The sequence below is a fragment of the Saccoglossus kowalevskii genome, chromosome 10, assembly GCF_978046115.1.
Source record: "Saccoglossus kowalevskii chromosome 10, keSacKowa6.1, whole genome shotgun sequence".
In the NCBI taxonomy this organism is placed as follows: domain Eukaryota; kingdom Metazoa; phylum Hemichordata; class Enteropneusta; family Harrimaniidae; genus Saccoglossus; species Saccoglossus kowalevskii.
The window spans coordinates 20,488,357-20,560,445 of record NC_140650.1 but is presented as its reverse complement, the minus strand read 5'-3'; the positions used below and the strand labels follow the sequence as shown (position 1 = coordinate 20,560,445).

The window sequence follows — 72,089 nt, the reverse complement described above, 5'->3', positions numbered from 1 at the left end:
CCCATACATAATCATTATCTAATTTTACTTTAATTAAACTATTTCTATAGATATCGGTTGATACTGAACACAAAAGAGGGCTGTCTACCATCCTTTTCTTATGGCTAGTCAGTCTATTCTCCGCCCTTACTAAAATAGACTTTTTGGGTTTAAATTACCCCCTTGTTTTTCGTTATCACAATTTTTAGCAATATGGCCTTTCGCTCCACAACTATAACAAATTATATCTTTCGAATTTCCTTTTTGTGCCTCTCTTCGACACTCTCTCGCCCCTATGACCCCTTTTGCCACAATTATAACAATTTCCACTGAAATAACTTCCACGGCTGTAACAGCCGGCTGCTGAATGACCCTGCTTATTACAAATGCCACATATCGGAATTGTATTGAATTGTCTACCTTGGTAAGTTAGGTTTGAACCAACCTGACTCTCTGGTCCCTGGAACTGCTGCGGGCTGTATACGTACTGCGGTCGATGTTGTTGTAATAATTGTTCAGTTTTCTGTGCTAACCTTTCCACGCTGAATTCAATCGCTGATAGATCTGCGCCATTCTTTTTTTCTCGCCTTCCTGCATCTGACAAGCTATCTCACTCAGTCTGGCTCTTCGTCTCGCTTCATCAATGGTTTGAGGCTGATGGACAATCACCTGACTCTTGATGTCATTCGGTAGCCCGGCGCGAAAATAACGTAATTGTTCTTCGGGTGTTTTACGAAGTCGGGCACAACGCGACTTGATATTTGCCGCGTAATCTTCTACGGATTCGTCGGCCCCTTGTTTTCGCTCAGACAGTTCTTGTTCTAGTATCCAGTCTAAATCGGCGTTTTCAAAATATGCAATAAAGGCCGCCGTTAAAGCTTCATAATCATCTCTTACTTGGGCTGGCAATTCATTTACCCACATCTCGGCTGGGCCAGTCATCAACATTCTGAATCCTGCCGCTTTTCTATCATTCGGCAGTTGGTTAAAGTCTGCGTACGCATTAAATCTCTGTAACCAGGATGTTGCGTTCTCTGATTGTTTACCTTTAAACGGAGCTGGCCCGATTCCCATGTTGACAGGCGTTGGACGATTTTGAAGATCTTCCACCACTTCCTGAATTCCATTCTACCGCTTGTTGTGTCATTCTTTGGTCTCCAGCAATGGCTTGTGTCATTTGTCCAAGATGTTCTGTTAAAACTTCACGAATCCCTTCCATCATGTATGTCTTTTGTCTTGTAATCATACAGTGTTCCCAGGATGATTTTTGTGTTGAACACAATGCCCAAGGGTTATCCACCACGTATGATAGGTATTTTTGATGGTTAAAAACCTTTCACTTAGGTAACCGGGATTCGGTCGTTTCCACGCTAGGCTGACAAATAACACACACAAACTTTGTTCATGTTCCCAAAACGATCCTCTGCCAAGTCCCTGGTTTTCACCCGAGACAGCATTAAATCAATCTTTATTTCTTGTCACCCCTTAACCAATTACAATCAGTATAAGAGACTCCAAGGCCTTGCCTTCCAACAAACAACCAATCACATGAAAGTTTTACACATCATAATCAATTAATTACTCGTTAAGCTGTCTAGAGAAAACACTTCTATACATTGTCAACGCTAACTAATATTGATGGGGTAATAGTCTCGCACTAACATTCCACAAAGATACCACCTTAGTTAAAATCGCAAACAACATTGGTTTAGAATTACAGCTACTGTCTTGTATCTTAAAAACTGCAGAGTCATAAGATGTTTTTGGTTGATTTCGACCAGCTCGCCATCTGGTCTTGTCATTAACCTTTATCAGTATATGTCATGGCAACCACTGTCAAACTGACTGAAATATAAATCATGATACATAAGCGGCCCACGAATAAATGATCCTTGGTGCGTGGTCGAAAAGTCAGTCTTCTGCAAAAACGCGCTTTCCGTGTTGGAAATGACCTCCATGGAAACAATGGCCGAACGTTCTGTGGCAAAACCTGCGCGTACCCGTGGGATAAGTGTACAGCTACTGCACGGATAGCAATCAAAGTAATTGTCTCGTTTAAATACAGACTAGCATACTTTTGACCAAGGTTTTTCAGTAACCGTGTTTTGACCAAGTGATCGGTTGAAGTTCCAGGCTGGATGGCAATAAGCTTGATATACACTGACTCACTACAACTATTACTATCCTCCATTCTGCGATAGACCTCATTTTAGCTCCATGATATAATCACGGTTATATAATGTAGGAACTTAGTACCTTCCATGGCAGAAACAAATCACAGCAAAAAAGTAGTAATTCTTCTGTAGTTTTTATTATGGGTGGGCGTATGAAATGGGATGTCGCCTATACGAGTAACTTTTCCATGAAAAATCTTCGAACACGGACCCAAACCATTGATAAAATGTGAAGACCCCGGAGTCCTTTCCCGGACACGGCCAAGACGAAATCACTGACGCCTACAAGACGTGATGCCCTAACCAATGTGTTTCACACATTTAACAAGTTATTTGTATAGGAACTTATGGTATTGATTATTCATCCGATTATCGCTTTATTACGTGCCACTGTGAAGTGTCGAGACCACGTTTCCGTTTCCGAGAATGCAGGACTAAAAGTCACTAGAAATTCGGGTACTGTAAAATAATATCTCAACACGGTACTTTTTATTTGTAAATTCACCGACAACATCCAAGAATGGATTAACATAAATTAATTCGCATAAAAATATATAGTTTTTAATTGATTTGATTATACCACAGTCCCTTTATCTAGAGGGACTGTGATTATACACTGCTAGAAAACAACCGTCTTACTTTCGACAGGGATCTACCATGGAGCTAACACGACAACGATAGTACGAGTAATTTGTGACTGTCAAGGAAAAATATATATGAAAAATGACACATTTATTGATTTAATATAGAAAAGCTAAATCTGTGTACGTCAACGTCATTAAGATAAAAATTGAGATCAAAACTAAGTGAACGAAAACAATAATAATTAGTACAGTTGTTCTACCATCTCTATTTCTGATATACAATATATTTATTATATGTCTGTGTTTGCACCATAATAATACACTCTCTGGAGTTTGTGTGATTGTGCATTTTCGTCTCGGACTTTCCAGCTCCGCTTTGTGCAGATATCCCATCCTCACGCCACTTGGCGGTGAAATTGAATATTGTGAATTGATGTGCGCGACCATAATCACACATAAATTATTTTTTATCGAGGTATGTAGAAAATGTCGAGATGATCAATTTAGATCTCAGCAACTAATTTTATCGCAGTCTTTGGAATGTTATGTTGCCATGGATTCCCCTCGCATTGAGTTGATATTTGCTTTTCCCACAGTCTCGACCAATCAGAGCACTGCTATGATTTTCAATAGACAGATCACCAATCCTGCCTAATCACGTGCGAAAAGCAACATTTGGTAATATTATCTCAACAACACACTATTTACCGAACGATCTACAAAGTACGCAGTGAAGCTCTTTAGTGGTCTGAGAGTGAACCTAACAAGACTGTGATCATAACTATGAAAACACAAAATCTGTTGAATACGAATCGAACGAAATTTTAGTTAAATGATATTTAAAACAGCAGAAAATAAGTGAAAATGACAGAGATTCGACGAATCGATCCATTGTCACCACGAGTATCAACAGATTCCAGCCAGGTAAATGGCTACAAATCAAATGACGATCATTATTCACGAGTGTGCTCAGTCGCAGTATGACTACGATGGGTGTATGAACAAAGTCATACTCCGCACGTGAAGAAACTTTTACTTTCCGACGACAACAATCAGGGACTCCACGACGAAAAAGTAATAATAATTGTTTAAACGATCCCTTTATCTCTGCTGTTCATTCCGGGTTTTGTGGTTTATAGTTCCATGGTTTATGTGTGTGTCATGGAATATTCATTTCCTGGGTTAATTGAATATTTGTATTTATTTGCTTTCCATTACACTGAACTAACTTTTCCTGTTTTGGAAACCAGTAAGTACTAGTATGTATATTCCTATGCAACAGCGCCACCACGTGATCTTAATAACAAGCCCAACGCGTTCACATCCTTGTACAAATTAAATACGGAGAACTGGAAGGACTGTTTTTCACTAAAATAAATACATTATTTCAATTACCATAGTATATACATGTATTTTTCTGTTTGTCTGTGTTCACTTCTTGTTATATTGGCATGATATTTTCGTAAGAAAAGTACAGGGAACGTGCCGTCCAATCCATTGACCTATTGCAAGAACCACGGCACCGTCGAAGCTTAATCACTAGCGCCAAGAAGGCGCGGGGTCCTGCTGTCTACGTACAAGCCAACTCCCATCACACTCATCGAAGGAGGAGTGAGTCTGCGAGATCACAAAGCAATGCCGATGGTTTTATTTGGATAAGAAATTACGCCACACGTTGTTTAGCCTATTATCCCTTTATTGATACCCGCCAAAGTCACGTGTTTTGTACTTTATATTCAATGTGATGTTCGTAAGATAGCCACTTCTCCGGGGAAGATTGCCAAGTAATCATCAATCGTCTCTTCTACCACATATTTCATTTAAACAGTACTTTAATTTATTCCGCATCTTTTTACTCGTTTGCATTAGCAAGGTAAGTAAGTACATCCAATTGTTATAACATGTCATATGTACAGTGCGTTTTGCTAGCGTAGTTTTTTTCGAACTTACTTTCACGACGGCCTCATTCAATTTTGTTAAATCAGACTCTGTGATGAATGCTGCATTTTATACTACGTATATATACTCTCCCCTTGATACAGCTTACGCGTTTATACTGCGAGACAGAGTCTGTTTTTCGCTTCTTGTTTCGCTTTTTTTTCTTCTTTCTTTTTGTTTTTGTTTTGCGAAATTTTAGATAAAGCTCTGTTGTGGCATTTTACTTGACTTATATATCAATGTGCCACTTGTGTAATACTAGTATTCTGTTATTTCATCCATGGAGCTATATGCTTCATCTTATACAAATTTCGATCATTGTGCGCACGCTCATAGTTAAACCAAACTATTAAAGTAAAATGCATTTTTACCTTTATGGCCGAAGGCAGGCAACTTTTCCAGGATTTCCAATTATATATTTACTTGCCATATAGTGACGTTATGGGAATGCTACAAACGAGACAGCAGAACGCATGACGTACAAAAATATCACGTCGTACTGAAACACGCACATTGTGTGCTTCACAAATATATATGCGACAATCCAGTAAGCCTTGAAAAATCTCTGTACATGAATTGCATAATATTTAATTGATTATTAAATTGTTTCTCTACAATTTCCAGGTCCAGCAAAAATGTTCAGGACATTGAATGAAACCGTTGGTACTTACTATGGCGTCACACCACCGTTCTCGCGAGTAAAATGGTAAGTAATTTAATATTAGTTATGAATTGGTGGTAGTAATTGTTAGGTAGTATCTCTCGGTTTCGAAAAGTTAGCGTGGTCTCTCTTCGTTTTTGGCTGATATTTGCTTTTCCCACACTCTCGACCAATCGAAGCGCCAATGCAAAATTCAATAGAGATTCACACCTTCCTATGCGGACGCGGTTCCAATCCTGTCTAATCACGTGTTAAAATCAACATTTGGTGATACTCCTTACTATAAGTATTTACTGAAAAATAACAAAGACAATTAATACGATATAAACACACTGTGATTGTCTTTGATTTAGTTGGTTATTGAAACTTTTCGTCGGAGGATGATTAAATACAGTTTCTATAATATATTTCTATGTCAATTTATCCATATTTTCTCCACAGTCATTCAGACTCAGACCGAGAAATGGCAGCTCTAGCTTTATTGGAACTTTCATCGGGTGCGACACAATTTAGCGACCAGAGGAATTTCCCCCAGGATAATTATGGTATACTACCACCGGCAGCGAACAACACAGTGTTTCCTAATGAATACCAGACAAGACTGCCGATCATCAAATCATGTGACAACCACACGTCACCTTGTTGTAGAGGGACTGTGCCTTGTTATAGACAATCGGATTCAAATTATTTGGTTAATTTAAACTTTTCATCGTATCAATTGAGTACCGATACTGGTGTCACTGTGCCAGTACTATCCTCGTCAACTGCGCTCGGACACCATGTTTCGTTTCCGTCCGCGACTGGTAAATCATCATTGCTGTGTACTTTACTGGAACAAGTGTTACCTTTCCACACCGTTGAACAAGTACCAGACTCTCCAGCCTCTCGTAGTGAACATAACGATCTTTCAGACGCCCGGGAGGCTTCATTTAGAGAAGATGATAACAGTAGTTACACAGACCATGGAGATCAAATACAGCTCTGTCTTTCACCTCCATGCACAGACGTAAGCCATTCCGATGATGTGAATTTCGCCCTTACCATTGAACCACTATCTGCACCTGAAGTTGAAATCACCACCCAACCCAAGCCCGTGAACCCCAAAAGAATACTAGCAAAGAGACGAAAGCGTCGTATGTCTCGGGACAACAGGATCCGATGTTCAGAGTGTGATCATCTGTTCACTCGTAAGTCATCGCTGGTAGCTCACATGAAAATCCATGCCGGTGACAAGGCACACCAATGCGAGAAGTGCAGTCGCCGCTTTACGCAAAAAGTTAATCTGCAAACTCACATGCGGAGGCACAATAACCTGAGACCATATAACTGTAAGGAATGCCACAAGTCATTTACACAGAGTTCGTCGTACCGAGTACATCAACGTATTCATACAGGTGAGAAACCATACCATTGTACTGTTGACGACTGCAAGAGAAGTTTCACGGATGCGTCGACTCTCAGGAAACATATTCGTACTCATACTGGTGAGAAGCCATTCGCATGTGCGTTCACAGGTTGTAATATGGCATTCAGTCAGTCTGGAAATCTGAAGAGACATCACAAAACTCACCGTAAAGACTAGAACACATTTAAGTCCGGTTTTCGATGTCATTAACTAAATTGTGCTTTCATCTTATCGATATTGTTTATACTTGGTTTGATGTTTTTTTAAAGTTGCCGATAATATATATATATAATTATTTATGTGCGATTACAGTTTTCAAAAAATATAACAAGTGTCAACGTGTTGTTATATCCTTTTTGTTCGTCTTTTTTTTTCGTAGTGTAAAAACCCATAAATAAAAATGCAATCAAGCGTTACTATATCCAAACAACAGTTGAATGAAAATCATCATTTATTTGCAATATATATTTATTATTTTGTAAATAGTTTTTATTATTATTACGTACATGTCATTTTGTAGTATTTTTATTTCGCGATTACCAAAAAGTTTGGAATAAATGTCATCAAATATATAATTAATAAAAATAAAACAAATTATATGACAGAAATAAATAATTGAACATGTATTTTAAAATAATAATAACATTGACTAACGTTGGCACGTTTCCCGTAAGTGTAAAGACAAATATGTCTTGTACATCGGACAACTGGTGGCGCTATATCAGATAACCCAGCTTATGGCGCCATCACAACTGTACTTGGCAGTGGAGTCCACGAATTGCTGTGGAATGCTGTCATAATTGCATATGTACTTTATGTGTTTGACGTATTTATTATAAAAATAATCTTATATAGTTTTCCTACATAATCAGAGGCGGTGGCACGAATTTGCATGAGGGGACGAAATCTGAAATCTAGACCCACTGAAACGCTATTTCCTGAGGGGCAAAATTTGCTGACACAAAAGGTTACAGCTTGATTTTCGGGGGACGACGCCCCCAAACATTTTTTTTGAGCGCGGAACCGCCCCCTCTGCCTCCTTGGTGCCGCCGCCACTGATGACCTTCGCAGAACTCGCACTCCAGCTTGAAACAGTGTAGAAGACATGCATACAACTGAGTCGTTCCATATAAAGTATTGTTTAGTAACCTTCACACACATGTCCATTTTACTCCAATCGTTTTCAGATCACTTTGAAAGAGACTAAATTCTCAAAGCATTCTGAAATACCACACTCAGCCTAAAATACTAAATCTACAATACAATACTAAAGTGTGAAACTCATCACCAAGTTGTAGTTTCATCTAAATTTATACTGCTCTCATTGCATCATTCATTCACTAATGAAAACACTCATTTACACAGGGTGCTTTCTTTCCAGGCAGAGCGTTGCGCCCTCTGTGTCCTATATCAATTAAGTTAAGATTGGTTTGTTGAGGGCGCAACTCCGTACTGTAATTTATACGAGCTGAATTTTGGGGGATTGAATATTCTAGTGTGTTTTTGCAGTTTGGCATGTTTGGCGCATTCTTTACAGTTTTACTGGAAAAAAGTATAGTGTTCTGCACATTGCAAATAACGTATCGCAATTTTGAAAAAAAAAAAATCTGGATATTTTCATTTTGGGTTTGTTTGGTTTGTAACGCCTCCTCGTACAGGTGACTCTACAGACCCCGGTAATTACAGGGGGATAACTCTCCTCAACACTTTAAGCAAATTGTTTACATCCATTCTCAAACAGCGTTTAAGCAACTATCTCTTGGAGAAAAATTTAATAATCAAAGAGCAGATAGGATTCATGCCAAAATTTGGGACCCGCGATCACATTTTTGTGTTAAAACAGTTGCTAACAAAATATACTACCAATGGAAAGTACCTGTTTGCATGCTTTATCGATTTCAAAAAGGCCTTTGACTCCATCTGGCATGTGGGTCTTTTACACAAGCTCAGAAACAATGGAGTCACTGGTAAATTTTATAATATTATTAAAGCAATCTATACAAACTCTACTGGATGTGTGAAGGTTAAAAATGGCTTGACCAATACTTTCCCAATTGAGAAAGGCATCAGACAGGGCGATGGTCTAAGTCCGCTGCTTTTTAATATATACTTAAATGATATTAAAAGTCATATAAACCAGTCTGCAACAAATTTGGCTGTAAGAGGAGAGCTGGGTAGACATCCACTGTCAGTATTTATTAATAAAATGATGATAAAATACTGGCATAGATCATGCACTGTGAAAGAAAACACTCTAATTCATGAGGCAATGTCTTACAATATCGACAACAAAACAAAGTGGGCAACAACAATCAGTCAAATAACTGGTGTTGATAATATTAATGATTACTGGAAGGGGGATAGTAAAAGTGTGAAGGGAGTTTTAGAAAAAATAGAAGATGATTATTCAAAAAAGTGGAAGAGTGACATTAATTTAGAAAAATCTGATTCAGGAGAGCTCAACAAACTTCGCACCTACAGGAAGTTTAAAACAAACTTCAAAATGGAAAAATATTTGATGGATGTGAATAATTCAAAATATAGAAAATATATTTGTAAATTAAGAATTAGTGACCATCAGCTTATGATTGAGAAAGGGAGGTATACTAGACCAAAAACAAAACTGGAACACAGAATCTGCACAAGATGTGACAATAACTCAGTTGAGGATGAGTACCATTATATTATGGACTGCCCACAGCACAATAAAATGAGGCAGATACTTTTTACAGACTTACATAAGGATAATCCTAATTTTATTTCAATGGATCATCCCGATAAATTTCTTTACATTATGACAAACTGCCACATTAAGCTTGGTGTGTTTATAATGCAAACAGGTGATTCTGCACTACCTTTTAATTGCCTTTTAATTAATCTGTTATTTTAATTTTTTGATTATCCTTTTTACTTTTTTTTTTATTTCACTTGACTATGTTCATCTTCTATAGAAAGAATAATGTCAATAAAGTTAAAGTTATAAATGCATCACGCAATGACCCACCAACTTTATTAAATAACCAACTTCCATGTTTACTTTATGCAGATGACTTGCTTCTCCTTTCAGAAACCAATACAGGTCTTCAGAATGCGATTAATTCCCTGCAATTATACTGCCACAAATGGAAGTTGGAGATCAACATTAAAAAATCTAAAACAATCATATTTAACAAAGTAGGTAGACGCCTAGACAAATATAATTTTTTTATAAACCAGGATGTACTGGAAAGAGTGACATCATACACTTACCTTGGCATAAATTTAAATACAACAGGGAAATTAGAAAAAAGCCCAGGTAGACCTAAAAAACAAAGCTCTTAAGGCCTGCTTCAAAATGAATCAGCTATTATTTTCGGCAACTTGTACACCACTCAGAATTCATTTGAAGATGTTTGATGCAGTAGTTAGACCGATTCTCTTATACTGCACTGAAATATGGTCTAGTGATATTATTGCCCACACAAAACAGCTTTGGAATTTGACAACACCCATGGAAAAACTCCATACCAAATTCTGCAAGTTTTTATTAAAGGTGAACAGCAGAGCCTCAAACTTGCCATGTTTAATTGAATTAGGGAGGTACCCTCTTACAATGCAGGGTACAAAACAATTGTTAAAATATTGGATGAGGGTTCAGGAAATGCCTGAAAATACATTAGTATGTGAAGCATACAAGCTTGGTATTAAGATGCATGATTCTGGTACTAAAAACTGGGTATCTGGTGTGAAAAAGATTTTGGAAAACCTAAATTTAAGTAATATCTGGAAAGATGGGCAAATTAAATACAGCAATGCTACTATTGAAGACATTACAGAAAAACTTAAAATGCAATTCCAGAAAAAAGTAAAGAATGCATGTTTGATGATGATAAGGGCATGCATCACAAAAACAAATTGAGAACATACAGAGAAATAAAAACTGATTTTTCTTTTGAGAAATACCTCCAAATAATTAAAAATCCACTATATCGTGCTGCAATGACTAAACTTAGAATAAGTGCCCACCGTTTACAGATTGAATCAGGCAGATACAAAAACATCTCCATCTCTGATAGAATATGCCCTGTCTGTGATCTTGGAGAAATTGAAAATGAGAAACATTTCCTTTTCACGTGCCAGCTATATGATAAAGAGAGAACCAGCCTTCTTACTAAACATAAAATGTATGGAGAGACATTAATAAACGTATTAAATAATAAAAACGATCACATAATTAAAGACGTTTCAAAACACATTTATACTTGCTTTATGCTTAGGGAGCAAAAAATCAAACAATAACTTCAGTACCAGCTGCCTCAAAAAAACCCCTACAAAACACAGATTTACATTTATTTACATTATATTACAATTATTCATTTATCTCTTATTGTGAGATATGTATTTATTTCATTCATTTACAGTATTTTTAGTATTTCCTTTTATTTTCATTTTTTTTTATTATTACATGTTTTTGACTTTATTGTATTTTATGTCAAGATCTCAAATGGGATACGATAGCAATAAAGAATTACTTACTTACAATAATAGCCTCGATCTTAAAACTTGCAAATTCGCAAGGCATGATGGTTGATTACGGAATAAAACAATTTACTTTTCCTATTTAATTTGGACATACATATTGTGATTGCTTGATTTTTTTTTGTTGGCGCCGTGGATATATAATCCATATGACTTTAACTCGGCACGCTACTAAACTGGCACTTTTACACTATGAAAACGACCGGAAGTTGGTTTGTTGTGCACGGCGCAGTGATTCAAAGCCGAGAGTGCAAATGCAGTTCTGCAATGTAGTGTTAGAATTGCACCGTTATTTTCCTTTCAAATGCGCGACAGTTTGACATTTTTTACACGGAAGCACTCAACCAAGAAATCGGTAAGTTCTAAAAATAACAAGTAAATTTTCAAGTTTTTAGACCCATGCGTGTGTCACCGGACCAGGCCACATCGGTGCACGCTGCGTCAGACTATCGGCATGCTTGAATGACCAGTTGCCGGCAATGATTGAATGAAATATCGGCAGAGATGATCACGCGAGGATAGTTACAATGTAATTTATCGTTCCACTTCCCAAGTGTGACCAGCTGTAATTCACGCGACCTGTTTCTAACCGAATCAAATTTACAAGATGACTAAAACTATTATGCTGACGATGGCGGGAATTTACTGTAATTCAAACTGTTCGCACAACTCTTCGAGAGGTCAATTCTTGTGAGTATGGGGTCAATGTCTTTGTTGTGCAGTTCCGGGCCTAATAAAGCACTTTTTGAACACATCCTTTCTCAGTTTTCAAAGACTAGAGAATGTTTCACCCACCCCCAAATAACGGGCAAGTTACTTAAATTTATTGAAATTTGTTAAAACAAGGATTCAAATCACAAAACTGTTGCGAGAATTTACTAATTGTTCGAGCTATGCGACAATTTTCTTTGAAAAAAATATAAAAATTTCCACTTTCCCTTTCACTCTATTACCCTACACAAAAATTAAATGAAAACAACCCCATGAAATAAATTGAGATAGTGGAAGAACTTGTTTGAAGACAACATTTTCAGAATTGAAAAAAAAATTGTTCATTTGATAACATGAAGATAGAACATAATCTCACTTGGAAATGAATGTAATCTCAACTGTTTTAATTTGCCACAACGTTTAAGAGATTTATTGTCAATCCCAAATAAATTTGATATAATATTTTTTCAGACTCCTCAACTTTAATCAAATATATCTGTTGCTATTTTATTAAATGTGAACTTTACTATATATGTACTATTTCTGGTTTTAATACTATGAATATAGCTATAAAAAAAGTTCAGAATTGATCTTTTAATATCCTAGTGAGGGACTGAAGGAATTTTTGTTGCACTGTTACCGGGTACCTCTGTTTGTTTGGTGTGTTGTACTAGTAATAAAAATGAACCACTCGCTGAACTTCCTGAAGATATATACCATAATTACATTACTATATAAGCGATATTTCTTTGCGAATATTTAGTAGTGACAAAAACTGCTTTTCTAACATGATTATATGTCAAAATTGATTATCTACTCATTGAACGATTTATATCGAGCTCTATAGATAAAATGTGTATATAAAAGAGTATGAAAGAAATGTATATACCCTAAGAGTTTGAAAACAGTGCACTTCTAGTCAATGGGTGGTGCCATTTTGATTGTTTCACAAATTATATGAAGAGAGACGGCTCATTCATGATGAGGCATCTTCAGAATGTTGTTCAATTTCTGGCAACAGACTGAAAATAGTTCAAATTTGAATAGTGTTTCAAGTCATTTTGATCAGCGCCAACACACAACTCGTGTGTGGCGCCATCTTGAATCCTGCTGAACTTGTGCATGAACAATAAACTCTTCTGCTATTCACACGCTTAGGTGTTCTATGGTTACGTTGGTTCTATTTTTAGTGAATCAATAAACTACTCAACTGTGCTTGCTCGCCTGGCATTGCCTGCTACATAGTAATAAAAATAGCAACAATTATTTATTATTTAGTGTGCTCATCATTTACTTTGGTCATCTGTAGTGTGCTCATCATTTACTTCGGTCATCATTTAGTGTGCTCATCATTTACTTTGGTCATCATAGTGTGCTCATCATTTACTTTGGTCATCATTTAGTGTGCTCATCATTTACTCTGATCATCATTTAGTGTGCTCATCATTTACTTCGGTCATCATTTAGTGTGCTCATCATTTACTTTGGTCATCATTTTAGTGTGCTCATCATTTACTTTGGTCATCATTTAGTGTGCTCATCATTTACTTTGGTCATCATTTAGTGTGCTCATCATCTACTTTGGTCAGGTGGCGCAACCATAAAGCAATCAAAGTATGCTAATGGGATCAAAGAATTAATTGATGAATTTGATTTGTTTGACGTTTGGCGTGTTCTCAACCCAGACGCGAGGCGTTACACCTGGAGACGCAGCAACCCACTTATTCAAAGCAGGCTAGATTTCTGGTTACTGTCCCGCAATTTGAATTACAGTGTTATTAAGTGCGACATAAAGCATTCCATTAAGTCTGATCACAGCCTTATTTCGTTAAGTAAAGTTTGGTTCTAGTGAAAGAGGTAGGGGTTTTTGGAAGTTTAATGCAAGTTTACTAGACGACAACAAATATACACAACTGATTACCCAAACAATTGATAATCTTAATGTAACATATAATAATTTTACTGACAAACGATTAAAATGGGAAATGTATAAATGCGAAATACGTAGGGAAACGATTACGTATTCCATTCATAAAACGACTAGAAACTTTGGAAAAAGAAATTAACGAACATAATGATGAGAGTAAACTTAACGAATATGTGGCGGTGAAATCAGAATTTGAGAATTTGAATAATACACTTACTTCAGGTGCAATTATACGTTCACGGGCACAGTGGATAGAGGAGGGAGAGAAGTGTACAAAATATTTTCTAAGTCTTGAGAAACACAATGCAAAAATAAATTCTATGTCTTCTATTATTACTGACGACGGTACATGTACCTCAAACATGAAAATAATTCTAAAAGAACAGCATAATTTTTATTCCAAATTATATAGTGAACAAAGTTTGCATAAAAATGACCCAGATTCTGTTCGGAAAGCAGAAGATATTTTTGTTAACCAGCCAAATATTCCGCAATTGAGCGAAGATCAAAGGCAGACATGTGATCGTGACTTAACTTTAATTGAATACACGCACGCACTTTTCTCTTTAAAAAACAATAAATCTCCGGGTTCAGATGGTTTCACCCCAGAATTTTACCGTTATTTCTGGTCAAAAATTGGGAACATAGTATTAGATTTTTTATTGTGCACATTGGAAGTAGGTGAACTTTCCATTGAACAAAAAAGGGGGGTAATCATACCGATACCAAAAAAGGACAAGGATTTGCGTCACCTAAAGAATTGGAGGCCTGTCACGCTGCTAAATACGAATTATAAAATCTTAACAAAAGCCCTGTCCAATAGACTTCATGACATTTTACCACAAATTATTCACCCGGATCAAACTAGCTATATCAAAGGTCGTTATATCGGTCACAATATTCGATTGATCGTTGATGTATTTCATGAAAGCTATTTGGGTAATGTCACAGGTGCTCTCATATTCATTGATTTCTTAAAGGCTTTCGACTCTATATGCTGGTGCTACTTGTTACGTGCTTTGCGTGTGTTCAATTTTGGATCCATTTTCTGTCGGTAGGTCAAGGTACTCTATAGTAATATAGAGAGCTGTGTCAGTAATAGTGGGTTTTCGACTCCTTTTTTTAAACTAGAGAGGGGTATTAGACAAGGATGTCCCATCTCTGCTCTGCTTTTTATTATTGCAGTGGAGCTTCTAGCAATTTATATTAGAGACAATAGTTCAATTGCGGGTTTAAAACTTTTTGAAACAGCTGTGAAGATTTCACAGCTAGCAGACGACACCACAAATCTACGCGATGATATTTCAATTCAGAACTCACTGAATGCGCTCACTCGTTTTTACTTTGCAGCTGGTCTAAAAAGTAACTATGACAAAACATAGGCAGTTTGGTTAGGACAGTATCGCTTCCTGGAAAAAAAAACATTTCGTTTAAAATGGACACAGTCACAAGTCTTGTGATTGGGAGTCTGGTTTGCCCATGATAACGAAAATCTGATTAAAATAAACTATACTACACGGTTAGAGAAAATGAAAAGTATCTTAAATATCTGGCAGCAACGGGATCTATCTTTATTAGGTAAAATAACCATTATTAAATCTCTCGCCATTTCTCAGATCTCGTACATTAGTTTGATTCTTTATACACCAGATTGGGGGATTAACCAAATGCAGACACTAATTTATAAATTTCTCTGGTCTGGAAAAAATGACAAAATAAAGAGAAATGTGATCACGAGAAAGATAGTGTGGTGGTCTAAACATGCTGGACTCTCGGTGTTACATGAATTCCTTGAAATGTAACTGGATTAAACAATTTATTAATCCAACTGTAGCCAGTTGGAGATTAATTCCAGAAAGTTATTTTAATGTATATTCTGTATGTGATTTTATTAATGGAAAATTTCCTCCATCTGCCATTCCAACCACACTACCCCGATTCTATAAACAAATTGTTGAATGTTACTCAAAGTTGTCTGATGACGATCCAATGACAAAGCATGACATTCTGAACCAATCACTGTGGTATAATATCCACGTTACAAGTGACAAAAATACTTTATTCTTTAGAAATTGCTTTAGAGCAGGCATTCTTTACGTAAAAGACATCTTTAATGAAAAAGGTTTTTTAAATGTAGATAGGTTATTAAATAAATTCAATACAAGATCATTCAACTTTTTGAATTATTTAACAATAAATGCGGCCATCCCATCTCGATGGAAGAACATTTATGATGGTCAGAGGTCACGAACCTACAATACAATAACTTGTAATGTACTATCTTGCAAACAATATTACAATCTATTTATGAATACTCTTGAAGTGCCAGCTATAATTGCAGTTCACAAATGACCAGCAATCTTTGAGGACATTCAAAATGATCAGTGGGTACAATATTTTAATGTCATTTAATATTACCAGTGAAACTAAACTTCAGGCTTTTCAATATAAAATACTCCATAGAATCTTTCCATGTAAGACTAGGTTATAGAAATGGGGTATAATAGATACTGATTTATGTAATGATTGTGACAAGGTGTACACATTATGTCACTTCCTATTCCAGTGTAATATAATAAATTGTTTTTGGAGTGATTTAACACGCTGGTATGAGGTAGCTATATCTGATTATAAACAATTATCTTGTAAAGATGTAGTGTTTGGATTAATACCACTTAATAGAGATAATTTCATTATGAATTACTGTATTTTACTTGGAAAATGGTACATATACAAGTAAAAATATTTCAGAAACCGTTCTTTTCATATTAGTTTTAATGGCTTCTTACGAGAATTGAAAAATAAGATTCTAGTTAAAAAAAGGCAAGCACAAACTGCTGGCAAATTCCAAGAATTTACTTCATTGTAGGCTGTAAATCTTAATCTATTATTATAAGCCCATACATTCATTGCATATTTATAAATACCAATACTTTGCCACCTACCACTATTGTTTGTGATGTACTTTTATATTATTTGTTAATAAAAAAAAAAAAAATTTACTTTGGTGATCATTTAGTGTGCTCATCATTTACTCTGTTCATCATTTTGTGTGTTCATCATTTACTTTGGTCATTATTTAGTGTGCTCATCATTTACTCTGGTCATTATTTTGTGTGTTCATCATTGACTTTGGTCATCATTAAGGAAAAAACATTCGTAACTTGTGTAAATATGAACTCAAAACAGACACGATTGTATTCTTCTATATCTCAGCTTTCTGAAAACACTGTGCAATGCCAAAGCTGCATGCTCAGTAGGGGAAAGCTCTAATGACAATTAAACTATTACTGTTTTATCGTTCTCGCTACCTTAAATGTGTTGGTCTAGTGTGCTCATCATTTAGTGAGCTAATTCAAAATGGGCTGGGTTCTCTCATTAGGAAGTTGTCCAAGAAGTTGATCAACTACGTGTATTCAAAGTCACGGATTCTTTTGTAGTTAACACAAAATTGGGGGTCTATCAAGGACAACTTCTGAGTGCCTAATTGTTCATATTTGTTCCGCAAATATCAAACATCCACTACTACATATTCTATTTACCCGATTTCTATGTTGTATTTGATTTGACCATCCAATATAGAAACTAACTCCCGTTAATTGTGAATGTCACGATCTTTATAGCAGTCTTGTAGAAGGTTTAGCCTTTTTGTTGCCATTGGCAACTTGTGGAGCCTTCTTGCGATATACAAATGTACAATGTATTTTTGTCACTCAAACTTTTGATAAAAAAATTCTAAGCAATACCAACTTCTATTTGGCCAAAAATTTAGAAATTAAATATGGTAAAAATTATAAAAATTATTCAAATATTTGCACGATACACAAATTTAGTTCTGATAGAATGTAAAAATGACCTTGCTGTTGAATGACATTAAAACCATTCCAACACTGGTGTGCGACAGTAACACGACATATTGGCTTGGTGCAACCATTACTGGTGATCATTCAATCAACTTAATATTTATACTGTAAAATGCTTAATTTTCACTGCTATATATTTCAACAATTTGATGATTTTCTGGCAATTGTGAAAACAAAATTTCACGATAGTCACTGATACTTTTATGAATTTTTCACTGTTTACAGAACTTTTCTAAATATCCAAATGTGCTTGTTGGTCAAAATGGTGCGAAAATTTTTTTTGTGTTTTATCATTTGTGTCTTTTCTATCCTATGACACTAGAAATTCAGGGATCATTTGGTTCTATTGTGCCCAGTCACAGAACCAGAGAACTGAACAATGGTATTGTTTACATGGTTGTAGTTAGGCAGAGTTGAATTTTGTTTGCACACACAAAATATTTGCTTTTCCCTCTTCAAGGTTCTATAAAGTATGCCCTCTGGTGTCAACTACCATTGAGATCTGGCAGATCATCCATCATGTAGAAACATTTGTGTATTCTAGTTAAAATTATAGGTTTCACTCCACAATAAGAATTTGAGGTCACATAGTACCTTACCCATGCTCGTAATTCATTAAATTTCAAATTTCAAATTAAGATTTTGGGAAATTGTTTTTTTTAAATGGTGAATATTCAGCAGTGGTTGATTTGGTTGAGGTTAGTTGTGAGCAAAACTTGATGAGCAAAATGTTGCTCACCAAATCAAGGAATTCTTGTCATAAACAGAAAGCCAAATTTTCCTACGCCGATTTGGTTCCATTTTTGAACATCTATCAGTGATTTTTATTTTTTAAAATTAACCTCTCACTAATTAATTTGATTTCAGTTGAGCAAATTAGTATCATATGCATTTATAGTTACCGGTAAGTAGATTGGTACATGTATTTTCAGAGTCTAGTTTGTAATTTTATATTCTTATTTTATTTTAATTTCAATTCACGAAATCAAATCTGAGCTTGGTCGTATACCAACATTTTTTTGCAATTAATTCGAATTTTCTTCTGCATCTCACTTGTCACGCCTAGTTCCATTTTAAATTACATTGTCATTGAACTCTGAAAATTCCAGTTTATTTTGTAATCAACTCTTTGTAGACTCAGTTTTTGTTCACTGAGAGTGCGATTTTGTCTGTGATAGCTAAGTTTACATGGCCTCAAAATGTTCAAAGGTACCGTACTTCCAGTATCCTACCAGTGTTCAACAAATATCTAATGCCCTAGGGAGCCTTGTGCTATTTACCAGCACATCTTAGGGATGCTCTTATGTGTCCAGTGTAGAATGATAGGTATGATCTGAGTATGATGAGAAGGCGACGGCAGTGTTAATGCTAACAATGTCATCAATGCTGTTATTCCATGTGTGTATGTGTATGCCATGCAGCTGATTAGCCTGATATTACTTTAATGGTCAGTAGCCTTCTTGTGAACCTATCCTGCTGTCTCTTTATATTATTTCTTATACCTAAAATCTTTTGCATTTTAAACAAATATGTCTAAATCTAGATACACAAGGGGCTAAAGAAAGTTGTTTAGTTTGCCAAGGCCTTCAATTTATACACATGTTTTTTCAAAAGTCTTTAGTGAAAGAAAAATGTTGTTTACTGTGGAATACTTTATTTTCGCTTGGAATTAATTTTCACTATTTTTGTTCAGTGAAAATAAAATCCAGCGAAAATACCTTTTTTCCTATATTTTACATTCAACTTGTCAAAAATCAGTAAAAATACATTCCATCCAAAATACCCGAAAAGTATATTCAGTGAAAATTAATACCAGCTAAAGTATTTTACAGCAGTTTAGACAAGTTTCTGTTTATGGTGCTTGTATATGTATATTTACAAGGTTACTGTGAAATACTTTTATTTTAGCTGGAATTAATTTTTGCTGAAAAGACTATTTGGGTGTTTTGTATTGGAGTTTATTTTCACTGCTTTTTGATGAGTTGAATGTAAAATATGGGAAAAAGGTATATAGCAAATAGCAAAATAATTATTTTACAGTATTGTAAACAGCTTAGTTTTGCAGGAGACATATTTTTTTAAACTTTGTCAGTCAAGAAAACCCATCCCATTTATGTAGTAATTGTATGTAAGTAGCATTGCACATTGCAATAGTGTCTTTCGTAAAAACCCAACAATTATCTGGCGATGGGGAAGATGGAATGATTTTTGCTTCATAGTTTTAAAAACTTTGCTCGATTGAACTAGAAAGAGATTGATTCAGCTAAGAGTAGTACAGATTGGATGTCATTCCTCAGCTCCTGAGAGCGAGGTTATTTGTAGATATGTTGGCGATCGCCACTGTGTCTGCGGAAGTACTATGGGAGATTGCATGATGGGAGTGAAAAGTCTTTGAATCTGTAAAATAATTTTAGAAAAGTGAAAACTAAAGTGACTGTGAAATAAAGGTTGGTTTTAAATATTAAATATCATGAAATTTGGATGTAATAATTAAAGGAAATTGAACTGGTATGAAAGGGCAGTAATTTTAGCCGGAATGCAAGGTCAGAATCAAGAGTCAAAATACATCCATCAAGGCGGTTGCAAAGTGTCAACAACTGGAAAGGTGAAAGACTTCGTTTGCAGTTTGTGTGAATGGCCGGGGAGAAAAAATCATGCAAATTCTGTGCTTCAGTAACATTATTTGCTACTTGTTTGTGCAATGGAAATTAATACAAGAAATTCTGCCAAAAGACATGTTCTTCTAGTAAACAAAACAACCTTGGGACGGTTATCTTGAGAAGACGAAAATCCCTTGGGACAGTCGTTGTGAAACAATGGACATGCTTAGCCAGGGTATCAAGGTTTGATTATTTGAAGATAGAAACTGCTGCTTTATGGAAGAGCAAAGTTCAATGTCATTGGCACAGTAATGACGTTTTTAGAGGGGTGACTCTTTTAGAGGGGTGACTCGCTAGAAGTATTCACTGTGACTCCAGACTTTTCATTTGAGTTTATACAACACTTACTTTTTACTATCAAGAAGGTTTCATGTCTTGTTTGTATTTGCACAATGTGAATGAGGGGTTTATTGTCAAAATATATACAGGTGCTTGTATGCCTATTGAAACTATACAAAATTTGACCAATGCACATCTGTTTCATGTGTTAAAAGAACGTTGCGATATTCTCATGGAATTGTTAAAGGACGGCAGTCGTTGTGCCGCGTCCTGTTCGATATGGGACTTATAGAGACGTATACAACGCGTGTAAAATACATTGTTTATTTACATGAAATTCGAACACGCGCTGCGCGACGACCACCGCGCTTTAAATCTTGGTATCATTTCCAACTGTCACCAAACTGTACGTTTTGACGACTCGTATGTACTACTGGAACTTTTCTGGGAACTGTACAGCAAATCACATATTTTCCTTATTAATATTTCATAGTTTTTCTAAATTTCAGTTTTTATTGTTCATAATTATTTACAGTAATAACATATTTTTCCGATTGTGTGCATGACAGCTTTGCCCACACACAATAAGACAGGATGATATGTACGGATATGTGTGAGTATGTTTCATGGATTAATATGCCACTCCTTTGCTTCAATTCTAACTACATTTCTGGAAATATCACTTGATATCTCACAATGTGTCAATTGCGTATCTAGAAATTCTAACTACTATTTCGCAGAATTTGACCAGCCTGCTTTTACCAGTCATTTAATTCAACTCCCATATTGTCCTTCACAGTGAAAGTTAATGCAGATATATTGTAAATTACACAGAGGTACCGTATTACCCCGGGCACGCGCCCCTCCCTGGGCAAGCGCCCAACCCCCTGTTTTCACAAAAGTTACATGTTGGGGACATCCTCGGTTAAACGCCCAGGGTGAATTTTAGCCAAGAACGGGGTCAACAATAAAGTTTTATTTGTCAAAAACGAACGCGTTTGATTTATTTAAATAGTGTGTTTGTTACGGTAGTTCTCTTTTTGGAGTGTGTGGTGGCCCTGAATGGGGCTGTTTTGTTTGTGTTTTTACGTAAAAACTCATTTGAACTTAACGACGTAAGATGAACCACGCAGCATGTGGCACACACGTTCTGCTTTCTCTTCATTCACAATGAATCCAATATTACAATATTGCAATAATCCATACATTGGTGAGTGGTTTGAAGCACTTAGCTTTGGTTTCAAAACGTAGCACTTCGCTGACTGTGAATTCATAACGGGAGCACAGTCAGCTGGCAAACTTAACGCGTAAAAATAGAACGTGTATTTTGACCTCTACGTGGCCAACCAATGGCTGGACACGGATACGTTTGCGGTTGTTGCCAAAAAGCCCTGCGTCCATTGCTTGGCGATACTCTTCCGTTTCACCCTCTCTGGAATGTTCTACTTTCGCAGCCTAATCGCAGGTTTTTCGAAAAACGTCGAAAAAACACAAGAATTAGTAGAAATGTTCTTATTTTGGGCAGATTATTGATACAGAATAATGTCTTTATTACAAAAATGCTGAAAAACTGAATTTTGGCCTTAGGTATTTTTTTATCGACGAAAAACTGCGAACTCGGCAAATTTGGTTGCACAACTTCCCTCTATCATACACCCAGCGACACCGATGCGAGCTGACTGTGAACGGGAGCAAGCACTTTTGAGACATCACGTCGTAAACTTGCTATTTTCTTTCCATCCTTCATCACAGCTATGGCATTACGGTCATGTGGATTATTTTTCTGTCGTTGAAGAAAAAACATTTTGCCGACCTCAAGTCCATTACGATAACCATAATGAGGCATGCCGACGATGGGAACTTGTTGCATCATAATTTTGTCATGTGTGTGGGTGCGTGAATAAATCATGTTAATGAGGTCGACCAGAGTTTATTTTCAGTCTGTTTTTTTATGTATCGCCATTTGAATATGTTTATGTATTTACAATAGTTTGTAAACATTTCACATCTGTAATAAAAGGTTTATTTGTCTCATAACCCTGTCTGCTATTCTTCAATTCTTCAGTAATTACGATGCGATGTATCAATACGTGCATGAACAAAATTATGCTAATGAGGTCATCGCCATCTTGGATTACAAGCGATAGTTTTTCTCGGCCATTTCGACTTGCACTGATCACGGTTACTAAAAAAGTAACCGTGCATTGATTACAATACTTACCATACTTTGTAGCCAATTTCAGTGAGTAATACAACTTCATTCGCTGACATAAAACAAGTTTTATTCTTGAAATTCGACCCTGTGTCTTAGTGTTCCCACAGTTCTTGACCGAGTGCTCACGTTCATTGAAACCTCGCATAAATCAAGAAATAAGTATGTGTACAAAGTGTACGAAAGCATTCCTTTATTTGACCTTATCATATGATCACAAAAACAACTTTTTTAAATCTTTTTTGGGGTGGTCCTCGGGTAAGCACCCACCCCCAAGTTTTCTCGATTTTGTATGTTCAGGCCCCCGGGCCCGTGCTCCGGGTAATACGGTAACATTACAATACATTCCCCTTCACATTCCCCTGTATTACTTAACAATCTTTGAGCTGAGGCAGTTATGGTTCTACAACCATCACCAGTTCTCTTGTTAATATTAGATCTCTACCAGGGTATGTTCTAATTATAGATCAGTGATTGCCATTTTCACCAGCTCAAACAAAATTAATTAACAGTAGCCCAATCCGCACAGACTACTACTAAATCATGTCCTGTAGCTACCATTTTCCAAAATTAGAATAGCTCAACTGTACTACTCGAAATTTTCAAATCATTAGTACTAAATGTTTTCTTGGCTATAAAGTACCTACTAAACTGGACTACTCAATATTACCATTGGACTACCAGCTCTTGAAACTTGTTGCCCAGCTGGCTTCTAAAAACAATTTGAGCCTTGGTCACAAAATATTAATTAATATTTGACAAAATAAATTTATGATAATGAGAAACAAATATATTGCAATGAATATTGCATTGACCAAATTTATAAAAAAACAACTTGATCATGAGACAGCAACACCTCTTGTTAGCTTAGCATAACCACAATCTTTTTAAACATTGCATTGAAATAAGACGCTGCATCCCATAGTAGGAGTATATATATAGATGTATTGTATTTTCATATGTTAATGAACAGTGAATCTTGTAATTTGTAAATGTAATTGGTTTCTACTTTTTATCATTTACTGTTAATCATTTTTTTTTTATTATCCTGTGGTTTTTTAGTGACCTTACTGTTGTACTTCCAAAGTCAGTGTTGTGTCAATAAATAAAAAATTAAATAAATAAACTTAATTGTGGCTGAACCATCTGCTCTTGGTACACACTGTATAATTTACAGCTGTTTATTTGATTGTCCTTTTAAATTGATGATGTTTTTGTTTTCACAGTTTGTGCATGTTTTCCCTGCTTGGCAAGAAGCTTAAAACAAACAATCTACAAGGACCATCATCATATCTTCACTCAACTCAGCAGAGACCTGATAGTGTTTGACTTGTTAACAGCTGTGTCTGCATGTCTCTTCATCAAAATTGCTTGGAATTTTTACTGCTTCACTTCAGAAATTGGGTGAGTTTTCAAGAGTTTCTTTGCTCTATAATAACAAATTAGCTGAAATGTTTTTTTCTTTTCGTTATCGATGGGTCTTATGGAACACTTCTAAATGGTTACACATCGTGGTACTTTCCAGGGTACCAGTAAACTTTGCTATCAACGTGAATTTATCAATTATTTTTCATACAAGTGCAAGCAGTGGTTCAAAATATAATAGGAGAAAGTATTGCTATTATACTATATTATCAGAGGTACATTACTTGGGGTTTGCAACTTGCATAGCACTGTATGGTGACATCATGTCAAGATCCCATTCAAGTCTCTTCTCGTAGATAGCGAGACTGAGGCTACGACCTTCTGACATGACACATATCAATGTTCAAGGTTTGTAATGAAAAAATAAAACTTTTCTTGTCGCTATCATAGTGAAAAATGTAATACATCGAAAATGTACAGAAAATATAGTTCTCGTAATCCGTCATACCGTGGGCAGCTATTTTGATCCACCTGGACATCCCAGTATCCTAGTTACCTCGGGCATGCGCATTCGCATTTTTCTGAGTTGGAACGCTTATGCGAGAGCGAGATTGTGACGGGATCTTGGTATCATGTCACCGTAGTTACAAACCCCAAGTAATGTACCTCTGATATTATATATACAAAAATCCACCCCAAATAGCCCAAGATTTGAGAATTAAAACCCAAAATAATAATACAATTGTTATGAATCTAATATTTATTTTATTCCACATTGCTATTTTCCAAATATGAACCATGCTCTTGTGAACTTTTTAAGCTCCTGTGATCAATTGTTCCTGAGTGTCTGTTTCATCCAGATGGTTTGCATTTAGGCAAATGTACATGTACTTTTAACTGCCCCAGTTGTTTTTAAAAACAAACAACAAAAGACTTCTTCAAATTCTGACTGTTTTTGGAAAAACTGTAATGTTTCTTGTGTCATCAAATTATTAAGTTAATTTTTGTTGTTGCATTTAAAATAAAAATGATACAAGTTTGTGTTAAAAAAATGATACAATGATTAAAGTTTAATTATTTACATTTGTAAATTAATGATCTCAATATATGTGCATTTCTTTCTTAAAATTGCATCCCCACTTAGTATAATCTGCAGAAAACCTACTGACCACAAGCATCATAAGATCTTTGGATTTTGTACAGTTCATGAGAAATCTTATCCAACGAAATCTTGAAATCGAATGTAGAAAAAGAAGTAGAGTGATTACAACAATGAAAATCACCCTCAGTACAGGTTAACTTTAGTGCTTTAATAATTTATATTTGTTGCCATAGTAACTGATTTTATAATTTTTTATGTTGATCATAATAATCAGTGACCAGAGTTCTGCATATAATACGAAGTGGGGATGCAACTTTAACTTTAATTATCATTATGGTTCCAAACCTTTATTGTTTTGAAAGGGATAAAATGTTGTTTCAATGTGTGTGTAATTTTCCTTTATTACATGGATTTAAAAATATGAAAATATTAGTTTTAAAAAAGCTGCTGTGTGTGAATTAAAATTATTAAAGTGCCATTTCAAAAGTTTTTTTTTTTCGTCTTATGGTACTGATCGTACTAGTCAATGTAACATTAATTATTTATTTAGATCAAGTATTCTTTGTTTGGCTGGTTAAAAGATTGTCTTGTTGTTTTAAGGATAATGATAGCATGTCATGGGAGGGTACGAGTATTACATATCCTGATCATCCAGGTACTTGAAATATCTTGTGTGCAATGGCTATAGCCTACCAGGGATATGTTATATTGTTCTAAATATTTATCTGTGACCCAATGTGTTGCAACAATATTGTTCTAAATATTCCCCTGTGACCCATTGTGTTGCAACAATATTGTTCTAAATATTTCCCTGTTACCCATTATGTTGCAACATTATTGTCCAGTATCTTTCTGTGGTGAAACTATATTTTCCTGTGACCTCCTATGTTGCATCAATATTGTCCTAAATATTGCCCTGTGACCCATTGTATGCAACAATATTGTCCAGTATCTTTCTGTGGTGAAACAATATTTTCCCGTGACCTCCTATGTTGCAACAATATTGTCCTAAATATTGCCCTGTGACCCATTGTGTTTATGATTCATTGTGCTTCTCAGACCATAGTGCATCATCAGCATCACAAGCCTGTGTTCTGTTTCCACAAACCTGTGTTCTGTTTCAAGACGGCCATATGCCTATGTTCTGTTTCAAGACGCCACATGCCTATGTTCTGTTTCAAGAAAGTTACAATCCTATGCTCCATTTCATGAAAACCACAATATTTTCTGTTTCAAGAGCACCAAAATCCTGTGTTCTGTCAAGAAAACCACAAGTCTATTCTGTTTCAAGAGCACAAGCCTGTGTTCTGTTTCCACAAACCTGTGTTCTGTTTCCACAAACCTGTGTTCTGTTTCAAGAGCATCACAAGCCTATTTTCTGTTTCAAGAGCATCACACGCCTATTTTCTGTTTCAAGAGCATCACACGCCTATTTTCTGTTTCAAGAGCATCACAAGCCTATTTTCTGTTTCAAGAGCATCACACGCCTATTTTCTGTTTCAAGAGCATCACACGCCTATTTTCTGTTTCAAGAGCATCACAAGCCTATTTTCTGTTTCAAGAGCATCACAAGCCTATTTTCTGTTTCAAGAGCATCACAAGCCTATTTTCTGTTTCAAGAGCATCACAAGGCTGTGTTCTGTTTCAAGAGTATCACAAGCCTATTTTCTGTTTCAAGAACCCCTGATAGATACTCTTGATAAATGACAAATAGCTTTGATCGTAAATCTTCGTTGCCCTGTGAAAGTTTGCAATCACATGGCATCATTAAGTTTGTGTGCTCCTATGACCTTTAGAATTCATTTGTACTGATTTATACAGTTAAACTGACTTGTCACTGAAAGGTGATCAGACTCGTAAATAAAAGATTGTAATACAAACTGGTGTTATTATTTCTGTAATTCCAGAATTTTGAATTGCCTATCGTGACAATTGCTATTTAAAACAGTGTAATTGATTGATGCAAATTAGTAATCAGTTGCTATGGCAACCACCATATTTTCTCTATTAAAAACTTGTGTGCATATGTAAAATAGACATAATAAAGACGTTTCAATGATAAGATGTGCTTATAGAGCAAATACAAAATCACTAACTTTGATTGTCAGATTCTTTATCACATTTTACATTATGGTAAATCCTATAGTAAACATTATCATTTTATGCATGTTCGGACATTTCTTGGAGAGAAACAAATCACAGACAGTGGTACCATATTCATTAAAGTGCTATAAGAATTTTCAGTCTGCATAACAGAAATGCTGCAATGACATTACATTGTAACTCTTAATAATATTGACTATTAAAAGTTAATTTTGAAAAACATTGACAGAAAGGTAATACTGTAAAAGGGTTAATTATTCACTGGGTTTTAATTGTCCTTATTTCGCTGACTGGAAAATGCGCTTAAATTAAAACCCAGTGAATATGTAAAATTTAGCATAGAACACATATCCAAATGATAAAACTGAATTTAAAACCTAATGAATATGCCCAAAATGCTAAATCTGCAAAAACCCAGTGAAAATAAGTCATTTCACAGTAAAATACGTATTCATGTCATGCCTTATTTGCCTAAAATAATATTTGTAATTTCGTAAAATTCTGATTTTCCAGTTCATTTTGGCATTTAGGGATTTCAAGTGATAGCAAAGTTATCACCAGATCTCAATTTTTCATAGAGAGGTTTGATACCGCATTGTCATGGGTAATATTATCCTCTCGCCCTTTAGTTCACAGATAACACTAGCCTGTGATGGCAGCCAGTTCTACGAATAAGTGATGGCCTCATAATATTTTCCCTTATACATAAAACACATGGACATGTACAGTACAGTACAGTACATGTAGGTAAAGTTTATGCCTTATTAAAGTTTTACTACACTGCAACTTAATGTTATACCTTTTTTTATATATCTTCCATAGGTAACATCTGAAATCCTGTATTCTTAGATAAGATTTATGACTCACTACCTACAGGACTTAATGTTATTCTCAGAAATTCAACTTCAGGTATGTTAACTTAAACTTACTTTTTTATGGGATAGGATTGTGCATAATCATAATGTCTGCATGTTGAATGACCAGGAGAGAAACCCACTGGTTTATTTTGTCTAGTGGATCATATTGAATTTTAAATTTATGTGATTGTCTACATGTTATCATAAGCTGTCCTATTATAAACTGTAATATATACGTCTGTAATGAATTCTACACACATACCATGGCATTTACGCTCTCAGCGTCAGAATTCTACTGTCTATGAGTGTCAGAATTTACTTTAATATCAAGTCAGAAGGCTTGGATGATGATGATGATGATGATGATGATGATGATGATGAATTAATTAATTATCAAGTTATTAGTTCATATTATCATATTCTTATAATGCCTACTCATCAGTATTTATTTTGTGATATGCTATTCAGGTGTTGGCTGGTTAATAAGGTTAATTTATTACTTTAACTTAAAATCTTCTGTTATATTTTTAAATGAGCTGAACAGTGAAGTTATTGTTCTTTGTAAAGTTGAATATAAGACTAATGAAGTGAAATTCATTTTTTCCCCATGATTAACAATTTATAATCTGTAAATAATATTTTTTGAAATCAAATCTTTATCCCTCAAGTTGGTCTTAAAGTGGAAAGAATGGATGAAAATTATTTAAAATTTAAAACTTTTTAATTAAAAAGAAAAGTACCTATAAGTATATTATCAGGAGAGTTTTTAGAAAATTGGCAAATGTTACCAACCAAATTCATTTTAGTTGATCAAATGATAAAATTTTACTGATCTGCTCAACTACGGTTTTGAGAAAACACTGCCCTCAATGGTAGAATAAACACTGGAGTGTTATTGTTTACAGCTGAATTTTTTAAGGTTAAGTAATGAACATAGCATTCACTGCTGCATTTTGGTTGTACGGTTTGTGTATTGTGAAAAGTATGTGTATACAAAAAAAAAAATTACCATGTGCATTATTGAACTAATTTGAAACAATTATTGCTACAAATTACCAGTAGAAAGCCAATACAACCTTGTTTATATATGTTTATGTATCATGCTGTACCTTGGTTCTAGGCATACACAATGCACACAGTGTAATTAGAGAGAACACACAACTCCCTACAGTTGATTTATGGTTAAGTTATCACAGCTGTGAAAATAATTATCAACAACTTGCATTTCATTGGTTCTAGTGTGCCCTTCTGTTTCAAAGACTTCAGTCGAAAGTAGGAGGTTTCCCATACTACAGTGAGACCTGTCTAAACCTAAGTAAGGTTTAATCATAGGGTCTATTGTCTAATGGGGGGGGGGGGGGGCTTGTCATTACTACAGTAAGACCTGTCTAAACCAAACTATGGAAATGCAGCGGGGTCAATACTATATTAGGACCTGTGAAAATCTAATTATGAGACCAGTTTAGGGGAGGTATTTCAATATTATAGTGAGACATGTCCAAACCTAACCATGGCATCTAAATTAATAAGGTGGGTATGGAGAGGATGGGGTCAATACTACAGTGAAACCTTTCACGTTTGTTTTTTGTGCCCTTTTATGTCAGTGATGTCAACATGTTATTCTGTCGTTGTCGTAAAGGAACTTTAAATATGGCAGTTTAAACTGATTTTTGATTTACCCAAGGTCTAGTTTAGTGTGATTTTTTTTAAATTTAGAACTCTTGCCAAGAATAATACTTTTATCATTCTTCAACTTTCAAAGCGATATTGTATATCTTGAGAACTTGACCTTCGACCCCCATGTTGTTTTTGACGACTGCTTTACCCTACTGCATATTACCAGGTCACTGGTTTTCTTGTGTTGATTGTCTCATTTTTCAAGTCTCACCTGTGAATAAAAATAACACACATGGGAACCTGTAATAACAAATCCCAGAATGTGAAACCGTGAGAAATGTTTTAATGATCGTCAACTTACAAATACCTTGAATAAATGATCAAGGCTGGTTCTTAAATTTACTTTTCCCAGATTCAGAAAATGCTTAAAAGTTAGCGGTGGACAGTTCACTACAATTTTGAGTGGTTTGATATTGTCAAGGTAGCAAGGTGTTGCTAGAAAATTTGATCATAGGAAAACAGGGTTATAGTCACAAAATAAAGTGTCTTGTGTAAAATCTATGTTGAAATGCATGATACTAATTGCTGGTCTGTATCCACAGACTTATAATCTATTCTTTGTTGATTACTTTTTCAAATTTGACAGTTTTATAGACATTTAGCCTGTCAAATCAAATTTTGTGTCTAAAATGGTAGGTAGATTGCTAACAGCTTGTAGCAGAATACGTTTATTTTCAATCATACACAAAAATCCACACCATGTTTCAACTTTGACTAAGGGCACACCTGTTTTGTATGATATGATTAGAATAGAATATTGCTTTTTAATAACAATAAAGAAAATTTTACATTTCTTTATTGTTTTGTCTGTAAAAATATATGGAAAAATGATTTGGGTTTTATACTTTGTGCAATGTGACACAAATTGACCTTGGAGAATCAAATCAAAGTTTGTGGAATTAGAAGTCAGAACGTTGATTGAATCGGTATTTTCACCACTCCAATCTCAATATGAGAGAAACATTCTTCTATTAACCCTTTGTGTGACAAATGTTTTTCCGACCAAAATTCAATGCACATATTTTCATTTTGAAAAATGTTCACCAAATTTTATTATCATTTTGGACCATATGGACTGTTTCATATACTGCTTTTAGTTTTTGATCAAAAGGTTTGTCATTTTTTATCAACATTTTACGGGAGGAGGAGCAGACTACAAAGTCATTCTGTAGATTGTACCAAAAGTTGACAATGGGGCTCGAAGGGATAAGGACAATAGGAATTTCTTTGTCAGTTGTATATTGAATCACCCATCTTATACGTTAATTTGCACAATTTTCAAGACTACATCATACTTTTACTAAATTTGATAGAGATTAAAAAAAAAAAAATACATTGTGGCAAACAAATTTGTATGAACATATTGCAGTGTGATTGAATTCTGGGTAATTTCCTTAATAGTACATGGGATGCTAATTCGTTCATGTATGAGTGAACATATGGTGGGCTTTCTTCTCATTATTCTGTAATCAGTAATAGGATTAAATACTTAAGCATTGCTAAGAGAACTATTTGTTGATGTTATAATTATTGTACTGTAAAACAGGTCAGTTCTCCTATAGCTGTCCAACACTTGTTTTTCCCCTCCAGTAACTGCACCACTGTAATTCTGGAGTAGCTGGTTAACCCTACTCATGGTTTCCATGTGAGGCGAGAGCTGACAGAATTCTACTCTTACGATCTCAGTTCTGACTGCTTCCCTGCACATTTTTTGTGTCCACTCTTCTGATAGCGCATTACTTCTCCAACGTTACTGGTATAATTGTAGTTTCTCATCAGTTCTGATTGAACAAAAATATTTCCTTCAAGTTAGACTTCATCATGATTGGCTTATAGCCGGTTCAAAAGGGTGAGTTTTACTCAAATTCCATATACTATAATTTCTTTATTAGTATCGCATAAATGACAGTGTATCTACGGTAATCAATGACATTGTATCTACGGTCATCGTAAGTCATCAGGCTTTTAGCCAGCCACAAGTCTACCAGTCTTTTAAGACGGGCACTCCACAATTAGATACAAAATTTCATTTGTCAATATTTCTACAAACATGTCCAATTTTGATTGAAAATCACTAGTAAATTACAAAATAACCATAAATAATAATAATAATGATAATAATAATAATAAAAACACAATAATAAGACTGGTTACAGATTTGAGACTGCTATCATTCATTTTTTCCCTATTTTTGACAACCACTTTCTATTTTCTGGCTATTACCCATACATTGTAAGTCATCATTTCAATACCGTGAAATACTTTATTTTAGCTGGAATTAATTTTCACTAAAAAGACCTTTAAGGCTTTTGGGTGTTTTGCATGGATTTTATTTTTACTGATTTTTGATGAGTTAAATGTAAAATATAGGAAAAAAGGTATATTCGCTTGATTTTATTTTCATTGAATCATTCCTTCAGCGAAAAATAGCGAAAATGAATTCCAAGCGAAAATAAAGAATTTTACAGTAATCTAGTTGATGTACGTTTCTATTCAAGATCAACTTGTGATAGAGATAATATACATGATCTAAATTATTACAAGCTCTACTGAGTTCACCTAGTGAAGTAAAACAATTAAAAATAATTAAAAGATGGTAGGACCAATATTCTAAATATTAGTACATAGTGTACATTTAGTGGATAACACTGGCATCACACACCAAAGTATACTGTAGAATACTTTATTTTTGCTTGGAATTTATTTTCGCTATTTTCGCTGAATGGATGATTCCGTGAAAATAAAATCCAGCGAATATACTTTTTTTCATATATTTTACATTAAATTCATCAAAAATCAGTGAAAATAAGTTCCATACAAAACGCCCAAAAAGCCTTTTCAGCGAAAATTAATTCCAGCGAAAATAAAGTATTCCACAGTAAATCTTTGTGAGAAAGTTTATTTTAGAGATTGTTATTGTAGGTGGGTCTGTTTAACCTGTAGGGATTACCTGTAATGTAATATTTGAATTTTACAACAACATAGGTGAATTGTTTGAATTCAGTTACCTGGTGGTGCTTTGTATTCTGTAGCAGTTGGCTTTTTATTAGAAGCTGGTAATCCGAAAAACTACCTGGTTACTTCAGTAATTTTGTTAAAATGCATAATTGTATTGAGTTTCTACCTCCTCTTTTAACACCTCCCCCACCCAAGGCTGCTCTTACTGAAAACCCTGTTAACAACAGAGATTTATGAGAATTCAGTATCCAAACATTTTCATTGATCTTGTTTGTTATCAAGTTACTTACTTGAAAATAATAATGTTTTAATATTTAAATCAATTCATAATCATATCTTACATAACTTAAAAAGGGTATTCATTGTATGCTGGATCATTAAAATATAAGTCTATTTGCTCTATGAATATTTACTCCACTGGGAGTTTATAAAATATCTCCCATAATGCAACAGTTGAGACAAATCTAATAAATAATGAGGGCACTAAAAAAAGTCAGAATATTTTGCATCACCTAACAACAGGTTGTTCCTAACTGCTTCAAACTTTACAGCAAGCTTCAGAACTATTGGGGTAGCAAGTCAGCAACCTTGTTCACTATTTCACTGACAACTTTGTGTGGCCTTGCTCATAGAAAGGAACTGCCCAAACACAATTTGGATATGGTGAGATGTAGATAGAAACTCAGAGTGCAAAGTAACCTTAGCATTCTTGGCATCATAAAATGCGGTATATTGTTTGTTATCTACATAGGTCAAAATCATTCTTATTGACCTTTTGTTAAACTTTTATAGATCTTATCTCTTCGCTGTTATTGATGTGTGTGTATGTGTTTGTTATCGATCTCAGGTGTAATTACTGATAAAATGTGCTGATTAAATTCCACTTTAGCTGCCCCATTATTCAGGGATGCTAAAATCAACATGTGTGCTGTCAACTATCGCACAACAATTAAATATTGTTTTAGTTAGCAATGGGTTATTCTTACAAGCTTAATGCATGCATGACTGGACCTTGTTCCAAAACATTTGCACGATTATAGCTCAGAAAAAAAAGTGATTGATTTTTGTCAATTTTCTTCGGTAATAGGTTGGAAAATTGTCATCAAAAAGAGACTAATGTGTTTTTATTACATAGTTTTGTTTTATAATTATTAATGTTGCAAAAATAAATTTTGGAATTATTGTAGCAGTGATTTCACTAAAGAGCCACAATGACTTTCGTAAAATCTCCAATCTCAGTAGCAGTGATTTCACTGGAGGGTCACAGTGACTTTCGTAAAATCAAGGTGGATTGATTTACAGTTGGCTAAAGTGACTGCAAGTTGAAATAGAATTCCTAAAATCAAGGTGGATTGATTTACAGTTGGCAAAAGTGACTGCAAGTTGAAATAGATTTACTAAAATCAAGGTGGATTGATTTACAGTTGGCTAAAGTGACTGCAAGTTGAAATAGAATTCCTAAAATCAAGGTGGATTGATTTACAGTTGGCTAAAGTGACTGCAAGTTGAAATAGAATTCCTAAAATCAAGGTGGATTGATTTACATTTGGCAAAAGTGACTGCAAGTTGAAATAGAATTCCTAAAATCAAGGTGGATTGATTTACAGTTGACTAAAGTGACTGCAAGTTGAAATAGAATTCCTAAAATCAAGGTGGATTGATTTACAGTTGGCAAAAGTGACTGCAAGTTGAAATAGAATTCCTAAAATCAAGGTGGATTGATTTACAGTTGGCAAAAGTGACTGCAAGTTGAAATAGAATTCCTAAAATCAAGGTGGATTGATTTACATTTGGCAAAAACGACTGCAAGTTGAAATAGAATTCCTATAATCAAGTTGGATTGATTTACAGTTGGCAAAAGGGACTGCAAGTTGAAATAGAATTCCTAAAATCAAGGTGGGTTGATTTACATTTGGCAAAAGTGACTGCAAGTTGAAATAGAATTCCTATAATCAAGGTGGGTTGATTTACATTTGGCAAAACTGACTGCAAGTTGAAATAGAATTCCTAGAATCAAGGTGGATTGATTTACATTTGGCAAAACTGACTGCAAGTTGAAATAGAATTCCTATAATCAAGTTGGATTGATTTACAGTTGGCAAAAGGGACTGCAAGTTGAAATAGAATTCCTAAAATCAAGGTGGGTTGATTTACATTTGGCAAAACTGACTGCAAGTTGAAATAGAATTCCTAGAATCAAGGTGGGTTGATTTACATTTGGCAAAACTGACTGCAAGTTGAAATAGAATTCCTAGAATCAAGGTGGATTGATTTACAGTTGGCAAAAGGGACTGCAAGTTGAAATAGATTTACTAAAATCAAGGTGGATTGATGTACAGTTGGCAAAAGTGACTTCAAGTTCAGTTAGAGTTCTTAAAATCAAGGTGGATTGATCTACAGTTGCCAAAGTGACCTCAAGTTCAGATAGAGTTCTTAAAATCAAGGTGGATTGATCTACAGTTAGCAAAAGTGACTTCAAGTTCAGTTAGAGTTCTTAAAGTAAAAAGCATTCATACAAGTAGCATTGTGTACCCCGTCTCTGTAAATGTGAATGACCCTCCTGAGTGAGTTATTGAGCAAAAGTGTAATATAACCAGTGCGTGTGTTGTACAATAGTTTTTGTTTGCTTGCCATTGAGTTGCCATTTAGTAATTCTGATAACATTGGGAAAATCGCCACTATTCTGTCTCCACAAGACGTGTGTATTCATCTACTCAGAGCCTAATGGTGGTACGATGAAAGCCATGCTTTCTAGTCGAGTGTTTTCATTCAGTCGTAGTTGGCGGCCGACAGAGTAAAACAAGGATCTGTGTGTTGTTATTTTGTTGTCACATGCCCGGTTCACCTCTGTAGCTGTCTCATCCTTGTCCTTCAATGTGTGGATAAAGCTATTCATCTTTGGTAGAGAGGAGGCTACTTTTGTCAACTTAACAATTTTCACTGTATCCAAGGAGCTATGGTTGTTGAAAAAATGCATTACAATTTCAAGGTGGGTACTTGTACAAAAACTGTTCTCCTTTCCAAGGCATGCATTCTTACGGGTTGCTGACAGTCATTTTTGATATTTGTCATTTTGTCGGAACTTACTGTCAAACGGTTAGTGCCAATGTTTGGCTCAGATAACTTAAGTTTTCTGCATGATAGTGTTACGCACATGAATGCAACTCACAGAATGAATAAAACAATGCAAGATTTTATAAACAACAAGTTTGTTTGCGAATCCACAGGTAGTTTAAAATCGGTGAAGCTGATATTTGATCTGCACAAGTTTCATTCTGAATAAGAATTGGAATATGTCAAAAGGTCTTGTTGTCTGCATTGTCGTATGGAAACTGGTTGATATCTTATTGCGCAGGTTTTAATTATTTCTTTTCAAATGTTGTTCCGAATCCATTTGCAGCAGAGGTCATATCATTTTATACTTGAAATGTTATCCTATTTCCAAGGGTAGCGTCCATGCAAGTACAACTTCATGGGGGATTATAGAATGTAATTCATTCAAACTGGTGCATGGTTGTACTTACCGGCATATCAGAAGTGCCTAGCTTATAAGTAAATGTCGGAGACGTTGATTTACCCAAATTTCAATCCATGCCTTGGTAAAACAAACAACACTTTGGACTTACATGAATTTATGTACTGTGGAATACTTTATTTTCGCTGGAATTAATTTTCGCTGAAAAGGCTTTTTGGGCGTTTTGTATGGAACTTATTTTCACTGATTTTTGATGAATTTAATGTGAAATATAGGAAAAAAAGTATATTCGCTGGATTTTATTTTCACGGAATCATACATTCAGCGAAATTAGCAAAAATAAATTCCAAGCAAAAATAAAGTATTCTACAGTATGTTAAAGGACAATTTGATTTGCTAGCATGATCTCAGTTAACATTTATATAAAGGGTACATTGTAAACAGTTTAATTTTTGCTTTGATTTGATTTCCAGCATTTTGGAGACAACGTTTTTCGAAGTGTTTTAGAACACCAGAGAAATTTTGACTGCTCCAAAATTTTGTGATTTCCACCGACTTGTAAAATTTGCAGAAATTCTCTCTTGCAAAAATCTGTTATTTATGTGGTAAAACTAGACTTGCCTTGTAGCAATGCTTTTGGCATGTAGATAACAAATGACATCATAGTGATGGTATTTTAATAGATCTCTTTATTGCATGAATGCTGCCATTATCAGGTATGTGTTTTATTTATTCACTTCTTGATTGGCTTCATTTGTTCTTCAGATGGGATAATTACCCCCCCCCCCCCCCAGTACCTGGTATTTTACTCAGTATTACTTGCCACTTTATACAATTAACCAATTCTACTTGCCAATACCAGTATTGTGTATTATGAAAGTTGCAACAACAAGATGGTTGCTTTTTAGCTCCGCTGTCGACTTTGTCGAGCGGAGCTTATCATATGAGTGATTGTCCGCCGTCGTCGTCGTCGTCTGTGTCAATGTTTTACTTTTTCGACTTCTTCTTGAAAACTACAAGCCTGAATGCTTTGATACTTGGTGTATATGTACTACATGTCGACCTCTCTCAGATTTGTTCATTTTGTAATGATATCTTTAATTCTGTAATTTTGGTGAATATTTTTGTCATTTTTGGTAAAAACTGATATTTTCGACTTCTTGTTAAAAACCGCAAGTGCAATTGCTTTGATATTACATATATAGGTACTACATGTGGACCTCTCTCAGATTTGTTCATTTTGTAATGATATCTTTAATTCTGTAATTTTGGTGAATATTTTTGTCATTTTTGGTAAAAACTGATATTTTCGACTTCTTGTTAAAAACCACAAGTGCAATTGCTTTGATATTACATATATAGGTACTACATGTGGACCTCTCTCAGATTTGTTCATTTTGTGATGATATCTTCAATTCTCTAATTTTGGTGAATATTTTTGTAATTTTTGGTAAAAAGTGATATTTTCGACTTCTTGTTGAAAACCGCAAGTCCAATTGCTTTGATATATTATACATATAGGTACTACATGTGGACCTCTCTCAGATTTGTTCATTTTCTAATGATATCTTCTGTTCTTTAATTGCCATGTGCATTGCTAACAGTGGAGCTATCTCAGCCGACAGGCTGCTTGTTTATCATTTCTATGTATCTTTCATATTTTTCTTTTTCTATTTAAAAAATTGTTAAATAAATATTATTACTAGAAGGGCATTGTCTTGCTTACACACGCACGTAAGCAGAAGTCAGAGGTGAAAGTATCTGTACCTGTCATCATCATTTAAAATAATCTGGCGCAGTTAAAAAGTGAAAGCAAAAGTTTGCACACCTATCATAGCATCCTTTGTCTAAGTTTTATTCTGGTTGATTAGTTATTCAAGGTGAACCTGTGGTTTTTACAAGGCCATCTAGTTGGTTACCCACACCTTAACATTAAACTTCAGTGATGATATCTGACAAGTGGGCAAACTGTGTGAAGGTTGGGTTATTCAGTATGAGTAACACTGCTTGCTTGGGATGTTTATCCATGGGTGTGGTGGCCATTAGTTTAAATGCTTTTATAGTGGTTTTAATTTCATTATTTTGGCAAATATTTGTGAAATTAAATATCAATGACATTTAATGATTTATAGTATTCTAGGTTACGCTAGTGTAAATTACAAGGGTTAAAATAAGTAATATTTTAAATACTGTAAAATACTTTATTTTTGTTCGCAACTAATATTCGCTATTTCCGTTGAAGCAATGATTCAGTGAAATATATTTCACCTTCAAAAATCAGTGAAAATAAATAATATACAGAACACCCAAAAAGTTTTTTCAGCGACAATTAATTCAAGCTAAAAAGTATTTTACAGTACATGGAATGCTATTTTATGTTTATACAGTCAAACCTCGTTAGTGCGAATATCAAGGCCCCAGGTGAATATATTCGTTATAACCGGTGTTCGTAATAACCGATCACCACTAGAGGGCGCTTTACAGAAACAAACTAATTACCATAAGTCAGGGTAAACAAAACTATGGCGCCATTTTAAACACTAGACCAAGCATTAAAAACACACAAATAGTATTGAAATAAACGTTGTCATGTTTATTAAAATAATATTAAAATGGAAAATACAAATGTTGAATTCGGAATGCTTCATTCTCTGTCCTAAATCTTCGGCCTTTGCCTGGAGGATAGGACCGCTGATTGGGACATTCATAGAACGGGAACTGGTAAACCATTTCAGCAATGCCTGCTCAACGTCGTCGACTGCTGAAAACCGCATTCGCTTCCGGCACGGCTCAATTTTGTTCTGTTCGAACATCTTCAAAACATCAGTTTTTTTCTTTAAAATCGTTGACAATGTACTGGGTTTAACATCAAATTTTTGACAGACATCGCCGTGACGAATGCCCGACTCAATCGCTTTGATCATTTGGACTTCACAGTTCAACGACAAGGCACGCCGTTTGACACGAGTTGACATTTTGAAGTCAGGACTGAAACTGGCATCTCACTCGTAGTCGCCGTAATTTATCTAAAATTTACAGCGTCCATGCTTCACACTTTTTTATTGTGAATCTTAAAATTAAAAACTCGAGCAGCAAGGGCGTCGAAAGTGACTAGACACTGGAAGTCACGTACACAAAAGATTTTCACGCCCAGTGAATGGCTACATTGTTTTTATTTTACGCTGCACAGCTCAAGCCCACTGCCAACAGCGGAAGCGTAACACCGTGTATTTGGCGGTTCGTTTTAGGATTTCGCAGCTGTTTGAGCGAATGAAATGTTCGCTATAGGTGTTACAGACCATTGTTTTTCAGAGAAAATCCTTTCGTACTAAGCGGGTTTTCGTAATAAACGAGTTCGTTCTAAGCGTTGTCAATTACCATAGGGATAATGGATTTTCAAACAGGACTTCGGTGTTCGTTTGTTGTAACCGGTATTTCGTTGTAACCGAGTTCGTATTAACGAGTTTTGACTGTACATGTATGTGCCACTATTGGAGATGTGCTTCTATATCTTATTGAAGGTATAGGGACTGAAGGAAACGATTACCGGTATGACCATACAACGGTTAGTACTACAACGATTGTACTATGATGTAATAGAAAAAAATCCCATATATAATATAATATAATATAATATAATATAATATAATATAATATAATATAATATAATATAATATAATATAATATAATATAATATAATATAATATAATATAATATAATATAATATAATATAATATAATATAATATACAATAAAACTGTATTTGTTTCATGAAGTAACTCATTACTTGTGTTTTAGCGAAAACATGTGTAATCAAGTGGAAAAAACAGCTGGAGATCTTATTTTCTATTCAGTGAGACTTGTGCCAGACTTTTTTGAGTATGGGAGGAGGTCCACTACTTGAATATTTAATCAATTATGGCACACAATCAGGAAGTCAAATTTCAAAATTTGTCTAGATTGATTTCCTTTAAGCTGCGTGTTTTTACTCATTAATTTTGTCTGTGTTGAGATGATTAATGATTACCGTGATAAAGCTACACTGAAAAATCATCAAAACATGTCATCACTTTCATTGTAAACTTTTAATTCTTGTCATAGACATTGTCTGTGTCTGTTTGTTTAACATGTGTTTTCCAAAACAGTAGCTTTACTTAGCACCATTTTTCAACTTTCTTGAAGCCATGACTCAATGAAGAAACATAGGTCACCTACCTGTGCATGCATGAGTGTTTATTTCGCTGCTTTTCATGAACTTTTGTATTTATTTTCAAACGAGGGATAACAATACTCTATGTGCTTTGGTATTGCTACTTAATTCCTGCCCAGCGGAAGTGTAAAACGGAGAAATCAAGTAGCCTGAATTTACAGAGTCCTTTTAATGATGAAAAACAGCTGATGCAACTTCATGTCAACATGTTTCATAAAGTACAGAGATCTTTTTTTCTCAATTTTCATCAAAAATGTCAAACCATATTTTTACTGGACTTTACTGGTTGTACACTTTATAACCTGCTGACATGTTTATGGTTTTTCCAGTGAAACTTTTTTGCAAGATTAATTTAAATAAATGTAACTGCCACAAACCTTTATGATTCTGCAGAGAGATTGCATATTTGACACTTTAAAATGCATAGATCTGATTGGAGGCACTGCTTAAAGCATGCAACCAATCAAAAAGGATGTAGCATATGACAATTGATCATAAACCATATATTGTAGCACTGTGTTGCCAATAAGGAAGAATGCATTTTTTGCAGCTCTTCCACAGATTCCACTGCCATTGATTGAACTATTTATGAAGACTGTCACTGATCATGTACCTGTTCCTACTGATGCAGGCACCTGGCATACATTCATTCCTTTGATGTGCTCTGCCTCAGGCATGGTTTATGGTAATCTATGAAGAATAGTTCATACCAAGAGACCTACCGTAATTGCAGTTGCTTTGTTTTCAACCATGTGGTGGTTGAAAATCTATGTTAATGTTATTGAACATAGCAACTTGCATTGTGCCCACAAATGTTACCATGCATTTTATGATGGCTGGATTTCACAATTGTGGTTATTTAGTATGCAGTAGGGAAACAGTTATTACCAGTTCATACCAAGAGACCTACCGTAATTGCAGTTGCTTTGTTTTCAACCATGTGGTGGTTGAAAATCTATGTTTAATGTTATTGAACATAGCAACTTGCATTGTGCCCACAAATGTTACCATGCATTTTATGATGGCCAAGTTTCACAACTGCGGTTATTTAGTATGCAGTAGGGAAACAGTTATTAAAGTGAACCGATTTAACTGGATTTTCAGCCCTCAAGTAGCCTATTGTCAAATGTCAGCTCATTGTCTTGACTGGGAATAAAATCTTCTGCTATAGACATTTCTATTTGGTTCTTGATACAGCTATAATGAGCATTTGAATTGGGCAATGCATTGATTGAAGTATTCCTAGTATTGCCAAAGAGGGCGCAATTAAATACACATAGGCTGTGTAGAATCTGCCACGGTATAGTAATGAGGCTATGGCCGAATAAACGAACCTTGGCTGGTCAAGATGTTTGCTGATATGCACTATGTGTGGATTTGCCGAGGTGGTAGCCTGGCAAATTTGCGGTTCTTAATGTCCCACTGACATAGTTGATTGATGATTGTAGCCTTAGTCAACTACTTTAATCAGTGAGATTGTTGATAGGTGTACACTCCGTCAGTTCGTAACAAAGGATAGAATATTTTCAGATACTGATGCAGAAAAAAAAAATGGTGACGCAGAATTCTGTGTCTACCTGGTTACTTATTTCTCCTATATGTACACAATGCTGTTGATATTATATATCAAATTTATTTTTGTTTTCGCTTGATGTGCAACTATAAGCAGTACAGTACGTCTTCCACATTGTAGTGTCATTCTGGCAGGTTATTCATTAGGCTTTTTTGTACCATTACGTGCATAAAAACTTCCTCGTAGTAACCAATATGTCTCTAGGCCAATCTGACAGGTCATAGTGGTTTGTTTATAGCCACAATAATCTGCTCATCCACCTGGGAGCACAACATATCTGTTATATCAAATATGTTCTTTAACAGTTGATTGGCTCTTTAATTTAAAAGACACCTGGCAACCTACCAATGGGCCAATAAAACAGGTTATACTAGTGGAATTGTTTTGTGAGTCGAGTTGATTGGCTTATGAATGTTGAAAGACACCTGGCAATCTACCAATGGGCCAAGCAAACAGGTTGTACTAGTGGAAATTGTTTTGTGAGACAAGCTGATTGGCTCATAAATATTGAAAGACACCTGGTAACCTACCAATGAGCCAATCAAACAGGTTGTACTAGTGGAAATTGTTTTGTGAGTCAAGTTGATTGGCTTTTTAATGTTAAAAGACACCTTGTATTAAACTTACTAATGGATTAATCAAACAGGTTGTTCTTGAGAGATTTTTTGTGAGCCCTGACAATTGAATCATTAATGTTCAAAGACACCTGGTAACCGACAAATGGGCCAAACATATTGTTCTTTTGGATGATTGGCTTTTAAGTGGCCAGCACATTTATTGAAATCCACGTAATAAACTATCTATCCATTGACCATTCACTCAGGTTGTTCTGATCATTTCAGCTTTGCAACCAGAAACTCTTTCAGGAGATTTCACTATGAAAACTTTGATGGTGATTGCTGAGTTACGGAATAACAGTGTACTTTGTAAGTTGTATCAAAGCCACCGATGCTTGCTTGAACAGTGCCGCTATTGAATTCTCTTATCTCAACCTGAGATTAGCATAACAATTGTTGGCCTTTGAGTGGGCAATAATAGACAGGTCACACTCTCATAATAAACTGTGATTAAAGTATACCAGGCTTTCTACTATTAGGATGATTCATGCTCTTGTATGGAGGAGTTAACTTCATTGTGTTTCTTTTGTTATAAATCTATTCCTTTCTGCAAAGTGCTGCAGCGACATACACAAAGCCTGCTCACTGTTATTCTGTCTATACCTGAGGGACGCTGCACCGTGACCGACTGCTCGAAAAAGTGAAATGCCAAAGTATGAGGTACCTTCACCTTGAACTCTAGGCTAATGCACCGTGTATAGGATATAATATTCCATTTTCATTATTTGATATTGATTTATATATACGAAAGATTCTGCAAAGGTAAGAAATGAATACCATATCAAAATGCTTTACAGGCTATTTCCCGAAATATAATTTTGAGTCATCGGATTATTTCGCTATGTGGAGCAATTAACATCCTTGCTCAATCATCAATATCGGTGTATATTCAGCTCACAGCGATCAGGTCAGCAACAACATTTCCAATTGTTAAACACTTCATTAGTGTTCATCTATTGAAGTCTGAAGTTACTTTAATGGTCCGTCCTCCGAGACTTGTTCCCCCACTCCGACATTGCATACCTTGAAAACAAACAATGCGCTGAAGCGTTTTCCTCTATCAACATTGTATTTCATGTTTTTCATAATCATAGGGGGGTTTACGTTTACTGCCGGTTTGTCTGCCTTCATTGAATTATAACTAGACAAACAAACATGCTAAATTATATGCATGCAACTGCTCTTCTGGGGATCAGACTCAGTAGACGAATGGCAGATAGCAGGCCAGCACATTTTTGCGTTTCAGAACTTATTTATCACTTTCCTAATCATTTAAAATTGATCCAGGATTAACTAATAATTGTATAAAAAGAAACAAAATATAAATTATAATTAAAATTTGTGAACATCGTTTTTCCCAAAACTAATATGTAAAAAAATTCCATATTTTATAAATATTTTGATTAAGACCTTTAGCCACTGGGAAATTATGATTTGATTGAAAATTAACTAAGAAATTATTGGAAAATACTTAGAAATGTGAAAAATGTCCCAATACATAATGAGTTTCTATGGATGATAAATTGTAAAATCACAGCAGGCAAACAGCTGTATAATAATTTAAATTTGAGGTCATTTTTCAGATTTCGATCTTTCTTGTACCTAAAAGTTTCTTGATATTTGTGCTCTAGATACAGCAAACTTGGTTGTTCAGTGTTTACTGTCTCTTCCCTGATAGTTGTATATTTGTCAAAATATTCCATATCTTACCTGATTATAAAATGGTTCAATTGCCATAAGTTTCATTTTGATTTAGAACCAAACCACTTAATTGATCATATTTATATTGGAATGAAAGTGATTATGTCATATGTTAGATATTATCAAATTAAAAAAAAATGGCCAGAGATTTTAACATTATACATATACACATATAGTTTTGTGTATTTAAAACTATAGTCACATTGTATGCTTAGTTTGGGTATATAGAAAAAGGAAATTATATTATTTTATTTCTTTGGCAGAAAATTCAATGCTTTTATCACCAATGTCAATTTAATATTTTCATTAATTTTCACGTGAAGCCATGAAGCAATATGTTTGTTTTCAGTTCAATTGGAGAATTGTACAGAAAATATGAAATCATTTATATGTGAATACTACAAAATATGCACGTAGATAAAGTAGTAGTGTCAACCAAAACTCAATATATTTTATGTTTCCTGATACAAAAATGTAGTAATATTCTTTATCTTCACAACCAAACTGGTTTATATGAAGCAAAGTATATAGAGTGTAAAGTTTTTGCTATGAACCTTTTTTTTGAAACACATCCACCGTCTTTAAAATATCACATGACCAACTTCCTTATTCGCAATTTGCATTTCCTATTAGGGCAGAACACACATACCTCGTACAATACCAAGTAATTACAGCACACTGTACCTTTATAAATGGAGGTGCACTGACATGTATTAAAAATATATTAATTCTAGCGTTGACGATAGGATTGATGTTCTGTGAGTGAGTGACGATGCTATAAAAGAAGGCGTATTGCCATTGAATAATGGAAATATACCAATTTCATTCAGAATGTTAGCAAGATAAATCAGTATATCATAATTGAAAGGAGTTTCACCTCGTAATACTGCATGGATGGTGTCAATGCTCGTTGGCAATTTTATACTGTGTTTTACACAATGTTCACAGTATGTGTTGGACTGACACCACTCACAAAAGGCTAGCCAGGGAGTATTATCCTACCTAGTATAACAGTTAGTTTGACCCTTTGCCCTGAATCAAACTCTTATTTGTATCCGGGCATTCACACTATTATCTGCTGATTCAATTCAACAATTCACAACTTGTTCAGAGACGCTCTTGCAAAGCTTTCTGATGCTAATAAAATATTGAGGCAAGTCGAGCCATTGGTCAATATTTTTACCCCATCAGCAGCACTTAAGTTGAAAATTACTCTTGTACCTGTCCAACACTGAATTTTTAGTTTAATTTTTTTATTGATAGAATGAACAGCTATTGTGTAGACTGTATAAATAATATATTAAAAATGAAAAGTCTGCGGCGCCATTGTATTACGTTTCCGTGGGTAGTTGGAAATTAAATAGTATAGAGAAAGGCCCTTGCCATTCTCTATCCTCGGGGGCGGACATCCGGGCATTTTCACCGCCTGGCAACCCTCGCGGTGAAAACAAAGACCAAAAACTCGCAGAAAACGGTACTTTGCGATGGTTGTTGAGTCCCCTGAACAGTGTAACAAGATTAGCCCTACGTGTGTAACATATATGAATTTGGTTGTTCAGGATTACTCCAAAGTTGAGTTTGTGTTGTTTTCTCGAGTTTTCACCGGCTCCACCGGCGTTCCACAGCAGCGCGCACAAAGCCCATAGAAATACGTGGTACAGTGGTGCGCGTCTTAGCAACGTAGAACGTCCGTGACGTAGCTCCGCCCCCGAGGATACTATTTAATGTAGAACCGAAAACAACACAATTTACCGTTCCGTAAATAGCTATATCTGCATATTCATTCCAGAGGGTATCTGCACTAGTTTGAATTTTACCTTATTTGGGGTAAACTGTATCATTAACATTGACGTTACTTTCAAAACTTTTATAGTGTGTTGGAAATAGAATCTTGTTGCTGAAGGGAAATGTTCGCATAGTGCAAAACAATTCTGACTGTTATAGAAAAGAATAGAGTAGAATAGTACTTAGTGACATCGTAAAGAAAATATTATATTTTTCTTTTCGTTATTGACATCAGTGAAGTTGAAATATTGAAAACATCAGTAATGTATTATGTAAAAATATACAAGAAAATAGCAACATTAGATTATACTACTAGTATTTTGATTGTAAAGTTGCTCCTTTCACACAATAATAAATTTGTCATGGTTAGTCAGTGTTTGTTTTTTTACATTGGAACAAATAGTTACTTAGATCATATATAATTGCATAATATAGACACATTTTTCTCCTTTGTCTTTGTTTCTGAAGTCTTGGTTGATTAATCCTATGTCATTGTACAAAGTATTTCTATATTCTGTGTATATATTACAGTCTATTAAGTGGTGTATTTCATCTTCTATTTGGTTTCTTCTATTTTTAAACAGGCAAGATAAAGATATATAATAATAAGGTTATCACAAGAATACCGCGAAGTATGTATTCAGGCAGTACAGGAATGTATCAACTTCCCTACTCCATGACACCTGTACTGCCTGTTGTGCATACGCTGCGGAGGCTTGTGATAAGTATTTTTATAAATTTTTAATAGTGTGCAGAAAGGTCAATGTTAATCAGGAACATTAAGCACCTCACCTCAAGTTCAAATTTCATGTAAAAATAACAATGTATGGTACTATAAAATAGAAAGATGAAAATTATTAATAATAATATCAATATTCAAAAAAATTAAAGTGATTTGCAGATATTTGATTATATTATGAGTTCAAGAGAAAACATAAAATTACGACAAGCTGGTGAATATTTTTATAAAATATTTGAAATCAGAAATAGCAATAACTGACGTTTTAGTATTATATGTATTTTACTGTATTACATTTTATTGCTGTCAACCAATGGAAACTATTTCTAAGGATGCAATGAAGTTGTTATTTTTACATTTTCATAGCACTTACTTCCACTTGATTATCTCAAACCAAGAACGTTAATATCAAACAATGTATGCTTTCATTTTCTTACTTTCAAAGAAAAAAAGTGTAAAATTCTTCAATTTTGAACTTGGGAGTACCACAAATTTACTACATCAGGCAGAATGAAAGCTTCCTGTCCAACAAAAAATGTTGAGCTGGTAACCAAGTCAACCAGAATGTATGCAATTGAATAAAGCTCTGTTCCTTTCAAATTTATATTGATGAATCAAAGTGTGACTTGAAATTGTGTGAGAAAATATATCTTTTTCCAATGTATCTCACTTATAAGATGCAATATAGAGTGACACAGATATAATAATGGTGTTATTGGCGTTCATCCAAATTGAACTTGAAAGGCTTCTTATTGTTGATCTAAAAGAAACATAAAAAGTACATCCATTAAATACGCAGCTTTCTCAAGAAATCAGTGTTTGCACAATGTCAAAAACGATAAATTGGCAAGAGTGACATTTCCAGTTGTTCCAAATACTTTTCCGGCTTGTGGTACTGGCAAATGGACAAGTGTTTTGCATTGTTTCTGTTTTTCAAAGCACCCTCCACTCAGGACACAATGTAGTTTGTTTGCAGGATTGAAACTATTAAATAGAAACCTTGTTCTCAATGAGTCATTATCAATCTTCGTCATGCTTCCTTGCTTTCAGCTTAACTAACTCTGATTTAAGCTTAGTCAGCTACATTAGAGAGCGGCATTACTGAAAGCGTCGTTGTCGTCATCGTGTCATGTCCACGCACAGTAGAACAAAGATGTCGGTTTAAATACACATATCAAATTGAAACCGCTAAAGCATTTACTGCAAGGATAGATGGACCTATAAAGAGGGTGCAAACAATGAAGTTGTTCGTGCAAAACGTTATTTTTAAGAGACTTGATATCAATGGACTAGGATAATTTTGAAATTAGTCTGTGGAAACAGTTATTACTTTTCTTGCCTCTTGTATTGATTTATGTGTATGGAACCTTACTGGACTGGGATTGTTTGCTTTTGTGATGTTAAGCATGTTACAACAGCTTGTGCTATACATTTTTTGTGATTTTATGTCAATCGTGAGGAAAACATTTCGCTGTCGTAGGACTCCACAGAAATAACCTCTTTTACAAAATTTCATGATTTGCACTCACTCACAACATTACACTGGTGAAAAACTCTCTGAAAAAAAAAAAAATAGGATTTTGAGTTGCAGATATTATGAGCCTTTTTTTTGTGATCAAAACCAAAGATGAATTGGTGAAATAGTTTGGTGTATAAGTCAAGGAAATCTGATCTGTTTCAATTGTAGCCAGCTACCTTAAATATTTGCAGTTAAAATAGAGCAAATACTGTATATTTTCACATACCAGGCACAGTGTTGAGTAGAGCTCATTTTCTAATTTGTTAGACAGGATTTCTACTTATGTTCATGTAACCATTTATCACGGTGACACATGTACACCAGCCGATCAGTACACAACTTGAAGTGCTTTTGGCATTATTTTATTTTAATCCCATGATATGGGATCTACCAGTAACTTACAGCTGATATCGGGGTATCAGATTTATACTTTGATGAAAAACTGTTGTTTTCCATTAGATTACTAGTAGGTATTTTAATGAGTATGACAGACCCTGCTGGTTTAACAAAGTTAATAATTTATTAACCTTGTTTTCCCATTAGATTTACTGGTAGGTGTTTTAATGGATATGACAGACCTTGCTGGTTTAACAAAGTAATTAATTTATTAACCCACAGACTAAGGTATCAATACAGTTAATTGATTCACCATCAGTGTTTTCACAATTTTCGGTGTTATTAATCCCAAATTTTGTTCATTATGCTTTTGTCAGGCTAAAGGAAACCATTTTATTTTCAATAGTTAAAGAAGATTTTTTTTTTTCGTGATTGATACATGTACTTTTATATATGACTTTGTACTTTCCATCTCTGGAAGGGGCTGGAATGTAATGGATGCTGGACTTTAAGGTATTCTAATCTTCTGTCACTCAGATTAGTTAGCAGGGTTATCGGTCAATCAAATGTCGTTTCTTTGCTTTTCTGCGCACCACGTTATTGTGTTTGAATGCTACTAGTGTACATGTAACTGATGGATGGGATACAAGTTTCACGGACCTAGGACAGTGTTTGTACATGTATTTCTCATAGTGTCAGATGTAATTATTGCTAAAAAAACTGAAAACGGTGGTAATTCTTAGCATATAGGGTCATGTGAAATTCAATTTTCTTGAGATGAATTTTTGGGAATTTTGCTAGTGAACATTTCACTTGGGTCCTGAAGACAACAAGACTTTCTGAAAATCTTGACTTGATAAACACCATTTACCTTTTCCCCACCAGACTTTATCAACCAAATTCTTTCAATATTTCTTGAAATGAACCCTAATTTTGGGGCCAACAAATGGAGCTTTTGGAGCTAATAGATGGCCCCCTCTGGAGATCTGGACACAAACCAGCGGCCATCTTTTTTCACTTGCATATGTTATGTTTTCAGTGTCCACATTTCGGCAGTTACAAATTGATACTAATGACACTAATTTTTTATTAAAAATAAAAATCAGAAAGATAGTTATTGTTGCTTTAATGATACATCAATTATGAAAGATATAACCAGTGGAGATATTCAGATAACAAATTTAGTGAAATTCATTTTACTTCCTTGGAAACTGATGCTGATAAAGCTGATACACATGACACCATATTGTAAACAAAATATTCAAAATGGAACTGCATGTACTTCTTGTATTGTAATTTCACCGATACCATGTATAGTGTATAATTATCATATAGCTTAGAGATTTATAATATATCATTACTCTGTGAAATAATTTATCTTTGGCTATCAAATATATTATGGTTTGCATATTGCAAATGTATGGCCATGGTTCATATAGAACCGTAATATATCAAAAATCATTTATATTTTCTGTGCTTCATTTCTATAAAAAAGATAGTTTAAGCAGTCATTTGACATCGGATCTTGCATGCGTATAGCCGTTAAAGTAGGAGGATCGTCACCTGCGCACACGTGGGAATAGAGTCCTAAGCGACGATAACAACACATGCTAAAAATGCAACGGCTCATGGATAGACCCTTGTTTGTAAACAGTGACACGCTATGGCCATCTGACGCATGCAAAGGTGACGACTGCCCCGCTTTAAGATCTTGTTCAGAGCAGGAGAATCAAGAGATTTGTTTTTGTGCGAAATATCCATGGTTACATTGATCAACAGAGCAGTGGATTCTATCAACTTAGGGAAAATGCTATTTCAGGAGCAAAAACAAATCATGCAATTCGCTCACTTACAACAAGACCTCAGCAGCCTTTTGCGTCTAAGTTCTATTACTGATAAGTGTCAAGCAAAAAAAGTTTGTTGAAAAAAACAAGCCGATACATGTATTTAATTTTAATGTGTCCAGCTGACATTGATCTCAATTGTTAATGGTCTGCATGGCACAGGGTCAGTGTAACCAGGCATGTAAGTATGTCATGTCTATGCCACTCCACAGGGTGTATCTGATGGACATTTAATTAAAAATTAATATTATCCATGTTAATATGCTTGCAGATTATAATTAAATATATATTAGAAGTCTGAAGTTTATAATGTATTTAATGAGATAGGAACAGTTTTGTCCTTTTAGTGATTGATGGGTTTTCAATATGAATGTAAATTTCACAAATTATCAGTTGTCATCCTAATGAATACAAGTTTAATAAATGATTAAATATACTGTATTTGCTCTATTACAAGCTCATCTCCAATTAGTAGAAATACATTAACCAAACAGTACAATCATTGTTTATTTATATGCTATAATATATAGATAGTATGGTATACAGTATTTGCTCCATTAGTAGCACATCCGCTTACATAAATTACAGAGGTCTTCTTGTGGTGAAAATATGTAATATTTTGATGATTCAGTATTTAATATACTGGTACATCTGCTTCTACTGGGGATGCGATTATAATAGAGGAATACAGTATAATATATGCCAGGTTTTTACTATAAATGTGGAATACATGGCATTTCCAACACAATTTACATACGTACGTACGTACGTAGAGTGTACATGTAGTGCCTGTATGGTTTCTTTGGTTAATAATATTTGAGCTCGAACTGGTAAATTATTGGAGGAAGATGTTTCTAGTTTGCTTGTGACGATAAATGCCATCTCTGTTCTCAAGAATTCAGAATTGGATTTGTTCATTGTTGAAAGATGCAAGTAAGAATTGTCCTGCAACATTTTACCTTACATTTTGTCTGTAACTTCTTGTTAATTTTGGGCCTTTTAGAGTTTGGATAATGCAAGTAATTAGTCTTGGTTATTGAGCAGGGTTATGGTTTGATTGGTGGACACAGTAAGCACATTCACATGCTTTGTTCTGTTTAATGTACATGTCAGTTCAAAAGCAGACTGAGCTATTGAAACCGAAAAAAAAAAGTTCACATTTTTTGTGTGTGCACATCTCAGCAAAAAGCATTGTTTGGTTTTGAATATTTTTCTCTCTCACTCAAGTCACAGTTGTCGCTAACATCATTCATGAAAATATAACATGTGGCATACGAGAACGAATTCTTTCACATGCTCATATCAGTTGTATTTTTAGATGTATTTATACATACAGAGTGCTGTTATCCTCATCACAACTATGCTAAAATTACCATACACATTATATGATTATATAACAGACTCGTACATTATTCATGTCGATAAAGGAGACTAGAGTCAGTGAGTCAAGACCTGCGAACGCCATGAGGTTAGGTAAGAATTCCATTGATTGCTGTAAATGTGGTTTGCAATTTTCAAAAGCTCAGCTGAAGATGTAGATGTTGATGACAACATTTTTTTTTAATTAATTAATTAGCTGTTTCTGTAATATTAATTCCTCTCATTAGATCAGCATATCGGCCACATGCATGCATGTATACATGTAGGAATAGTAGCTATGCTGTTTACTTTATACAGATGATTTCTTGAAATACATTATACTTGAATCAAAATAACCATATTTGTCTACAATTTTGTTCAGGATATATCCTATTGATGTGACAGATGTCATTTCATATAATTTGTCTTCTATCAATTTCTAATAACTTTCTATAGTTATATAGCAGACATATTTAACACTAATTTCATTGATTGAATATTTATAAGGGATTAACACATTGATAGCCATACACATTTAAAGGCCCAATTCACTTGCCCGGGCAAGTGTGAATTGGAGGTGTGATTATGCTAATGAGTGTTGTTAATGACTTGCATAGCCTATGACGCATCCTGTTTCAGCGGTCCAACATCACGTGACTTTGATTGACAGTAGTTAATTATTCAAGATTAGTAGCGCGTCCCTTTCCCCGGTTCGAGTTTTTGACTTTTATCCGCCAAAATCTCAACTCGTACACTATTTATTGTCATAAATACTACACACAGTCACTGCTGTGATATTCATAGTCGCATGCATCCACTTTGGCATGACATAATCGACCTGTAAGTTCGAGAAAACGCGCTATTACCGGGGCTTGGCTGAAGCTGTTTACTACAGCGTGACAAGCAAGGAAATAATCCCTATTGTTTAGGACCGAATTTATAGTATATCTGGGCCTTTAACACTGTAATTAGTGTATACAATTTAAAACTGCTTTATCACTGCCAACATGTTAATTTTCATCACAACATGTTTTGGATAAATTTATTCAAACATAGTTTTTTTATTTATTTACTATTTACTATTTCTAACATCAAATATCTAAAAAACATGGGTATAGTACTGTAGAATACTTTATTTTAGCTGGAATTAATTTTCGCTGAATAGACTATTTGGGTGTTTTTACAGAATTTATTGTCACTGATCTTTGACGAGTTGAATGTAAAATATAGGAAAAAAGGTATATTCGCTGGATTTTATTTTCACTGAATCATTCCATCAGTGAAAATACCGGAAGTTAATTCCAAGCGAAAATAAAGTATTTTACAGTATACAGAAAGTGTAAAGAGAAACTGAAAATTAAATTTAAAAAATTCATAGTGGAATTGGTCCACATTATGTATTACCCCAAAAATTTAACAAATTCCATTGTCTCCCAAATCTTGTGATTGGCTCCAAAATCTGGTTGGTGTTGTTAATATTTTCATAAATTAAAAAAAAATGAAATTGATGGTTAGTGGTCAATTATTATAATCTTACAAGTTTGTGTTGATTTTATGTAGCTTTGTGTTCAGCTTCAGCTTCAGCAGTTCAACTGGATTTGAACTGTTCTTCATGCAATAATTTTTTTCCATTATTTTTTTCTGAAAAATATAATCTAATTAAAATACTTGGTACCAGAGGTACATTACTTGGGGTTTGTAACTACGGTGACATGATACCAAGATCCTGTCACAATCTCGCTCTCGCATAAACGTTCCAACTCAGAAAAAATGCAAATGCGCATGCCCGAGGTATCTAGGATACTGGGATGTCTAGGTGGATCAAAATAGCTGCCCACGATATGACGGTTTACGAGAACTATATTTTATGTACATTTTCGATGTATTACATTTTTCACTATGATAATGACAAGAAAAGTTTATTTTTTTCATTACAAACCATTGATATGTGTCATGTCAGAAGGTCGTAGCCTCAGTCTCGCTATCTACGAGAAGAGATTTGAATGGGATCTTGACATGATGTTACCATACAGTACTATGCAAGTTGCAAACCCCAAGTAATGTACCACTGTCGGTACTTAATTTTCATGAAAATATATTATTGTGTAAACCCAAATTGCAGTTCTTGGGGAAAGTTAATTCCTGCTAGAATAAAATAATCTATTGTAGTCCAAGTGCATTTGTTAGGTCAGTCCCTGGTCAATTAATATGATCAATAATTTATTTAAACTACATTGCTTTTTAATTAAACACTAGAATTGTTTTAGGAACTATTAAGGCTTCATAAATAAAACATTTTTAACTTTCTACATGAAATTATTATAATTCATATATTTTTTTTAATTAATAATTTATTTTTTATTATTAATTTAAGTTTTTCTAGGCCACAGGCCCATATGACTGAAACATATAATAATATACAACACAGAGTACATAATGAGTTGGATGTCATTAAATTTTTAATACCATATTCACAATTTAGTCCCTGTCAGAAGTCTGAAACTAGGACTGTTCTGGTTTCCTGCAAGTGTCATCTGTCCATCGCTCCCAGATCATTTCTCAGACACGTGTGACTCAATTTTGTTCACAGCTGGTGCAAAGACAAGTCATATTAAACATATGCGCTATCAATCTGAACTGTTCATAATACTGAAATTAACCCTATGAACCAACCCAAGTCTATATTTACATGTACTCCCACTGGGGTTATCATGCTCCAATTACATGCAGTGTTGCATGCTGGACAGCTACAATTTAAACGAGATATTAAACATAGCAGAAAGAATTGGGTTGAACTTGAGTCTTTGAGGACCATTGTATGTGACCCTGTTTATTGTTCTCCCAGCTCTTCCATACATTCGTAGACTGTTGTAAAAGCTGGCATTGTTGCATAAAAAACAGTATTTAATATATCCTCATAATTTTGCTTACTATTTAATCAAATTGCATTTACTACAACTTATTAATATTTAAAATTTGATAAAAAATAATAATATTATGAAGTACTTTTGAAAAGTTTAAAAAGTCCTAATGAATGATTTATTGTACTTCAAATGGGTATTAAACAGATTTATCCTGAGTAAAGCTCTTGGAATTGGTTCAAATCATGTTCGGTAAATATCAAATTGTACCCTCTGAGTTACAGGTATGTAAATATTATGATCCATGTTTACATGACCTCATTTTGATCAACAGTAAAAAATAATAATATAACTTTGCTGTTGTTGCAACAAATCTTATCGTATAATATTCTGTTATACATGTAGATATTAATAAGTTAGAATATTATCATCTAGAAATACTAAGCAGAAGTGGAGAATACTGTTTGTAAACTTGATAGTGGGTACCATTGTGTCATGTCGTGTTTTTGTAACTTGACTTTATACATGTACCCTAGGCAACATTCATATTGAACTGTCTTATCAAAGACTGCATTCCTATTTGAAAAACTTGTAGAAAGATACATTGATATGCAAGTTTTCTACCCTGCTGTATATAAACCTTTGTTTGAGATGGGCACAGTACTTTTTTTGAAGTTTCACTGTCCCTCAATGAAAACAATGAAATTGTATTGTCTGAGATTTCAGTCAGTGTGGGGAGTGGGTCTATTTGAACAACATAGTTTCACCATGATTCCCACATAAAGACTATTGTTCATGAAAACTATAAATAAACAATATATATGTGGCAGGCCCTGTGTCAGCTGCTGTACAATGCACTTTGGTAAATGTTTCCAGTATTGAAGTGTTAAAAGCAAAAACTTCAAAATGTGTGACAATATTTGTCTGTATTTAATTATAGTGGCCATATTTATGTTATTTATATTATCATAATGACCAGAAAAATTAATGTAAAATCTGTAATAGAAGCCGCAACAATGCAAAAGAGGGTATGCTGCTTCTATTAAAGTATTTAAACATGAGAAATCATGAATTTTTGGTTCTAAATTGTTCATAAATAATGGAGACAGCTTTTTTTACAGGTTTTTACGATAATCATTGTCTAAATCTGAAAATAAAATGCATACAAATCTAAAATAGATCATGTCTGTTTGAAACCTGTGTCTCGTAAATATTGTTTACAATTCTGTGTACCAGTAAAGTGTGAAACGTGTGGAAGGAGAATGACAGAAATTTTATAAAATTTGTTATTTTCTGTTTCAGGTTTTGTCAATCCAAATCAATCTTTAATTCATGTACTGTAGAATACTTTATTTTTGCTTGGAATTTATTTTCTCTATTTTTGCTGAAAAGGATGATTCCGTGAAAATAAAATCCAGCGAATATACTTTTTTTCCTATATTTCACATTAAACTCATCAAAAATCAGTGAAAATAAATTCCAAGCAAAACGCCCAAAAAGCCTTTTCAGTGAAAATTAAATCCAGCTAAAATAAAGTATTCCACAGTATTTTAAGGCATTATTTAATAAATATTAAACATATATCTTGTTATGGTTTTGAAAAAAAACAATATATTTTTTAATTTTCTTTTGGACTAAAAGCAACATAAAGTATTTAATAAGTAATTTGCATAATTAGCAGGTTTTTATATTATCATAATTATTTTCTAGAATTAATTAACTTGCTCCACAGATGCTGATCCAGACGTGCATATTAATTAGCTAATTGCATATTGATTAAAGCATGTTTTCAATGATATGTGGATGAATGTATATAATTGTAGCCTCCTATCATGGTGCTATATTGATGCATGAATATCATGTCTAACCTTGAATCAAGTCATAGTATAGATGACCACTACTATTTAAAGTGCCTGTGAAATGGCTGCTATTTTCACGCCTAAAATTATCCATTGATACATAAATATTATTAATTTTTATGTTTCTAAGCATGAATTATTTTTTTAAGTGAAAAAAAAGTGTTTTAAACTTCTTGATAAGTGTAAATAAGGCAAATTTCTTGTGCAGTTTTCTCGTCTTTGACTAAATTGTCACTTTATATGTACTTGTTTGTTGAGGAAGAATGGACCATAATGAACACATAGTATCAATTTTTTGTTGCATGGGGTTGAGTAAATGGCTTGGCGTGTAAATAAATTGACATTTTGTTGAAATAGGTGAACGCGTCAGGTCACGACGAGGGCAAGTGCGTTAAAAGCGGCGTTTAATTGGATAACAAAAATAATCGAGATCGACACACATACAGATAAATTCAGAGTGGATTCGAGTTGGCGTGATCCATGGGGTGGTTGTCATAATTATAACATCGTATTAAAACTTTACTTGGTGGAAACACATTGACCAAGCCCGGATTCTTATTTTATAAATTATTACGCAGATCAAGTTGCAAGCATGGAGGTAAAAAAAGAACAGAGGTGTGAATTCGACATTCAACACCAATCACCAAACAATTCAGAAACTTTTAGTCTTCGAAAATGAAAACAATTAGCAGTGTGTAAGGCTGTGTAAATTCCTATTTGTCCGACGCTTCGTTTTCGTGTCACTGTCAAAATTATTGCTACCTTTTTATTTAACAGGGACTAAATGGTCTCTATAAAACGATAATTAGGATCGCAAAAAAAGTTAACTCATTTGAAACACTTGCCGGACGTCTCTCTCTCTTCTGAAATCCGCCTCGGTGATCATGGGCTGGTCCGTAATCTATTTCTTTCAAAAGTGTTGTGCCAGGTTTACGTTGTCAGCGTTTCTCTTTAAACCTAGTTGTTTTTTTCATGGACGAGGACAGTTTTTTCAAAAAAAAGATAGAATCTGAGGTTAAGTGGCTTTCGTCCACTGATGTCGCACCTTCGGATCGATTAGAAACGTGTGAATACTTTACACTATGACTATACGTTTCACAGCAACTGCCCACAACACAACTAAAAACTCCCTCTCAAAAAATAAAATAGACAAAAAAAAAAGAAAAAACGCCGACCGAAAAATGTATATCGTTTAAAAGTATACTGAATGACCAGTGTTATTACGGCTCAGGGGTATGACTTCCTCTCACATTTTGTCATTTGGTGGCGCACTTTCGGCGAGAGTCGGAAATCCGGAAATCATTTTGGCATAGGTGGGCGTGGCTACAACACGAGAAATATCCCAAATTTACTTGGATACGAGTAATCATTTTCAGCAAAAAAATCAATACCTGCCCATTTCAGTGGGACACAGATCTAAAATGGGAAACGTGAGGGTGGGCATTGCACTGGTACTTTAAATAATAACACATACTTGTGAGGGTAATATCACGATTTGTTGACTGCCCAAGGGATGGTGGTCATGACTATAATATTGATGATGCCAGAGCCGAGGGCGAGGACATCATCAATATTATGGTCATGATCAACAGTCAGAGGGCAGACAATAAATCGAGATATTACCCGAATAACCATGTGTTATTTATTTTATCACATCGAACAGACATCCACCATGATAATCACAGCTACCATACATCACTCACACCCGCTCTCCCACAAAATAAAAACACTTATATTTGAAGTATACAATATTTTATTTTATCTATTATAACAAGTTTCATATTACTCAATAACATACATACATTGCTTGCTGAAAAAACAACAACGAAATACACTCAGTAAATCATGTTATTTTCAGCCACGGATACTCTTTTTAGTAACCGTGTTTTAGCAGTGTGAATCACTCAAATTATTGAGAATAACATTTTTGAAATGAATTGAGAAATTCTCAAACGCAAATTATTTGATCACTCTGCAGATAAAAATGTCAGAGTGCCTGGGAAGTGACTGAAATTACTTTCTCATGAATGTACCACACCTATTCACAAGCCACCCAACTTTAGAGCGTTTTCAGTTAGCATCGGTGTGGAAGGCGTAGAAATGCTCACAGCGTAGAACGCGCCGCAACGACCCCTGCTGCGACATTTCAGTGGCGGTTGCGGTACATTTTTGCTTCATATAAAGAATACCCTAAACATCAAAACAGAGTATCTTACTTAATATCCATTCTGGCACGTTCACTGTCTATTTCGCATGGCTAAAGTTCCTTCAAAACCTTGAAAGCAACCCTGAAAACAACAGCGGCCAGGGCAGTCCCAGTGCAGCAAACGACTATTTGTTATGCGCAGTAACGTTGCGCAGTAGTGTCAGTGATGTCATTCATGTGATATACCCATGTAATATCCACTTGGCGGGCAATATACCATGTAATATCCATTTTTATTCAATGTCATGTGACCGAGTCTCAACCAATCACAGCATGCGTAACAGCAGTGAAATGTGATAATACCCTTTGAATGCCGAACTCAACTTTTGTAAACTTTCAAAAAATAAACCTGCATAATTTAATGCCATATTTAAAAAAAGTTATATGATAATTATTGGAATGTCTTCCCCTCAAATGATATGCAAATGAGCTGATTAATTTATGTTCTAGACATGCTGATGGTTAATATATTTTTACAAATTAGGGACAAGTTCCCTGCATGAAGATTTAATGTATTTCTTCCCCCCCACCCAAATCCCCAGCCAGATTCCTAATTTTCATGTGCCTTTTACAGACATCTGTTACCATGGAAACATCATTGGTACTTTGAAACTTTTTTTGATATATACATGCTTTTGTGATGTAAAATAAGAACACGAAAATGCCTTCTACATGTGCTATTAAATTTGAGTGAAATACCAGGGGGAAGAATTCTTTTATCTCATAATCAGCGTGCATGGTTGCCGATACTGCTTTGATTTTATTTCCAGACAAAAATAAAATTCCTTCGTAGCCAAGTTATGACTTCTTATATTATTTATATCCCCATTCCTTCAGACTGGAATTTTAATGACAAAAATATAATTAACTACTAACAGGAACAAACGTGCATATTGCATAAACATGATAATTTGATTTCCAAATAATATTAATAATGTGTGGTATTTTGTGTCTCATGATAATTACTTTAATTACTTTAATATCATGTAATGAGGTACAAATCAAATTCCAAGTTGGGGTAACTGCAACTACAAATGAGCTAAAACTTAAATTTATAAAGTGTTATTACTACAAAGGAAAAAGTTTAAAGTAGATACAATGAAGTTTTATGAAAGTAAATGTTTTTTATTAAAGTTTATAAAATATTCATAAAACATATGCACTGGATGACCCCCACGCTTCATTGAAATTCAAAGAATATACTTTCATTGGGAATAGAAGCCATTATGTATTAAAATGCCTATTGCCCATGAGTCATTGCACGTTTCCTTCAATCATTGTGCGATTTACTACCATGTATTTGTTAACATGTTGTGATTGTTCAAGTTCTTTACGACTGTCGCTTATAAGATATAAAAAAACATTCATGCTGTCATGAAATTCTCTGTATATTATTCTTCATGGACTGGATATGGCTTTAGCGGCCCGAAGTTGTGCGTCAGAAGCACGTAAGCCGTACGACCATATCCAGTTCATAAAGGGTTTATCATATACTTTATAGACATTATTACAATTTTTAGAATTATGCGCTTTGTTTTGAATGATGAAAGCCAGACGTGATGCAGGAAATTATTGCCCTGATGTGAGGGCGCAATTCCCATAGCCATTATAAGGCCATTATTCCCATTATAAGGCAATACAAGGTATATGATAAATATATATATATAACAACTACCAGTGAATTATCTCATTAACCAAATTGCACGGTTTTATACTTTTTAGTCACTTGCTTCCACATGCTCAAATATGTCTTAGCAAGATGTGTTGGGATGTTTGTATTGATGAGTAACCACATAAGAATGTTGATGTATTGGAAATTCCCACACAAGTCAAACACTATAAAACTGGCATTTACACAGAAGTTGTGAAAGATCAGAACTCCCACTCAAAAATACCGTAAAGTTAAGTTTACTACCAGGCTGCTATTAAAAATAAAATATTGAATCAGCAGATTGAACAGAATAACCGGTAGCATTGAAAGTCAGTTTGTTGAATAATGCCTTCACCCCAGTTACTGACAGTAGATCACAAGCAAAGAATGATTATACACCCACATAACAATTTGTGTACTGTTTATTCTGTCATAAAAACTGAACAACTGGCATGAGCTACGATTTATGTGATTATTATTAGCTGACAACTCTCTGGGTTTGTGGGCAATAGGTATTCTCCTTTCCATGGTGTTCGATGCACGTCATTCGAACAGCATTCTGGCCAAGAGTGTTGCAGTAGCTTATCTCCAAACTCTGATAAAAACATGTTGCTGTTGTCAGTCGATAGTAAATATTCAATCAGAAAATGTACTTTGATACTTAATATGCACGTCATTGATTGAATATACTGCAAGAAAGAGCAGCTCTTATTTTACAAGATTCGGCGAGTCTACAATAATTTATACAGAACAAAAAAAACAGCGGAAAGACCCCAGCGCACATTGTTGGACAAAGTTAGGATTGTGGGAAGGTGGATTTGTTTACGAACTGCAACTACATTTAGTTGACTGGTATCGGTAAATCTGAAGTCAATAACAAAGGGCAAGTGAAAATTTGGTTGTAGTGTTTAAGCGTTGTATATGCATAAAATATATCTGTAGAGTTTGTGTTCACCAAGAGGTCAACCATTTAAAATCATGAGGGATGTGGGGGTGTGACTCATGCAATTTTTTTTTTTGCAATGTTTCCCCTGCTTGCATTTTTTTCTCTCTGTGTCTGGCTTTTTAGCTCCGCTGTCGACTTTGTCGAGCGGAGCTTATCATATGAGTGATTGTCCGTCGTCATCGTCGTCGTCGTCGTCGTCCGTCGTTCGTGTCAATGTTTTACTTTTTCGACTTCTTCTTGAAAACTACAAGCCTAAATGCTTTGATACTTGGTGTATATGTACCTTGGGTAGACCTCTCTTAGGTTTGTTCATTTCATGTTGATATCTTTAATTCTCTAATTTTGGTGAATATTTTTGTCATTTTTGGTAAAAACTGATATTTTCGACTTCTTGTTAAAAACCGCAAGTGCAATTGCTTTGATATTACATATATAGGTACTACATGTGGACCTCTCAGATTTGTTCATTTCGTGATGATATCTTCAATTCTCTAATTTTGGTGAATATTTTTGTCATTTTTGGTAAAAACTGATATTTTCGACTTCTTGTTAAAAACCGCAAGTGCAATTGCTTTGATATTACATATATAGGTACTACATGTGGACCTCTCTCAGATTTGTTCATTTTGTAATGATATCTTTAATTCTCTAATTTTGGTGAATATTTTTGTCATTTTTGGTAAAAACTGATATTTTCGACTTCTTGTAAAAAACCGCAAGTGCAAATGCTTTGATATTACATATATAGGTACTACATGTGGACCTCTCTCAGATTTGTTCATTTTGTAATGATATCTTTAATTCTCTATTTTTGGTGAATATTTTTGTCATTTTTTGGTGAAAAGTGATATTTTCGACTTCTTGTTAAAAACCGCAAGTCCAATTGCTTTGATACTACATATATAGGTACTACATGTGGACCTCTCTCAGATTTGTTTATTTCGTGATGATATCTTCAATTCTCTAATTTTGGTGAATATTTTTGTCATTTTTGGTAAAAAGTGATATTTTCGACTTCTTGTTAAAAACCGCAAGTCCGATTGCTTTGATATTACATATATAGGTACGACATGTGGACCTCTCTCAGATTTGTTCATTTTGTGATGATATCTTCAATTCTCTAATTTTGGTGAATATTTTTGTCATTTTTGGTAAAAAGTGATATTTTCGACTTCTTGTTGAAAACTGTAAGTCCGATTGCTTTGATATTACATATATAGGTACTACATGTGGACCTCTCTCAGATTTGTTCGTTTTGTGATGATGTCTTCAATTCTCTAATTAATTTATTTTGGTGAATATTTTTGTAATTTTTGGTAAAAAGTGATATTTTCGACTTCTTGTTAAAAACTGTAAGTCTGATTGCTTTGATACTATTCATATTGTTCATTTTCTAATGATGTCTTCAGTTCTTTAATTGAAATGTGCATTGCTAACAGCGGAGCTATCTCAGCCGATAGGCTGCTTGTTTAATAAATCTTCCAACCACTCCCACGATTTCAAATGGTTTAATAACCCTTTTCATACTTAGTTTTTGTAGATTTTTCCATATAAAAAACAGGTCTGGCTGTACAATAGTTCGTCTAGTATTTCGTTTCCAAAGTATAAAATATGATAATTTTTTGATAAAAACTTTAATTTTATGTTTTAATATAATAACCTCATATTCAACTTTTTCAAATCTGTTGCGTAATATTTTTAACAACAGTGGTCATGATCTTTTTCCACCATGTGTACTGTCAGTACTTATTTTCAACAAAAGTATTGATTATTGTGATTGTTGTATGGATTAAGTAATAAAAATAAAGGTGTCAAATTTGATGAGCTGATTGATGTGTATGTACCTAGCTTTAGAAAAAATATTTATGTTGTAAAGACTTGGGAAAGCCATCAAGTTACATACAAAAATGTACATCATGATGTCCAATATCCAAGTATCGCCTTTAGTTTATAAACTATTGATTCATATTAATATAATTTTAGTCTCACTTCAAAAATTAAAATTAGAAGGTAAATATAGAGTTTGCCAAAGTTATTAGCTCCGCTGTCGACTTTGTCGAGCGGAGCTTATCATATGAGTGATTGTCCGTCGTCGTCGTCCGTCGTCGTCCGTCGTCCGTGTCAATGTTTTACTTTTTCGACTTCTTCTTGAAAACTACAAGCCTAAATGCTTTGATACTTGGTGTATATGTACCTTGGGTAGACCTCTCTTAGGTTTGTTCATTTCATGTTGATATCTTTAATTCTCTAATTTTGGTGAATATTTTTGTCATTTTTGGTAAAAACTGATATTTTCGACTTCTTGTTAAAAACCGCAAGTGCAATTGCTTTGATATTACATCTATAGGTACTACATGTGGACCTCTCTCAGATTTGTTAATTTTGTAATGATATCTTTAATTCTTTAATTTTGGTGATTATTTTTGTCATTTTTGGTAAAAACTGATATTTTCGACTTCTTGTTAAAAACCGCAAGTCCAATTGCTTTGATACTACATATATAGGTACTACATGTGGACCTCTCTCAGATTTGTTCATTTCGTGATGATATCTTCAATTCTCTAATTTTGGTGAATATTTTTGTCATTTTTGGTAAAAAGTGATATTTTCGACTTCTTGTTAAAAACCAATAGTTCAATTGCTTTGATATTACATATATAGATACTACATGTAGACCTTTCTCAGATTTGTTCATTTTGTGATGATATCTTCAGTTCTCTAATTTTGGTGAATATTTTTGTCATTTTTGGTAAAAAGTGATATTTTCGACTTCTTGTTGAAAACTGTAAGTCTGATTGCTTTGATATTACATATATAGGTACTACATGTGGACCTCTCTCAGATTTGTTCGTTTTGTGATGATATCTTCAATTCTCTAATTAATTTATTTTGGTGAATATTTTTGTAATTTTTTGGTAAAAAGTGATATTTTCGACTTCTTGTTAAAAACTGTAAGTCTGATTGCTTTGATACTATTCATATTGTTCATTTTCTAATCATGTCTTCAGTTCTTTAATTGAAATGTGCATTGCTAACAGCGGAGCTATCTCAGCCGATAGGCTGCTTGTTATTTCTAAGATGTTTCTAGTTTGAAACATGTTAGCTGAATTCAGGTCAAGCTTGATACACATAAAATACGGTATCTAAGCAGCCATTGCTTTAATGGATAGAAAGTACATTGACCAGGTTAGGGGAAGGTTCATTCAAAATCGTAAAGGAGAAAGAAGTATGTTAAATCTAATCAAATTCGGGTAGTGTGAATACTTTGTCCTAGAAACAAGCTGAAGTTTTGAAATGTTGCATCTATTATCTGTAAGACCATAATTACATTTTATGCTCCTTTCTTCATTCACGATTTTATTCCCCAAGGGGGGCTTATTTTTGAATGCTCTGTTAAGCATGCAAACAACTGTACTGTTCTCCTCAGTAAAATATCGTAAAGGTGTCATCTTTTTCGTATTACAATTTATTATGTTAATTACTCCAATTGTATTTATTGTTATGGTTATTGTGCTAAATTGTATTCCCAAAATCTGAAGCATGGAGGAAGGGCTACTAAGGGTTGCATTGAATTGAATTGCAAATATAAGTATTCTGTATTAATGAATCCCTACTGCCAACCAACTTTGGTTCATTAGGGTGGGTCATTTGAACAACTGGGGTGAGCTTGGAAGATTTGAACAAAAACAGATTATAAGGCAACGTTCTTGAGAAAAGAAAACAAAATTAGACACAAGGGACCTGCATTAAAAACAGGAAAGAATATTGTATACATGTACATGCAGTACCGTCCCCCCTCCATCTCCACACTGCATCTTCCAATCCCTCCCCAGGACTTCACATGGTCAAGCCCTTACAAGTTTGAATATATGCTTTCTCAATGTTACCTGGTCATCAATGAATAATGTCCTGTAACAGTTTAAGCATAGTTTCTCTATTGTCAAACTTTTATAGACTTAAAAAATTGATTCCAGTCACAAATTTACCACGTATATTCACAAATTAATGGCCCTGCATGTTTGGTAGTTCTCAAATGCATTCAATGTAATGCCTTAGGCAAGACATTTCCAATGAAAACACTGGCCTGTCCTTGTTACAATAGTGAGAATGAATGGCCTGCGGTCATTTTCAAAGTTGGTGAAATAAATAACTATTCATTCTAGTTTTTTTTTATGAGATAAGTTCAAGGAATCTTCAGTGTCTAATGTTTGAAGCCCTGGAGCTACTTTGTATTTAGATCCCTTGCAACGATGTTTATTTATAAATCTAGAATAGATTGGCACAGTCTATAACAGTACCTTCTGACCTTGCAAACCTAAGGTGCAGTGATGTGTTTGATATTCTTTCGTGAGTTCAACATCATCTGGGAAGGTTATTGTACTTTAAAAAATCGTCTTTCTAAAGACGTTTTATTTTAATAGTTCCCGTGGTGCATGCGCTACATTGCAATTTTCAAGCTTTTTTTCCCCTCTCTTCAAATTACATACAGCTTGCATCCATTTTGTTTTTATGCATGCGTCACAATAGTACATTCGTCACTCACTTTTTTTTGGTGAAATTATATTAGGCCTGTTGTATTTAACTGTGTGGTTTTGAGCTCTGAAAGACCTGTTGTTGGGTTACCATGTTCATAATGTTCAAGTCACTCTAGTTTTAAATTCTGACTTCTTAAATGTGGTAAATGGTAAATTTATATCAGATCTGTCTAAATTATGCAAAGGTTTATTTTTAAATGAACATAGTCAAATTTGTCTTTCAAGTTTAATTATCAAACTCTGCAACTTTTGTATTGTTGGTATTTTGGGGATTTGGCCTACAGAGGGCGCTGTTGGGTGACCAACATTTACCATTCTGAAAGTAGTAATTGTTTTCCTTTTAATGCATAAATGTGTACCATCTTTAAGTGATTTACAGAAATAGCAGAACTGTCAAAATATAAATATTTTTACTCTGAGTACAAGAGTATTTGGAGTTGATGATATAATAACGTTTGCCACGGTTACGAGTCCTGTTAACCACACAAGCTATTCAACGTGTGAAATAGATCAAACATGGACAACGTACACAGATAATAAAGACAATTTCATCCCCACCTGCATTATCTTGCTGTGACTTTTCAGAGATTAATGCACATGCCCTTCTTAATGGAATCAATACAGTATATAGAAAAATATGACATGTAGTTACTTTCTGAACAAAGTTCAATTTTTCGTCTTCTTAATTTTATGTCAGTTTCTTCTCTTACCAGTGTATATCATTAGTGGAAACATTTTGATAATGATATCTGTTGACAGGTGTGCAAATTATGATGACTAATGATTGGTTGTTTGATCTCGTAGTCTGTCAGGCACTGAATCTTGACATAATCCATTGCGAAACATATTCGTTGATGACTGGTAATTTTTTTTCTGGTGACGTGTTCAATGTACAATTGTAATGACATATTTTGATTTATCGATGACTTTATTTGGGCAGTTTACAATGTCATAGCTTTATTAGATGTGTAGCTGTAACATAATTGTTTTGCATGCGTTTGATGTGGGTCCCATGCTACATTCAAAGTCTATTGTGTGGCGACTGTCCTTTCAACCTTCATTGGTGTCCATGCAGACCCTGTTTCATTTTGCCCAATATGCTTAGTATTGTTTACATCATTGACTTTATATTGGCATTGTATGTCATAGCTTCTGACTATCAGATGATGTTAATAAAGCTCAGGACTTAAAGCTGAGGGGTCGTCACCTACGCATGCGCATGAATTGGGTCCCAATCGGCAATAACAAAGCACACTAAAAACGCAAAGGCTCATGGGTAAACACTTGTTTGTAAACAATGACACGCTATGGCTGATCGTCGCATGCGCAGGTGACGACTCCCTCGCTTTAAGTTTTAAAATGTATTGTCAAATTTTCTGGTATTATATAGTTTCTTCAAAAATGTTATTACCGGTACTCAGTGATGAATATATGTGTAATCAAGTGGCACAGTTCAATAAAAAGAGCTTGAACTAAGCTAATTCGTTGATTTCCTTATCTTTTTGTGAATGCTTAAAGTGCCTGTGCAATGCCCACTCTCACGTTAACTATTTTAGATCCGTGTTCTACTGAAGTGGGCAGTTATTGATTGTTTTTGTCAAAATGGTTACTCCTATCCAAGTAAATTTAAGATATATCTCGTGCTGTAGCCACGCCCACCTATCCTGAAACGGTCGACTGTTTCCGGATTTCCGACTCTCGCCGAAAGTGCGCCACCAAATGCCAAAATATGAGAGGAAGCCATACCCCTGAGCTGTACTTATATAACACTGCGTGATTCAACATACTTTTAAACGATATACATTTTTCGGTCGGCATTTCTTTTTTTTGTCAATTTTTTTTTTTTTTTTGAGATAGAGAGTTTTTAGAAGTTGTTTTCAGAACAAACGTTTGTGATGGTTAAACGTTGTGTTGTGGGCGGTTGCATTAATACGTATAGTCATAGTGTAAGTATTCACACTTTTCCAAACGATCCGAAGGTGCGACGTCAGTAAACGAAAGCCGTGAAAACAACGAGAAAAGGTTGGGGTGGACCTTCTCCTTACAGCGTCATATGTAGTGTCCACTTCACCTCAGATTCTTTTTTCGAAAAACTGTCTTCGGCCGTGAAAAAACAACTAGGTTTTAAAGAGAAGCGCCGACAACTTAAACCTGGCGCAATACCAACAATTTTGAAAGAAATAGATTCCGAACCAGCCCATGATCACCGAGGCGGATTTCAGAAGAGAGAGAGACGTCGGGTAAGTGTTTCAAATCATTTGACTTGTTTTGCCATCCTGATTATCGCTTTATAGAGACAATTAAGTTTGCGTTATGTAAAGGTATCAATAATTTTTTATAGTAACACGAAAACGACGCGTCGGACAAACAGGAAATTACGCAGTCCTTACACACTGCTAATTGTTTTCATTTTCGCAGGCTAAAAGTTTCTGAATTGTTCGGTGGTTGGTGTTGAATGTCGAATTCACACCTCTGTTACTTTCCTTCTAGCTTGATCTGCGAAATAATTTTATGGGGGCACTGGACATCTCGACCCCAAAAAATCCCAACCCGTTTTTCATCCCTACAGCCAAAACAAAGTCAGCTTGGACTTTCAGTTATGAGACATGACAAAACAAACGCTGCCAGTGATAGATTTCGCAAATAAAAAACAAAATTAACGCAATCAAAGGCGCCGACCACACGCGTTGGAAATACTAGTAGATAGTACACGATGTTTCGAATTAAAAGATGTCGATCAACGTTGAACTAGATAGAGGTTCGCGTCGCCACATTGAGACAGGGTCGCGTCGATGCGGTGGGTCGAGATGTTCAATTGGGTCGAAATGTCTTGGGTCGAGATGTCTAGAAATCATTTATGGAATAAGAATCCGGGCTTTGGCTGTCAATGCGTTATCACCAAGTAAATAAGTATGACAATCACGCTAAATCGAGTCCACTCTGAATTTGTCTGTATGTGTGTTGCTCTCAATTATTTTTGTTATCCAATTAAACGCCACCAGTCACGCACTTGTCCTCGTCGTGACCCGACGCGTTCACCCATTTCAACTGAATCTATTTCCACGCGGCGGTCATTTATTTAGTAACTGTGATTTGTCGTTTTTTTTAGTTATTTCCCTATTTTATTGATCACTATAGTTTAACGTCTAGAATGTCAAAATATGTTTTCTTTTTATTTTAATTTTGATGCTTCTACTGGAAATGTACTTCAATAGAGCATGTATGATATGATTCTTTATGGTTTTCTATCTACTATTGTTGAATCAAAATGCTCATTATAATTTACAGATTACGTAGAAGAGCTCTTCAATACACTAGACTTGTATGTTGGAGGAGATTGTGTATTACATACACTTGATGATGCACCCCTGCCACTCAACAGCCAGTATGCCCACCCTGACAAAGTCTCGGCAGTTCATTGCCACACTACAAGATTCACATAACAGTGTAAATACATTTCCAGATGCTGCAACAATTATGCTAATAAAAAACAGGCTACGTTACACAGTTCACAAATTTTATTTAGACTTGTGATGAACAAAGAAATATGACAATGTAAACATTGGATTGTCTGTACATGTATGTGAGGAAAATAATGTGAATAAAATATAATTTGTACATGGATTACTATTACTATAGTATATGGTTTTAATTGAGTGACACTGTGTGACAATGAAAAAAGGAAACACATCTTCAGATTTTGGAATCTATGAAAAACCAAGATTTGGTAATTTAAGTCCTAAATAATTCTCTGACATAAATATTGATAACTCTGTTACTGCTCACTCTGGTAGTACTGTAGTCTTTTTCAATGAACTTCAAGTATCCCCTCGTTAACCTGTGGAGGTTTGGAAAATAAATAAGGTCACAATCTTTATTTGGCATTTGTTTATACGTAATTCATTCGTTTTATGATGCATCTTTTTTTACTATAATAAAGGCAACTATTATTATGTTATATATGTGTTTGAATTATGGATGAAAAAAATATTGAACACATTTACAATTAGTACATAAGTATAAGCAATTGCCACCCAATCCTCTCAAACGATTATTCAAAAATTAATTAATTTTTTTTTCTTCATTTTCTTTTCATAATAATATGTCAATTTTATTTCACCAAACATTTTTCAAATTTACGTTTAAAATTTTGAAACTTGCGGATGTAATGCACACCCGCGCTTCGTGTAAAGGGAAGCCAGGTCAAAACATTGGGCATTTTACGTGTGTAGAGCAGCCCACAGAGACGTCGGCCGATCCCAACAACCATATCAGAAATTGTTGATGGTGGAAAAAAATAAGAGTTTCATTTGTGCAAAAAAAAATCAAACGTGATAAAGTAAAACGCCGATGACATTCGGGCCACACGAGACACTCACGCCTTCGACCATGAACGAAAATCCAATATATGGATGCCAATGCACGTTTGAACGAAGCAGGCAATATTTCTGAGGAAATTCGCGATCTAAGTTTATCGAGCATAATAAAGAGTTCACACATACCTCTTTGAAATTATCGATAAGATATTTTATAAAGAGTAGTAAGCTCAACTAGAACAAAAAAAACTAGAACTTCTTACCGACTCGAAAGTTGTCCAGTGCCGAGGTTCAGCGATAGTTTACAAACGTGCGCCGGGGACGGTGACATCACTGCGACCAGCCACACCAGAACGGACATATCTCGCATCTAACTCAACTCCATGCAACAAATTTGATATCCAAGTGTTCATTATGGCCCGTTCTTCCTCGACGAAAAAGTACATAAGTGACAATTTAGTCAAAGACGAGAAAACTGCACAAGAAATTTGCCTTATTTACACGTATCGGCAATGCGAGCTGCCCAGCAACTTCCCTTTCTGACGTCACAAGGGGAATTTCTGTATGGCAATGAATAGCTAATGAGGAGCCTCGTTTTAAAATACAAAAAATAAAGTTGCTGTAGACTGAGTTTAAAACACATTTTTTCACTTAAAAAAAATAATTTATGCTTAGAAACATAAAAATTAATAATATTTATGTATCAATTGATAATTTTAGACGTGAAAATAGCAGCCATTTCACAGGCACTTTAATCTTTTTTTTTTGAGTGCTTGTTATTTTTTCTTTCATTTCTTTGATTAGTTTTTGTAACCATTATCATTCCCCTGTGGAATGTGTATTAATAATATAAAGAGTTTCTCAATAAATAATTAAAGTACTGCAGTTATTTTGTGTTAACTGTATTTTACAGCTCCATTGCAGTAGAGCCAATTTGATCAATCATAATGAAATGTGTTATTATAAATATGATAAAACACACTTTACTATTGCCTACAATCAACACCAAAGAAACCAAGGAAGTTGTTCAGAAGGGTGTAATTTACAATCTATCAGTTGTATTGGAGATGCACTTCTTATAGAGCAAATACGTTTCACCATAGTGGATTTTTTTTCAAACCTCTTATGATGAACTGCCTGAAAATAGAATCCTGTTTCACTGGTGAAAATTCATTGTATCAATTCTTCTGTGTTATTCCATCAGTACCTTTAAATACAAACGTACCTAGTAATGACATAAACATGTATACAACAATCCTGCTGAAATAACAATTCGTTCACTGTTTTCATACACAAAAAGTATTAGCTTAGTACTGAGTTCTCACGCTATAATATTGATGTGGCACTAATGACGTAATTAATAACAATTGACATAACCGTTAATGATATTTTTGTCTGGATTTCGGACTGTGATTCAAAAGTTTCTTTAAGTAGGTGAAATCAATATCTACCTGTTTTACTAGTACAGGAAATGAATCGTTCATCATGTTCACTCAAAAACATCTGTCACTAATGCATGGATTTGTGAATACAAGGAATGCCATTAGTTGTTCTCCTGTACACACGTGACCATGTAGCTCTTTAT

The 72,089-nt window shown here is 34.6% G+C and overlaps 2 long non-coding RNA genes across 2 annotated transcripts; one reads left to right on the top strand and one right to left on the bottom strand.

Moving 5' to 3' along the window:
* The first annotated feature begins 24,180 nt into the window (after nucleotides 1–24,180).
* Nucleotides 24,181–69,812, top strand: LOC146737950 (uncharacterized). The gene is made up of 3 exons (XR_014930716.1): nucleotides 24,181–24,315; nucleotides 28,304–28,390; nucleotides 69,477–69,812. It is a non-coding gene; the product is annotated as an uncharacterized LOC146737950 (long non-coding RNA).
* LOC146737949 (uncharacterized) lies at nucleotides 69,689–71,239 on the bottom strand. The gene is made up of 2 exons (XR_014930715.1): nucleotides 70,768–71,239; nucleotides 69,689–70,026 (listed from the first exon to the last, which is right to left on the bottom strand). It is a non-coding gene; the product is annotated as an uncharacterized LOC146737949 (long non-coding RNA).
* Nucleotides 71,240–72,089: the final 850 nt, after the last annotated feature.